Source organism: Protobothrops mucrosquamatus, unplaced genomic scaffold (genome assembly GCF_001527695.2).
Source record: "Protobothrops mucrosquamatus isolate PMUCROS unplaced genomic scaffold, P.Mucros_1.0 scaffold8, whole genome shotgun sequence".
In the NCBI taxonomy this organism is placed as follows: Eukaryota; Metazoa; Chordata; class Lepidosauria; order Squamata; family Viperidae; genus Protobothrops; species Protobothrops mucrosquamatus.
This window is the reverse complement of record NW_015386395.1, coordinates 3,512,448-3,583,450: the sequence shown is the minus strand read 5'-3', so window position 1 is coordinate 3,583,450 and position 71,003 is coordinate 3,512,448. Positions and strand designations below refer to the sequence as shown.

The 71,003-nt window shown below is 40.9% G+C and overlaps 4 protein-coding genes across 5 annotated transcripts in view; 3 read left to right on the top strand and 1 right to left on the bottom strand.

The window, feature by feature from the left end:
* LOC107282522 (zinc finger protein 436-like) overlaps nt 1-18,884 on the top strand; it is a 19,030-nt gene extending 146 nt beyond the window's left edge. Inside the window, exons 1-4 of the mRNA XM_029283028.1 lie at nt 1-49; nt 7,375-7,501; nt 16,415-16,474; nt 17,560-18,884. The exon at nt 1-49 is cut by the window's left edge and continues 146 nt beyond it. Of these exons, the coding sequence (XP_029138861.1) occupies nt 1-49; nt 7,375-7,501; nt 16,415-16,474; nt 17,560-18,884 (1,561 nt within the window). The remainder of the gene's footprint in view (nt 50-7,374; nt 7,502-16,414; nt 16,475-17,559) is intronic.
* Nucleotides 18,885-29,035: 10,151 nt separating this feature from the next.
* LOC107282521 (sulfotransferase 1A1) lies at nt 29,036-41,829 on the top strand. 2 transcript variants are annotated; one of them, XM_015810309.2, is made up of 9 exons: nt 29,036-29,177; nt 29,780-29,932; nt 34,492-34,617; nt 35,143-35,240; nt 35,395-35,521; nt 35,951-36,045; nt 36,907-37,087; nt 38,778-38,909; nt 41,625-41,829. In XM_015810309.2, exons 2-8 carry the CDS (start codon nt 29,785-29,787, stop codon nt 38,888-38,890), a joined length of 888 nt encoding a protein of 295 aa, XP_015665795.1. In that variant the 5' UTR covers nt 29,036-29,177; nt 29,780-29,784; the 3' UTR covers nt 38,891-38,909; nt 41,625-41,829. The 2 variants fall into 2 exon arrangements, with proteins under 2 accessions (XP_015665795.1, XP_015665796.1); XM_015810310.1 differs by lacking the exon at nt 29,036-29,177 and adding an exon at nt 29,184-29,329.
* Nucleotides 41,830-45,786: 3,957 nt separating this feature from the next.
* Nucleotides 45,787-55,228, top strand: LOC107282561 (sulfotransferase 1A1). The gene is made up of 7 exons (XM_015810357.1): nt 45,787-45,935; nt 48,366-48,491; nt 49,658-49,755; nt 51,787-51,913; nt 52,355-52,449; nt 53,816-53,996; nt 54,945-55,228. Exons 1-7 carry the CDS (start codon nt 45,788-45,790, stop codon nt 55,055-55,057), a joined length of 888 nt encoding a protein of 295 aa, XP_015665843.1. The 5' UTR covers nt 45,787; the 3' UTR covers nt 55,058-55,228.
* An 8,418-nt stretch (nt 55,229-63,646) lies between these two features.
* SGF29 (SAGA complex associated factor 29) overlaps nt 63,647-71,003 on the bottom strand; it is a 10,536-nt gene continuing 3,179 nt past the window's right edge. Inside the window, exons 4-10 of the mRNA XM_015810356.1 lie at nt 70,491-70,563; nt 70,340-70,404; nt 68,144-68,273; nt 67,907-68,053; nt 66,699-66,734; nt 65,842-66,004; nt 63,647-64,065 (exon numbers count right to left, since the gene is read on the bottom strand). Of these exons, the coding sequence (XP_015665842.1) occupies nt 63,949-64,065; nt 65,842-66,004; nt 66,699-66,734; nt 67,907-68,053; nt 68,144-68,273; nt 70,340-70,404; nt 70,491-70,563 (731 nt within the window). The 3' untranslated portion in view covers nt 63,647-63,948. The remainder of the gene's footprint in view (nt 64,066-65,841; nt 66,005-66,698; nt 66,735-67,906; nt 68,054-68,143; nt 68,274-70,339; nt 70,405-70,490; nt 70,564-71,003) is intronic.

Below are 71,003 nucleotides of genomic sequence, written 5' to 3'. Positions count from 1 at the left end.
GATGTATCCAGAGATCACAATTGAGGAAGAGGAGCCTGAGGAAGTAGAAGTAGATGCTGAAGGGGAGGCAGATGAAGAGGAAGAAGAGGAAGAAGAGAGGGGAGAGGAGGAGGAAGAAGAGGAGGAGGAGGAAGAAGAGGAGGAGGAAGAGGGAGAAGGGGATGAGGAGGAGGATGTAGAGGAGGAGGCACATCCACAAGGCCCTCAGCAAGAGGCAGTGGGAGCAGTTGATGGAGATGACTCCCTGCTTGTGGTGTGTACTGGGACAGTTGAAGAGCTGCTAGGCTTAGAGGCATCATCAACTGCTGAATCAATGCATCTAGAAGAGGCACCACAACCTCAGCGCTGGGAGGTCCAGTGGGAAGAAGTGTCCCAAATTTCACAGCCTCTCCTCCCTGAAATTATAGAAGCACCATTAATATCACCAGAAGCAGCCACCTCAAATATCACTCCGGTAGTGGAAGTTGCTACAGTAGAGGTAGAATCAGAGGCCTTCCCGACCACTTTGGAGCAACTAGGGAATACTTCATCTTCATGGGGAACATCTTTCATTGAAGAGAGCCACCAGGACCTTCAACGCTCCACAGCTAGTGCAGATAGAGGGAGTATTGGCAAAGCACGGACACCTATATCCGGAGGAGGCAGTTTCAGCCTGGAGACTGCACGCCGGCGCTTCCGGCAGTTCTGTTACCAGGATGCTGAGGGTCCACGAAAGGCATGTGGTCAGCTCTGGGAGCTTTGCAACCATTGGCTGAAGCCAAAGAATCGCACCAAAGAACAGATTCTTGATGTCCTAATTTTGGAGCAGTTCCTAGCCGTTCTCCCTCCTGGAATCCGAAGTCGGGTATGGGAATGTAGCCCAGAGACTTGTGCACGGGCAGTGGCCCTAGCTGAGGAGTTTCTAGCCAAGCAGAATGAAGCAGAAAGACCAGAAGAGGAGGTAAGATGGTTCAGTCCCCCTTCCTTTCCTCACATATATTCTTAAGGTTCATTGTTGGGCTATATTTATTTGGGGGGAAGACTTTGGGATAGGCAAACACCTGTGACAGGACACCTGCAGCAGGTATGGGAGGTAAATGAAATGGGACTTTAGGGCGGAGAGTCAAAATGTTTTGCTTTTGGAACAAAAGATGTTTACACCTGGCTGGTGGTAATTACACAATTATTATTCATGAAGACTAATGATACTACCTTCTAAACTACCTTTCAAAGCATACAAATCTCAATGACTGCCCCATAAAACATCACAGAGCAATAAAATAAAGTATATATTTCATACTATTTCCAGTATGTAGATTGAGGAGGTTCCAGCAGGTTTATGGGTACTTCAAATTAGCAAGGTGAATGTCATTTTTAAATATTTCCTCCTATAACAAGCTTTAGACAACCACACCAAACTACACCTAATACTTGAGATTATTCTTCTTATTTCTCTCTTGGCTTATTTTACTTGCAGAATTATGGGGAGAACTCAAAAGTGTGATCTCTCATCTGCAGTCTGAAATACAATCCACTGTCTCCTTAGCAGCCCTATCACACTGCAATCTATTGGCAATGCCAGCTGTTCTTAGCCAACTGTGGCCTGCTGATTCCATATGCTCGCCTCACGTCTTGCTGCTTTTAATTCATGAGCTTGGAAGGTCAGGGGGTAACAGCAGACAATCAAGCCCCTGTGCAAAAAATGGGGAAGAAATATACATAGGGGGAAAAAAATTCTGGCAATGGCTGAATGAGCTGGAGTTTTTGATTCCTTGCAAGCTGTTACCTGATTTCCTACAGGGATGCAAACCAGTGGCAGAGACAACTCTTGGATCAGTTTGCTGTTGTCATAAAAATGTGTGTATAATTTTGGGTTGATCCTCAGCCCCATCTGAGATTTCTAGCAGTGTGGAATCTGTGACTCTACCCCAGTGCTGCTGAATTACAACTCACCATGTCTTTTCATCTGCCAGGTTGATGGGTCTGTTGAGAGTGCCAGTCTGTGGAGGTTCACTGGCTTTCTGTCGGTTTTTGTTAGAAAGTTTGCTACGGACACAGTATCCCCATCTCTTAAACAGGGAGATGAGACCAATCAGAAGTTTCCATCTGAAGAAACCTCTCCGTTGAAGCACCTGATTCATACTGAGATTAAAATGACATTTCTGGAACTATTTAGCCCTTTAGAACTTTGTCATATCCTACAAGTGTGTACTAATCGCGAGCCTGGATTTAAAATGATTCATGGATGCTTCTGCCTCCATTGTAGAAAAATTGGAAGCCAAGTTCTGAACTTGAAATGTCTGAGAGTTGAAATAGCAGTATAACTGGGTGCAGATATTGAGATAGGTTGCATGAGGGCGAGTTTGGTCTTGTGTTAAGGCACCAGGCTAGAAACCAGGAGATCATGAGTTCTAGTCCTACCTTGGCATGACTAGGTGACTTTAGGCCAATCTCTGGTTATTGTGGGGAAACATAACTGTGGAGGAGGAAGGAGTATTAGGTATGTCCACTACCTTGAGTTATTTCAAAAAATAATAAGATTGGATATGAATAATAATGTCCTGGTACTTGAGAAGAACTCGATATATAAAAATGCCAAATCAAGTCTGAACCTCTGGCTCACTGTGCAACAAACCATAATAATAAAAATGTTCCTTGACATAATGGTAGACAAATACCCATGTATCGGAGGCCTACAGGCTAGATGGTTATAGGCTATTTTATCAGCTCTCTAAAGTTACTGTCAGAGGACTTTCTCATTCCTGTTGTCTGATCCTTTTATTTAGAGAAGTTGGATATGGAGCCTGGGACCTTTTTAATTCAATGCAGGTTCTCTGCTGCTGAGTTGCAAATTTTTATTAAAAATAATGAACCACCAAAAATCTCCTACTGTGTTGTGAGCCCAAGGACATTTTCAGATGTTTGGATCTCAAGTCTCTAGGCAGCATGGCCAATGACAAAAATTGTGGGAACTGTAGTCCATAAGGTCTGGCAGGCAGCTGGTTGCCCACTCCTTGTCTATATAGTCTAGACCAGGGCTTTTCAACCAGTGGTATGGGTACCACCTGTGGTACATTGGCACCTGGCAGGTGGTACGCGACCATCCTAGAAAAGTGGAAGTGGGGGAGGGGAATGAGCTGAACCGGTGACAGTACCGCACAAGCCTGAGCGAGAGATGGCTGGAGCTGCAGGGCTGGCAGGGCTCAGCGGAAGCGCCAGGATCAACGCCAGGCTCCAGCTGGAGCTGGGCGCTGATCCTGGTGCTTCTGCTGAGCCTAGAAGAAGCGCCGATCAGCTGGAATGTTGCAGCATCTCCAGGGTCTTGTGATTTACATTCAGATGCCTGGCAACTGATTCATATTTATGACGGTCACAGTGTCCCAGGGTCATGTGAAGTGACCAAAACCTGCTGCAACCTCCCAGCAGACGGGGGGAATAAAAACCAAACACCCCCCATCCCACCCCCGCTGCCAATCCTCAACAGAAATGCTCACAACAATGAAAACCTCGGACAGAAGGAAGAACGGGCCGGGCGTGCAGGCATCTTGCTCGGCTGTGGCTTGGGGGCACTTTTTTCAGTGCTATTGTAACTTCGAACAGTCACTAAGCGGACTGTTGTAAGTCGAGGATTACCTGTACTTTTTTCCTTTTTTTTTTGGTCATCAAGTTTTTGACACCTTGCTAGGCAACTGGAGGTACTCAGATGTTGCCATGTCCTAAAAGTGGTACAATGGGTGAAAAGGTTGAAAAGCCCTGGTCTAGACCAGCTTGCAGATTTGCTATTTAATTTTTATGGAGAGGCCTGAAGAGTTTCTATAAATGAAGCAGATATCTTTTCAATGAGCTACAGGCCCTGCCAGTCAAAAATGAATGATGGTAAACTGCTCTAGTGACAAGCCAGATACCTGCTTAATTCTACTCTTATTTTTACTTTTTTTTTTTAAAGTTCTACAGGTAGTCCTCAACTTACAACCTTAATTGAGCTCAATATTTCTGTTGCTAAGACATTTGTTAAATGGATTTTGCCCCATTTCATGAACTTTCTTGCCACGTTTGTTACGTGAATTACTGCAATTGTTAAGTTAATAACACAGTTGTTAAGTGAATCTGGCTTGTTGACTGCTTGTCACAAGGTCGCAAAAGGTGATCACATGACTTTGGGACATTGCAAGGATCATAAATATGAGTCAGTTGCCAAGCATCTGAATTTTGATCATGGGGTCATAAGGGTCGCAAAGATCATGTGATCATGGGGTCGCAAAGGTTGTAAGGGTGAAAAACCATCATGTCACTTTTTTCAGTGCTGTTGTAAGTCGAAGACTACCTGTATTTGAATTACTGCACAGTGTAAATTATTTCCTGTATTTACTTTTGGCTGATGTGATTTTGACTGGTACATAAGCATTTTGTTAGCCTTATAACAATTGCTAATTGGTATTTGTTAATTTTTATTGCTCTTTTATATAAAAAGAGTGAACATTTCCGACAAAAGAGATGAAGAAAAAAATTAAACATTAAAAAAAAGCTGCTGGAGAAAAACTGACCAAAATGCACGTACATACACGCACACTTAAAACAACTTACTTTTAAAACTGCAGATTAAATTTTGACCACAAAAAATCTTATTGATCAACATTTATATTACATTGATAAAAGAGCAAGCTGAATCCTCAAGAGCATTTTAGTATAATAAATTCTATGTTTATAAATATAAATCATAATATAAAATATACATTTTTAATCTAGGATTTAAAATCTGAAGTGATAATTTCTTTCCCGCAGTGCAAACTAGAGAAATTCAGAGAAATTCTAAATATTCAGAGTTTGATTTTCAATATACATGAAACTAAGAATTGTTAACTTTTTCCCAGAAGCTAACAAGTATTGTTCTGAAGAATGGCTGACATCCTAGGAAAAGTGTCCTATTATTTGAAATGTTCTCTACTACTTTGGTAATATTGAAATGGTTCATATGTCAGGACATCACATAACTCTGAATTCCTTTCTCTCCCCCTCCCCCTTCTCCCCCCCCCCCCATAGTGCAGGAAAGGGTCAATCAGATATAGGTTACATTCTTGGATGCATAAAGAAAAAAGCAGAGGCTGTAGTTTTCAGAGGCAATTAAGCCTCTTCTTTAACATCTGAGCAATTATAAATAGTTGGGATGCCAAAGCTGAGGCACCTCAACTGGAATGAGTTTGGGCAGGGGTAGGCAACCTTGGCTCTTTTATGACTTGTGGACTTCAACTCCCAGAATTCCTGAGCCAGCATGGCTGGCTCAGGAATTCTGGGAGTTAAAGTCCACGAGTCATAAAAGAGCCAAGGTTGCCTACCTCTGAGTTTGGGCAAAATTATGCCCATCAGGAATGGGTTGCATTTTGTTTTTATCCCCAAGATGTTTTTAGAGATTGCCTCAGAGATAGTGCTGGCTCTAAACCATCATCATGCTTATAATTTTTAAGAACCAAACTGTCTTGAACCTCCTTTCATTTCTTTCTCGGCTCCTCAAGACTGGTGGGCTGTCCACTGAAATCTCATAATAGGCTTTACAGATCTTTAAATTAAAACATTTCTACATCTAACCCCCTCTCCCTTTATTTCCTCTTTGCTTTGCTGGTCTTCCACAAAGAGGGTTGAATCTGCTGCCTTCAGTAGATTTACAGAATACTACACAAAGGATGCTGGGAGCTGTAGTCCTACAGCCTGGAAGCAAAGGGTTTCTGCTAAGAAGTTAGATTAGGTTTCTTCTCTAAGAGGTCCTTTCTGCAGAAATGTAAACTATAATCAGAAAGTAGACATTGATATAAATTGTGATATTGGAGCAGAAAGTCACAACTCGTGATCTTTTTTTTTAAATTAGAATATGATTATGGAAATCAGAAGCAGTTGAGGAAGTATTTAATGTAGTTTTCATGCTATATAACAAACGTGGTCCCCCATCATCCCCAGCCAGGTAGCTCTTCTGTATCATCTTTCCCGAATTCTAGAATCCATGCAGTTATAAAGTTTGCTTAATTCTTGTAGCATTTCTAGAACCTCAGGCTTTATTATTTGTGGAAGCTGCAATTATAATTAATTAGTTTGAAATTTGATTTAACTGATTGAAATTTAGTTTTTGCTTTGACCTCAGCTTCTAAAATGTCAATAAAAGAACAAAGTTAGCTTGCCCAACACTTTAGTGTTTTGCACCTTTGTCTTAAAAGGATCAACAGAAAGAAATAGTTACCAGAAAGTCATAAAAATCTGCAACTGAGCCAAATTGACCCTCAAATCACAAATCTCAAAAAAATTAATTTCTTAAATTTATCAGATTTATGTTCAAAGGTTAAAAGTTTCAGGAGATTGTAGTGTTCATCTGAGATTTTTTACTATTTCACTTCATTTAATAGAGACATTGCAAATTCTGTGTTGGCTGGAACAGATTCAGAAGTGTCTTTAGATATTGAAAGCCAATTTGAAAATTTTTACATGGTAGAAAGCACATAAAAAAGCTAGATTTCCAAAAGACTGGATGGACATACAATTACAATTGAGCAGAGTTGCATAAAGTATGATCACTAGGAAAGGATGCTGCCTTCTGAAAGTCTTTTTTTTCCAGAGAGATTTTAATTGTGATTTTCCTGTTTGAAAAGGGAAGTGGAAGGATCCAAATGGGAACTGATTCATGGGGTTCTCTGATTTTTGTTGTGGGCTCCAGCTTTAGTGAAAAGGTTTAGAGGTTTATAGAAAATATTGAAACCAAAAATTAATACAGCGGAAAAGCAGAAGAAAAACCATGTATGCTTTTGGTTCTCCAGCTGAGAAGATTTCATGTGCTGAGACTGCACTGAATAAAAATTTGCTTGCTATTAGTGAATGATACTAAAATGCAAATAAAGCAGTCCACATTCTGAATAGCAACAAAGGCAGAATACTGTGAGATGAGGAGAATCTGTATTATGATTATGATGATATCCCTCGCTTACTTTGTACAATTCAAGCTGACGTGCATACAGTAATGCTTCTTCTATTTCTTAGAACAACAGCCTTGTGGGGTGGATTGTTTAAAAAAATTCTCCCTAGTTTCATAGAAGGTAAGGTGAAGAACATCTAATCCAACCCTTGTTCAGAACAGAAACCTACTACAGCATCCTTTGCAGATGGCAACTACTTAAACCCACCCAGGATCATGGAGTTTAAAAATAAAATGTAAATATTCTCCTCCCCTTCCCATAAACTACCAGGTCTGTATGGGGAATAGAAACCCTATGGGGGAGCCGGGCCCAAATTTTGTATCCCCTTTTATTTTCTTTTTCAGAGAGGAAATCTTTATTTTAATTTTTCTAAGTGTACTTAGCTTAGCACTAAACAGTCTTTGGCTTCTTTGTTAATTGTGCCTCTTTGATCAATCTTCAGGATTGTGACTTATTTGAGGAGGTGGTGGTGGCATTTCCTGATGAAGTCCAAGTCGCTTCAGATATTGAGCATGGAGATATATGCATGGAAGCTGGACAGCAGGCTGATGTAGACATACGTTTGCTTGGTAAGGAACCTTTGATTCACCTACTTAGTGCCTTGAATTGCTTCTCTTTCTCTAAATGCATTTTTAAAATTATTATTGATGTATGCATTCCCACCGTGCAAGGATTATATAAAATGGGAAACACCTAGAACAGGGGTAGGCAACCTTGGCTCTTTTATGACTCATGGACTTCAACTCCCAGAATTTCTGAGCCAGCCATGCTGAGGGGAAAGGGAGAGGTTTCCAAGCTCAGCCATGCTGGCTCAGGAATTCTGGGAGTTGAAGTCCACGTGTCATAAAAGAGCCAAGGTTGCCCACCCCTGACCTAGAACCTAAAATGTATACAGTAATATAAATCCTAACAGATGACTACAAATACTTTTAAGAATAGCTCAAATCAGCTTCTCCAGTCCAGTGTCCTCCAGCTGCCATCATTCATAGCCATAGTTCTGAAGACCTGTCAATGCAATGAGCCTTAAATTCCATTCTTTTTCTTCTTATATGACCAAATCATGGTCTGCTGTGATAGCCTCAAGTCTCAACAGTGCTTTTTCAAAAGGCAACTGGACTGTGTTTTTTCCTGTGAGGAAGAAAAAGTCATTTCGCTTCTCATCTAAGAAACTTCATCAGTTTTGGCTGGATGATGGGAGGGGGGGGTGGAGATGGAAGAATTAGTTCTGATGGGATGTTTGGGAGAAATGGAAGGATTATATTTCTTTGCAATCATCTGGTGGTTAGCACTCTCTCTGAGAGCTGTTGAGGTTACTTGGGGATTTATCTGTGCCCCCAGGGTCACCTGAATCAGAGTATAAATGGGTGTGAAATCTTCTTGAAACAGCCAAAAGGACTACATTGTAGACGGGAGATAGATGGGGGTTGTATCCCTCCCCCTCTGTTAAGAGAGGGCTGTTCAGTTCTAACATAGATGGCCTCTATGACATTCTGGATAGAGAGGACTATTGGTTTGAAAGAGGGGTTTGAAAGAGGCCATCTATGTGTGAATAGATGGTTTGAACTGTTGGTTTGAAAGAGGCCATCTATGTGTGAATCGAACAGCTCTCCCTCAACAGAGGGGGAGGAATACGACACCATCCATCTCCTGTCTACAACACAGTTCTTTCAGCAGTTCCAAGAAGATTCCACACCCATTTGCATTCTGACCATGAGGGCACAGATAAACCCCCAAATGGCTTCAACTGCTCTCAGAGAGTGCTAAAGACCAGATGACTGCAAAGAAATATAATCCTTCTACCCCCCCCCCAACATCCTGTCAGAACTAATCCTTTCATTCCCCTCCCCCCATCCAATCAGAACTGATGAAGCTTCTTGGATCAGAAGTGAAATGTTTTATTCCGCAAAGGGAAAAAAAAGTAGTTTAATTGCCTTTTTAAAAAGCCCTTTTGAGACAACCATGATCTGGATGACTGAGAATCTCCATAGACATCCTTCTCAAGTATAATAAACTCTTTCGTATAAACAATAGAATTATTAAAACAGACCTGAAAGCTGGTTATGGTTGGGGATTAAACTATGGTAGATGCATACCAAGACAGGAACAGGAACAGGCAGAGGTAATTTGTGAAGCCTATGGTTTGCAGATAGCAACCAAGTTATATCCTTGCAATTTTCTTTTTTAACTGGGCTACCATTAAACAACATAGAGTCTTTTTTTTCATGAAACTCCAGTGAAGTGAATTTGGAACAATGTGTGTTCATTTTCTGTGGATAATGCAATCCATTCCTTTACTGCCTTGGCATTGAATTCCACAAACTTATCAGGGTCTTTGAAAAATATGAACAATTACTGACTTCCGGTTTTGCGTCATGGCGAGATGGACGCAGGAAGGCAGTGCTCTTTCTTCCGTGCCCGATTTTGCCCTGCTGAGGATCCTAAAAAGGGCTTAAAGTCGCCCCGAAGAGGCGATGAAGAAGGAGGGGTGTCTTGTCAATCACGGAGAGATGGCGGTCTTTCCATTCGATATGAGAAAAGCCCTCCAAATCACCAGGGGAAAGACTGGCTACATTCCTATGGCCAGCCATTAGCTGCTGACAACCGAAGAAGAAAAGCACCAATCAACACATCGTAAACAGCATGTCTGGAACTGAGTGAGAATATCGATCCTTTCTTTACTATTTAACAACTGAATTTCCTGAGAAAGGCTCCCAAGAAGCTAAAAATCTCCAAATGTGAATGGAAGAGGCATTTTAATTTCTATGGGGGACAGAAATACACAATATTGAAGTGGAAGTAACATAAAGCTACAGTTTAAAAATTTGAGAACTGAGATAATTGTTAAGATTCTCTCTTTGAAAAAAAAACATTGAGGTGAAACATAAGAAATCAATCCTTTGTTTTAAGAGTGGAAAATGTATTTTGAATGACATCTAGTGGTGGATCTGAGTATAACACTATAATTAGCTTCCTGCCTGCTTGGTGATTTCTAGCCTAAGGGAGAACAGCTGGTAATAAAGGAAAATATTTTGGCATTACTTATCACCCTGACCTTGTTGGACTATAAACACTCACTGAGCTTGGACTTTTAATCTCAAGAGCTAGTGGAAGAGAAAGAAGAACTTGACCTTTGATTATGTCTGGCTGGGAAAGACTTTTGAGCTGTTTTCAGGGAGATTGAACACTCTGAACATTGTGGATTATAACCTTGCCTGACTGACAATTTTTGGATGCCTGAGACAAAGGATCACTATAAAATATTGCTTTTGGGACTGGACCTATATTCTAAAACCTATTGGATTATAAAGACTGCATATAAAGACCAGAAATCTAGAGGAAACTTTGTTCTACTCTTATTGAGATTGGTGATATTAGAGGATCTCCAGGAATGATGCCTCAAGAAAAAACAAATACCTTTCAGAAGCAAATATACTCTGCATTACAACTAATTCACCAAACAATTGTTGCATACAAAAAGAAACCACAATGAGACTAAAAATAATTTAGATAATATAAATGAGTAAATTTCCAAATTAAATCTTCAACTAGAAAGTTCCCAGACAACAACTACAAAGCATGAACAAATAAACCAGAGATTGGAAGATGAAGCAGAGGAAATGGGTCTAGAGACAGAAGAGATGAAAGAAGGGAGATATAAACAACCATACACAAATAAAATACTACAAGACTTGTCCATAACAATGAAATTGCAAAAGACACTTTCCCTTTAAGATTGCAAGATGCACCTGATGACAGGAAGAAGATTTGGGGGGATGGAACATAGAGCTATCAGGGGAAATGTTACAGTTTGGGAGACAAAAGATGAGGGGAGAAATTGAGGGAGAAGGAAGGTGGGAGTTGCTTAAGAAACATAAATGAGCGGAATTCCCCCTCAAAAATACCCTACCTAAATTGTCTTTCTCATGCCAAGCAACTTTCATAAAAATAGAAAGAAAATTCTCAGGCGATTTAATTGCCTTGGCTTGGAAAGCTACTTGGCAAAGAAAGAAAGATGTTTCCTGGAACAGTAATGTGAACTGAGTCACGATGACATATAGAGTAAGTTATATAGAAAAAGATTCACAGAAACAACATGGCTATATGTTGTTAGTCGAGGACAAGGAGCAGTCGAGGACAAGGAGGCGAAGATGAAGAGGAGTTATCCCAAGGCTACAACCAGCAGGAAATCCCAGACTATGGTTTGGGATCTAGCAGCAACATCAAATACTGATAACAAGCAACAAGCCGGACCATAAGTATAAAGAGACTCCATGGAATCTAATAACAGAAGCTAGTAGAAGACTAATTAACAAGCTTCAGGTAACCACCATTCTGGTTTCATGGTGGTTGCCTTTCATCTTTTCTTCTTCACATTGAGCAAGAACCGCAAGGCATAAAGATAAACATACATACACACATCGGCTTGAGAGCTTCCCTTGCTGGGGAAGAAAAGAACTTGTCCTTGAATTCTACAACTAACATCTGCCGTACTTCATTAACAGTGCTTAGAAGCTGCTACTCAGGAGGTAGCTTAGCCCTTTCTAATTCTGCATGCACTTTTGCCCCTGGTTACTGTTTGGCTAAACTTGGCTTATTGGTCTGCTGGCCCTGGTTACTGTTTGGCTAATCCTGGCTTACTGGACTGCTGGCCCGAGTTACTGTTTGGCTAAACCTGGTTTATTGGACTGCTGGCCCTGGATACTGTTTGGCTAAACCTGGCTTATTGGACTGCTGGCCCTGGTTACTGTTTGGCTAAGCCTGGCTTATTGGACTGCTGCCCCTGGTTACTGTTTGGCAATCCTTGTCTGTTGGATTACTCACAGCCAGAGGCTGCCGAAGAGCCAGAGTGTCAAGAGCCAGAGAAATCAGGAGATTCAGGTTTTGGGCCGCTGCCGCCGCAGAAGCCAGGCGAACAGCAGCTCAGCGAACCGGAGGACATGGAGATGGAAGGCTCCGTTGTGCAGGGGTTAAAAGAGTAGTCGTTTACCACCTCGCATGCCCGCGATGTATTCAGCGGCTGACCTCCATGCCCTGCGAGAGTCCCCTCTCTCGCAGGTCTGGCCCTCAGCATTAACGAGGGTCCACCTCTATGAGGGATTTTTGAATCAAGAGAGGTGGTCAAAATGTAACTTAAGGGGATTTTTAATAAATTTTTTAGTCCAGGTTTTAAGGGGTTCCAGGGAGAGGGGTAGGCAAACCAAAATTAGGGTGGTGGGTGAGGGTGATCACCCACCAGGGAATTCTCCCAGGCTGGCTGATGGCCTCGGCGAGGAGGGTGTAGGTCCTGGAATTCGGGAGGGGGAGAGGGTCTGCCTAACAGAGGGCAACTCCATCAAGACTGTGTATGGGAGGGGTAGATATGGCGGGAGCAGAGGGCCATATTACATTAGGGCAGGGCGCACCCGTTGTTTACGAGCTGTGGCGCTCTCCGGCCCTCATGGCTCTTGCAACCTAGGGGGTTTGGGATTACAGGGCCTGGGCTTCCGGCTGATGCTGTGTAACGCCAGGTCCGTGGTTAATAAAGCCCTCCTCATTTATGATCTGGTTTCGGAGGGGGAGGCGGACCTGGCGGGTATTACGGAGACCTGGCTGGGCCAAGAGGGGGGGGTGCCCCTCGTTGAAATGTGCCCGCCAGGTTACCGTGCATTTCACCAGCCGAGAGCCCAGGGTCGGGGTGGGGGGGTGGCGGTTATTATTAAGGAAGGCCTGGACCCAAGAGAGACCACTGTGCCGCAGACTGCCGGTTGTGAGTCCCTAGGTATGAAGTGGGGTCATGGGAGGCAGCAGGGCGTGCTGATTGTGTACCTGGCTCTCCGCTATGTATCAGCACCCCTACCCGAGCTTCTTAGTGTGATAGCCGAGATGGCGATCGGGACCCCCAGACTGTTAGTCATGGGGGATTTCAATCTGCCATCGGTAGGTGAAACATCTGAGGTGGCTCGGGAGTTCATGGCCTCCATGACAGCCATGGACCTGACCCAATTAGTTGGTGACCCTACCCACACCGGAGGACACACACTGGACTTAGTTTTTGCCTCTGGTCAGTGGTTGAGTGATCATGGTTTAGGGGAAATAGTCGTTGAGCCCCTGTCATGGTCAGATCACTCCTTCGGCTGGCCTTTCCAACCGCTACACCCCACCACGGGGAGGCGGAACCGGAAGTGACAAAATGGTTCTGCCCCAGGCGCCTGATGGACCCCGAGAGGTTCCAGACGGAGCTTGGGCCAATACCTGAGACCCTGACCCGCGGCTTGACTGAGGACCTGGAATAGTGCGGCCGCGGGGGCCCTGGACCGGGTCATGCCTTTGCGGCCTCTCACCCGATGCCGGACTACCTCGGCTCCTCGGTTCTCCGAGGAGCTGAGGGTGATGAAGCGTCGGAAGAGATGCCTAGAGGTTGTTTGGAGGACCACCCGCTCCGAATCTGATCAGACACTGGTAAAGTCCCATTTAAGGACTTACCTAGTGGCGATAAGAGCGGCAAAATGAAACTATTTCTCCGCTCTTATCGCATCTGCAGGTAACCGACCTGCCGCCCTGCTTATTTATTTATTTATTTATTTATTTATTTATTTATTTTATTAAACTTATATGCCGCCCTTCTCCCGACAGGACTCAGGGCGGCTTACAGCATATTAAAACGATACAAACACTATCCCCAATAAAAACCAATTAAAAACAAATATTTACCGCTGTGTTACCATTAAAATTCTAATTAAAATTGTCCCTATTTAAAATTCTCCCTAGGCCAGACCCGCTTGCTGAAAAAGCCATGTCATCAGAGGGTCCGGGACGCCCCCTGCAGGGTCGGGCAGAGGAATTTGGGTGTTACCTGCATGACAAAATCGATCAGATCCGGGACGGATTGGCCTCCGATTGGACTAGTTCAGACGGGCCAACGGAGGCAGGTCTTGAGTCCACTTTCTGGGAAGAGTTCGATCCTGTGACTCCCGAGGACATGGACAGGATACTGGGACGGCTGAACACCACCACATGTTTACTGGACCCGTGTCCCCCCTGGCTGATACTGGCCTCCCGGGAGGTTACACGAGGCTGGCTCCAGGGAATCGTCAGCGCTTCTCTGAGTGAGGAGTTCTTACCGGCCGCCTTGAAAGAGGCGGTGGTGAGGCCCCTCCTCAAGAAGCCCTCCCTGGACCCGGCTGTTTTGGCCAACTACCGTCCTGTCTCCAACCTTAACTTTCTTGCGAAGGCTGTTGAGAGTGTGGTGGCATGACAGCTCCCTCAGCACCTGGAAGAAACTGTCTATCTAGACTCACGCCAGTCCGGCTTCCGGCCTGGGCACAGCACGGAAACGGCATTGGTCGCGTTGGTTGATGATCTCTGGAGGGCTCGGGATAGAGGCTGCTCCTCTATCCTGGTCCTGTTAGATCTCTCAGTGGCTTTCGATACCATCAACCATGGTATCTTGTTGCACCGGTTAGAGGGGTTGGGTTTGGGGGGCACCGTCTTACGGTGGTTCTCCTCCTACCTCTCAGACCGGTCACAATTTGTGTTGGCAGGGGGGCAGAGGTCGACCTCGAGATGCCTCACTTGTGGGGTACCGCAGGGGTCGGTCCTCTCGCCTCTCCTGTTCAACATCTATATGAAGTTACTGGGTGAGATCATCCGTGGTTTCAGGGTGGAGTTTCATCAGTACGCAGATGACACCCAGTTGTATATCTCCACCCCGGACCACCCCAACGATGCCGCGGAAGTGATGTCCCGGTGCCTGGAGGCCGTGCGAGTCTGGATGGGGAGGAACAGGCTTCGACTCAACCCGTCCAAGACTGAGTGGCTGTGGTTTCCGGTGTAATGACATAGCCAGTTGGCTCCATCCCTGGCTATCGGGGGCGAGTCAGTAGCCCCTGCGGAGAGGGCCCGCAACCTGGGCGTCCTCCTGGATACTCGGCTGTCTTTAGACGACCATATGACAGCTGTGGCCGGGGAGGCTTTTCATCAGGTTCACCTGATACGCCAGTCGCGCCCCTTTCTGGATCGTGACACTCTACGCACGGTCAATCAAGCCCTCGTTTCCCGCCTGGACTATTGCAACGCTCTCTACATGGGGCTCCCCTTGAGGTGCACCCGGAGGCTCCAGCTAGTTCAGAATGCGGCTGCGCGGGGGATCTTGGGGGCCTCTAGATACTCCCATGTAACACCTCTCCTGCACGAGCTGCACTGGCTGCCTGTGGCCTTCCGGGTGCGCTTCAAGGTGTTAGTAACAACCTTTAAAGCACTCCATGGCAATGGACCTAGGTATTTGCAAGACCGCCTCCTACCAAACACCTCCCTTCGACCAGTCCGCTCCCACAGAGAGGGCCTCCTTAGGGTGCCATCGGCCAGTCAATGCCGGCTGGCGACCCCCAGGGGTAGAGCCTTCTCTGTGGCAGCTCCTGCCCTCTGGAATGACCTACCCCCCGACCTACGTACAGTTGCGGACCTGTGCCTTTTTCGCCGAGCCCTGAAGGCCCATCTATTATGTGCGGCCGGCCTGGCGTAGTTTGATTATGTTTTAGTGGGGGTTTTGTATGGGGTATTTTAGAGCAGGCCTGTTATTTAATTTGATTGTAGAACAGAAACTTGGGTATATTTATCGTGGTTTTTATTATCGCCTGTTCACCGCCCTGAGTCCCGTAAGGGAGATAGGGCGGTATATAAATTAAATAAATAAATAAATAAATAAATAAATAAATAAATAAATAAATAGATTTAAAAAATAGAAGATTTGACCTATTAGAGGGGGGCATCATATGTTTAAGTAGTTGTTTGAATATGGTTAAAAGAATGGATAACCCTTAACTATAATTAGACTTTTATAATGAAAGATATGATTTAGAATTAAAATAGAATTTTTTTCTCTTTTGATATGGGAAATATGAAAATAAGAGGAGGATTGGTATGAATAAAATTAATATTGAGAAAATCATAACTGACAAAGATATTGTAAATATTGATGGGAAATTAAACCTTGACAAGAGCACGAAAAGCAGGATATTGATTAATGAATTGATATTATTATTTGTATAATATTAGTAAAATATGATGAAGATGTTTATATTTAGCTCTGTATACATCAATATTACCAAGAATTGTAATTGTGTAATGAGGGGAAAATGGAAAGAATATGGGGAAGAAAGGAGGATCAGGGAAAAAATACTGGACTGTGCAGTACTGAATAGACTTATATTGAAGAGGTTAATGTTAAATATGTGAACCCAGACAACATGTTGTTTACTAAGCTCTGAAGATTGTAATTCTTAAAAATTAATAACACTTTAAAAAATATGGACAATTACTAACCAGTATTGTCAGGCAGAAACCTGCCAGCTTTCCTTTATGCTGGTCTTTGACCATAATAAATATTTGATTTGCCAGTTTTACTTTTAAAAGATCTAAAAAACATCTTGGTGAGTATTCTTTACATATCTTGAGGCATGTTTTCAAGCAAGCCTTAGGTTTGCCTTTTTTCCTTTCTTGCATAGGTTCTTCTGACACAGAAGCTACCTGGGATTCTTCTGCAGATGGAGAAAAAAGGGGTTCAGGTGAGTCAAGACCTTCTGTAGCAAAGTGTAGGAGGAAATTCTGTAAGGAGGACGAGTCTTCCTACTTCAGAATAATGCCTCCTGACCCCTACTTATTTTGAATCCCTGTAACATTACCTCAATCTGAGTGCAGCCCTCAGCTATCAAAAGGCTGGCCACCCTGGCTATAACAATGAAAAATCTTTACAGTTCTTTGAACTCCAAAACACTCTCGTTAGTAAATGGCATTGATTTTTGTTAATTGCCTGAAGGCTGCTGTCCTTAATGGCGCTCGAGCTCATTTAGTACTTACCAATGAAGCAGATGAATTCAGATTCTCTTCTGCATCCGAATAATCTTATATTATCTTATGTTATTTTGATTATTGTGTACCAGGCAAATAGTATCCTTTCTTTTTAATGTACCAGAGCTCTCTGTAATCCCAAATATGTTGAGATTACAACTCCTAAGAATTTCTGACAATATGACCAAAGGGAAATAAAGTGAAGTCTTCAAGCAGAGCTTGACTCCTGGCGATTTCATGTATAAATGGCCCACCATTGCCTTCTTCCATGATGACTTTTGATTGCTTAGTCTAGCTTACAGTTCCCATCTAAATACTAACCAAGCCTTACCCCTCTCTTAGCTTTCACATCTAGAGCAGATGAGCCAGGTGCTGCCGTAACTCCTGTCCTGTGGAAGATGTAGTCTGAAATCATCTAGACAGTTTCAGGTTGAGGAGGGCTAGCTAAGAAAATCTGCAAAGAGGAGACCACTTTAGGAGGGACGTTATCTGCTGTGTAAGATAAAAAGGAAAGGCTCTTTTAAGGAAGCGCCTATTGGAGTGTGTGTGTATGTGTGTGATGTCTCAAACTAAGAAAGTATTTTGCTTCGTTAAGTGTCTCTCACGTGGCATAATTAATTCAGTCAATTAACTAAACTGAATTAGTAACTTGGCTAATCATGGTTTCACCAGTGGTAATTAATCCAGTCAGTTTCATAAAATGAATATAGTAACTTGGCTGGTCAAGGGTTTATTGAGTCAACAAAGCTAGATGATGTCTATAAAACTATTTGAATTCTCTCCTTTTCCCACATCAAAGCAGGTGCCCGGACTCCTAACAGAGCAGATCCTCAGATGGGATTTGGAGAGAGACCCAATGGAGCAGTACAGCATTTGGCTCCGAAGAGGATACGGATAAGAGAGAAACGCCACCCTTGCATTGAATGTGGAAAACGGTTTCGCTGTCAGTCAGAGCTGGCCCTGCACCAGAAAGTCCACACCCGGCCCAAATCCTATCACTGCGCTGAGTGTGGAAAACAGTTTGGTCGATCCTCACATCTCACCAGGCACCAGAAAACCCACATGGGTGAGGAATGCCATGTCTGCATCGAATGTGGCAAGCGATTCCGTTGGTCAACAGAGCTTGTCATCCACCAGAGGATCCATGCTGTTGAACAGCCGCACCACACTGTCGATGCTGACACTTTGCTTCAGTGGCCCTCTGAGTTCAATATGCCCCAGAATATTTTTTTGGGTGAAAAAGTCCCTCCCAGTGGTGATATGGTAAAACCTCATGCAGTCAAGAAGCCTCACCTCTGTCCTGAATGTGGGAAAGGATTCCGGTGGCCCTCTGAACTCGCTGCTCATCAGAAAACTCACAACAAGAACAAACACTACCTCTGTCCTAAGTGCGGGAAAGGATTCCAGTGGCCCTCAGAGCTGGCGGCTCATCAGAGTACCCACGCAGGCAATGGTTTGCCTCCCATTGCTGATTATGAGAACAGCAACAGCCAGCCACCTCATCACCCTCCCTACCTAAGAGCTGGCATGGCAGAGAAACGGCATCTTTGCGGAGAATGTGGCAAGGCGTTCCGATGGCCGTCAGAACTTGCCACACATCAACGCATCCACACAGGAGAAAAGCGCTACTTCTGCACAGAGTGTGGGAAGGGATTCATATGGCCTTCAGAGTTGGCTGCTCACCAGCGAACCCACACTGAGAAGCAAGCTTACCAGTGTCTGGAGTGTGGGAAAATATTCCATGATCTCTACAGTCTCACAAGACACCAGAAGACCCACTTGGGAACCAAGGTCTATCCTTGCGCGGAGTGTGGGAAAACCTTTAGTCGGCAATCCCATCTGACTCGGCATCGGATCACTCACACTGGCGAGAGACCTTACCCTTGTGTCGAATGTGGGAAAAGGTTTGGACGGCAGTCACATCTCACTCGGCATCTGAGAATCCACACAGGAGAAAGGCCCTATCAGTGTGGTGACTGCGGAGTGAGGTTTAGGCGGAGACACAGCATGATGTACCATCAGCGGATCCACTTGAGAGAGTCCAGTGGAGGTCCGGACATGATAAACCCTCCTAACGCAGAAAGCCTTGCTGATCCTCTCCAGAATCCTCTCCCTGTCACAATTTGACACGTTGGGTGGTAGGGAAGTAATTTCAGAAGGAACATGGAATGTGTGAATGGGACACCTTGATCACAACATCTGGAAGAGATTCTCGTGATGTATTATTTCACCACCCGGAGAGTCTGTATCACAGGCGGGGTCCAAGAGGCACATATTTCAGGATTCCATACAGCCTGTTAAGAGAATGCTAGCACAGGGCCTGTGAATTGTGCAAACGATGTAAAGGATTCTGTGACAAGATGTCCACACTGTCTTCTGAATAAGTGTTGCTTTGTAGTTGGGCTGAAAAACAGGGTTGCCCCCAGAAACAGGTCTGGTAACTTGGTGGCCAGGTTAGTCAATGGTCTTAATTTTAGATTTGGCTCCTGCAAAGCTTTTGTGGCAGGAAAGAAACATTTGATAACCAGGATGGGTCTCCCCTTGCTACTTATGACAGACAGAGCAGTGTTTGTTCCCTAGAACACATGGTTGTGGTGGGGTGTTGGACAGAATCTGCTTTCCTCACTTTCTTCACTTTTTCTTTCTGTGGCACATATGTGGGTCAGGTCGGGATTGTTGCGATGAGAGGACTCTGTGGGGCCATCATGTTGTTCCTTGCAGGGCAGGGCACTCTTTGCATTTACACTGTTCATATGTAGAAAGACATCGGTAATATGTTTCCCACTCATGCTGTCGCAGTGGGGAAAACTGACCTTTCCCACTTTCTAAAATAATATAATAATAATAAAAAAAAATCTCTTACATTGCAAGAGTCTGATTTGGAACGAAATACAACCTATTACTTTATATGGCCTTCAGAACTGGCCGCTCACCAGGGAACCCACACTGGTGGCAATTCTTCATTTCTATCAATCCTCCCAAGGCAGAGAAATCAGCTAATTAATCTAGATTTTGGAAGACAGCATGGCTGGTTCTCCAAAGATACTTTCAGTGAGGTACTTTTACTCTCCGTGGCACTTCTGTTTTTCCTTTCCTCTTTTCTTGGGAAATTTTGGGAGAAATTTCCTTCCTTCCTTCCCTAGGGGCCAAATTACTTCTTCTTTTTTTTAAAGAAATATGGCAGTGTTCGGGTCTTTGGAGCAGTGGTTCCCAACCCTGGCAACTTTCAGATATGTAGACTTCAACTCCCAGAATGTTGGCATGATGGCTGGGGAATTCTGGGAGTTGAAGTCCACACATCTGAAATTTACCAAGTTTGAGAAACCCCACTTTAGAGGAAAAGAAGAGCACATCCACTTTCGCTGTAATGCTATAGTTTTCTCCCCAGGTGGGACTCTGCAGATGTCTAGATTTGCATTTTGTTTTACTCTTAACCACCACAGCCATGCTGTTGGGGTGATGTGAGTTGTAAGGCTGCACTATTATTTATTATTATTTTTTGAAAGTATTTATCAGTGGGATTTTTTTTAATCCAGTAAGGCCTTGAATTAAAACAAACCACATTGAAGTACAGTGAAATCACTACAAAATAACAGCAGGACCAAGCTGTTGTTTCATAACCAAGTAATATTAAAATCATCAGAGATGATGAAAAGCTCTACAGACTAACCACCACAGTATTTCTAAAATATGAGGAATGACAATATCCACACAGCCTCCTCTGGAAGGAGATCCAGAGTGATGGTTCTATGGGGGGGGGGAAAATCCCTCCAAAGTAGCTTTTGGGTGGAGGGAATGAGTAGAGATGTGCAGAGCTGGAAAACAGATGTTGCCTTAACCTAGCTCTGCATTTCTGAAATAGTGTAGTCCTATGTATATTTACTTAGAATTACATCCCACTCTTTCAGGGGGATTTATTCCCTAAAAACTATTTGGACATAAAACTAAGAGAGTAAAAGATTTAGTCTCTAGATTGGAGCAGAGAATACATTTTTAGTGACTGTTATCAAATTTGAACAGAGAAGGAGTTTTGAACTGAAATGAAAAGGGTAACCTCAGGATTGTTGGAGACGTGAGGAAAGGCAGTACTTTGAGTTTTGATTCTAAGATCTTTTTTTTTCTCTATTTTTGTAATAATAAGGGAGACTTTTAAATCTCTACCACCACCACTTTTTTTTTTGATCCACCTTTGGAACTGGAATTCCTGAAGAATGAACATCCTTTTGGAAATAACTTCAGAATAAAGAGCTTTCTACAATTAGTGCCTTGTGTGCAGTTTCTGAAGACCAACTTCAGGCTGTGGCCCTTGCAGAAAGGAACAAGATGATGCTTTGGAATGGTTCATAAACTTAAGAATACCTTTACTCCAAGCTGTGCTTTTTCGTACCAATCCTGTATTTTCTATTGGCACTCATTTGATTTGTTGAAAGAGAGTTTGCAGAGAAATTCTCGGATTTAAGTGAAATTGAAGTGTGGTGTTCCTGCAGTCATTGACTGTATTTAACCTATTAAACATTTAACCTGGTTACTGACTTAACTCATTTGGGGATTTTGCACAATACAATGAATCCTAATCCTAACAAACAGCTCTGGTTTGCATAACAACTGATATGTAATCCGTAATTTCAAATCCTTTTTTTGAAGTAATCCTGTGTTCCTAAGGATGCTTAGAGGGGTTATTTATGCACAAGATTCCTTGGACTAGTACTGTCCTGCACTGGAATGCCCATAATTTGTAGAAAAATGTCACCCGAAGTGGAAATTATGAGATTATAACTTAATATTTCTAGAGGACACCAAGTTAAGAAAAAATCTTGAAATATATTTACCTCATACAATAGTTCATAAACTACGCCATTAGAGGGAGCTCAAGATTTTCAAAAGAAACTGCTTTATCCTCACAATTTTAGGCAGTCATACAGTAGTTTAATATTACTTTTTAAACTATTCCCCACTCTTCCTTTCAACACAGCAACTTTTACAACAGCAATGATAGGTAAATGTCAGGTAAAATGCTAGAAACTGTATAATTAAACTTTCCATTATAGCATTAAAATGACACTGGATGCAGAGTTGTTATAGTCCATTGAGGCAATCTAGTTCCTGGTGGCTAAAGGATTTACGTCCCTGCAGTCTTGATTTTCAGAAGTGCGTTGCTACTGCCTTCTTAAGGCTGAGAGAAAAATGATTGGACTGGACCAAGGTATTGACAGGACTAGCACTCAAAATCTCCAGGCTCCTGATGCAGCAACTTTATGCATTACTACAGTACATCATACTAACTGAGACACCATACCTAAATCCTTATAAAAATGCTAAATTAAAAAATACTTTACAATATGTTTGAATTATAACAAATTAAAGTTTGTTTAATTTAATTGTAATTAAGTAATAAGGAAAAAAGTTTTAATTTTAATTATTTGGCTGGGCCAAAAGTCAGAAGACCCTGCCTCCTAGCCATATATGTTAAGCTGTACAGAATAAGTATGTCCCGAAGTAAACTGAATTCTAGCCAAGACATTTCTATCATTAGTATGACTAGATTCACACATGATAAAGCATCTAAACCTTGGTTTATTGACTGTCAAAATTGGTTGGATTAATGTTACATTTAGCTCTGAATCACAGTTTATTTAGTGGCACTACTGGGTTCACAAAGCCCATTTAAATCAAAATCATAGGATTTCATATACAATATGTGATATAGCAAAGACACATGTCCTAAGGCTGGGTGAATTTTGATGACCTTGAAATACAATTTCCTATTCCAATTTTCCTAACCGGGCCCTTGTCCAAACCAGATTTCACCACATCCTGGCAGAGCAGGATAGGCTTTATAATCATATATACCTAGAAGTGCTGAGTTAGAGAAAGCTGCGTTATTTCATTGCCTGTTTTCTTGTAAGTCAATGTGTATTAAATACTACTAAACATATTCTAAATGTACCAATCTATAGTAAAATCCAGCTATTATTCAAGGTAACTTGAAACATTTATTCATTCAATTTCTATAGCAGTCCAACTCAACCAAGTGACACTGGGCAGCTTACAATTTTAGAAATTAGCAAAGACTACTGATTATCATTGGTCTACAATAACACTAATTAAAAACCTATCTCTCTGCTGAAATGAAAACTTGGAATAGAGAGGAGAAATCAGAGTAGGATTTTTATATAGAGAGATTAATAACATTTGGCATTTATTTTATTTATATTTATAGTATGTATTTTTAGATTGCCTATGTCCCTCAAGGAAGGGGTCTGGGGTGTACAGTATAATATTAGCATATAAAACAAAATATGAGTATTCTTTGACCTTTAATTATGTCAGCCACACTGAGTCATTACGTAAACACCTGATTTCAGTTGCTAAATCTCAAAAGAGATTTATTCAAGCCAGAGTAAATTGAGAAGATGGCAATTTGTCAATTCTTGATTTAAAGCATAAAAAAAACCATATGGCTGGAAAAGGCCTCTTCTTTTCACCCACCCCTTTCTCACTTTCTGTACCAAACCAAGTTGCCTCTTGAAAAAATACTTTTGGGACAACCATGACCTGGATGACTCAGAATCTCAATAGACATCTTCCTGTTTAGCTGAATTCAATAATAACAAAACATTGAAGGGAAAGGATGGGATTTCTAGCAGATTCTCTTCTAGTTTGCATTTTGATGGAATTTTCTTCTGCAGTACTTTTTACATTACTTAACACTTTGATCATTTTTCCCCTCATAGTTACTCAGATATTGCAATTTATCAGTGAAAGAATTATTGCGGAAGCACTGTTGAGTCACATCACAATCTGATTTCAGCAAGCAAAAATCTGGCACAGAATACCATGAGCTTCTACAATTAGCACAGAATTCAATTAATTGCCAATTTATATTTAGTAGCAATGATTACAGAAAGACGATTTAACAGCTAAACATGATGCAGCTTGACACATTCAGCAAGCTTCCAGCAATTTCTTTAGGGAAATATTTTTTTTTAACTTTCCCATGAAACAACTAAATAAAGGAATGTAATAAAAACATGTAGCTGAAAAGTAAAGATGTTTTCAGCAAGATAAATGTTTTGTGCAGACATCAACTGTTAACCTGTTGTTAACGGCAAGCATATATAGCTGCTTCAGCAAAATTAATGAATGCAAAATTCTAAAGCCAAATGTTTATGATGATTACTAATTCATCTTAAACTGGATGTAGTTTAATGTAGTCTATAGTTTTATAGACTGAATTCTTTTGGGATCATGGTTTGCAAGTAGTTGCAATAGTTCAAGAAAACTGACCTTGTCAATCAGATCCTAATTTTTTCAGCCTCCACACTGAGCAATTATTGTTTAAAGGTCAACATACAAATTACAAGTAACCATGAAGTGTTTTTTTCCCCTAAGTTAGAAATATACAAAATGACTTGGTTCATCTAACTTACTGCCCAACTAGGCAAACACATCTTGGGTAACAGATAAGCACTTAATGTTCACGATGGATCCTTTTCCTAATCCCAATCATTTTGGCAAACATCATGCTTGCTAGCACTGCATAATAACCCCTTCCCCCCAAAATGCTAGTTTGTTGGCCTATGACATTGTAGTCCCAGGAATATTTTTATCCCAGGAACATTGGATTTGTTGTTGGCAAGACAAGCAATGTTTTGCATCAGCAAAACAAGCAATTCTCAAGTCTACACATAACATTTGTAGTCAACAAGAAGATATTTTAAATCAGTTTATCTACTTCTTGCTTCTTTCCCTCTCTACAATTCCCTTTAACAGTTACAGCAGATCAAGGTGGGGTTAGTTTACAGTAGTAAACCTCAGCAACTTTCAACCTCAGCAATGTTAAGATGTGTGGACTTTAACTCCCAGCGTTCCCCAGTCAGCCATAAAGTCCTCACATCTTAAAGTTGTTAAGGTTCAGAATACTGCTTTATTCAAAATCTGTGCAACATGACAGAATGGTTAATCAAAAGTCCTGATTAAATATCTCATCAATATCAGAACTTAATAATCGCCACATAATAGAGTAAATATAACAATATTGTTTGCCCATAACAGTTTAACCAACAGCCCCAGAATCATATCACTGCAAAATAAAATCTTATTAAAATCCTCAAACATGATTTATTTTTGCATATTTAATATCAAATGCTCTCACCTTTCTTTACCACAGTACATGTTTTCATGGCTAGGAGAGAAAACATTAGCAATGTATGACAATGAATTTTGGCTCAGATTACACCCTTTTGTGTACTGGATGACTTCACCAAGTCATCCAAACCTATAATTCACTTCCTGAGAAGGAAAGTGACTGGAACTAATTGAGATGTGAAAGGAAAAGGATTGTGAAGGATTATTCTTGCAAACATCATCGTTGCTAGTATTCCATAATGCCATGCAGCAAATGCTACTGTGATGGACCAGAATATCAAACCTTCATAACCATCTGTCCCTGTGAAGGAATTCACAATCTGGGGTCCAGCTGGCATCCATTTTCAAGAGGATCTAACTGATTTTATATATTTACAGTATTTAACTAGCTTGTTGGATGTCTCAATTACAGAAGTCGTTCTCTGCAACTTACACATTTTAATTAAAAAAATAAACAAAATAAGAATTAAAAAGTGAACACAGCAGTGAGAACCCCAGTAATCATTTTATCCACCAAATACAGGTAGTCCTCGACTTGCAATAGTTCACATAGTGACTGTTCAAAGTTACAATGGCACTGAAAACAGTGACTTATGACCGTTTTTCACATGACTGTTGCAGCAACCCCATGATCACATAGAAAAGTAGATGCTTTAATTACACCTTTTAAAACATCTTTAATATGTCATAACATAGTTTCAGCCTCAGTCAGTCAAACTAAAATTTGAATAAAGGCCTCCTTTCCAGGACCAGGTTCATTTAAAGATAGAAATTAATTATTGAATAACTTTTCTAAGTACAGGTAATCCTTGACTTACAACAGTTCATTTAATGACTGTTCGAAGTCACAACAGCACTAAGAAAAGTGACTTATGACCATTTTTCATACTTAGGACTATTACAGAATCCCCATGGTCATGTGATCAAAATTCAGATGCTTGGCAACTGACTCATATTTATGACGATTACAGAGTCCCAGGGTCACATAATCATTTTTGTGACCACTTGACAAGCAAGTCAATGGAGAGGCCAGATTCAGGAATTCTGGGAGTTGAAGTCCACAAGTCATAAAAGAGCCAAGATTGCCTACCCCTGACCTAGACATTTCTCATTGTGACTCAGCAAATGTTCTTCTGTCAGATCTTTACTTAATACCATCTGAGACACTTTAAAAAGGATACTTACAGTGAGCTGAGAAATACAGTGAGCTGAGAAATATTTCATTTTGCAACTTTTATGCACACATATTGAACATGTCCAGGGGTCACCCAGAATTTTGCAGCACATACACTATATGGAAAGCCAATACCCAGGACCGTCAACCAGAAAGGCAACCAAACTGGCTGAGAATTTCAGAATTCCTTGGTCCAATGCATTTGGAGATCACCATTTCTGACAGTTAATTATGGTTATGCTTTGCAGATATTTTCACAGGATCCAGCAACTCTCCAGGCATGTCTCCTGCCTGTTTAGGAAAGTGAGGCTGGAATGGAATTCTCTACTTTTTCTATAGAACAAACATGGATGCAACCATTTTAGCCCCTTAATTTCCAGTTCAAGTATCCATTTACCCAGTAAGGACATTTTCCACAAACTATTCTCAGTTTATAGGCTTAGGTGTCTCCTAATTTATGCTTTAAAGGTAAAACCAGGATACAATACTATCCTTGATCTTTTAGAATACATAATTTATTTGTGGAGACCAAAGCCAAGAATCTTATTTCCAGGATCTTTAGCTTTCTATCTTCAACCCCCAGTTATTCCCTCCCAAACACAGATTAGGCCAATCTATAGCTCCAAGAAGACATTTGAAAGCTTTGAATATGATTAAGAAGAAGTAAGATCTTGGAAATACTCAAGCACAGAATCTCTTTGCCTTTCATTGGAGGAGCGAATATAGCTTTTAAAGAAGTCAGAAGAAAGTGATTGCTTTAATGCAGAGCAGTTATTGTCCTGGTGAAGTCAAAAGCCCTCCTTTCAAATAATTTTTGAAGGAAACATGGCCATACATGCCAAGTAGTGTAAACCAAAAGAGCAGTTTTCTGCTCATTGGAGCAATTCTTTTTATACTGTTAGTTTAAACAGAGTATATATAACCATAGTGTTTATCCATAATGTTTAATCCTAAAACGCAGTGCCGTATTATTCCATTACTGCAAAATGAAATCCTACTAAAATCTTCAAGCTTGATTTGGTTGTGCATATAAGATTTTATTTTGTCTGTTTCGAAGAGTGCCAAATATGTTGAAACTGATCATGTACTGCATCCTGGTAGCCAATATAATGGATTTTTGTCTTATTTGTCATTCTCTCCCTGCTTTTTTTCCTTTCCGGACGACTGCTTTTTGTCATTGCACTTTAATTACCATCAAAATAAGATACAGGCAGTCCTCAATTTACAACTATTCATTTAGTGATATTTTGACGTTACAATGGAGCTGAAAAAAATGATAGTTGTTCACACTTATGACCATAGCAGCATCCCCATGGTCATGTGATCAAAATTCGGACTGGCAACTGGCATGTATTTATAGTGGTTGCGTATCCTGGGGTCTTATGATCACCTTTTGCAACCTCCTGATAAGCAAAGTTAATGGGGAAGCTAGATTCACTTAACAATTGCATTACTAACTTAACAACTGCAGTCACAATTGCGGTGATTCATTTAACAACTGTCTCACTTAACAACAGACATTTTGGGCTGAATTGTGGTCATAAGTTGAGAACTACCTGTAAAGGGATTCTATGGGTCCGGTACCCTCCAAAAAGTTTGTGAGTGAGTCTCCCCACCTTTTATATTTGGCTATTTGGTTAAAGTTTAAACATACTATGACTATGTGACCCTGCTCCATGTTTCTCTTTTATAGATTAGCCATATAGTAGCTCGTTTTATTGTGCTTTGCAAATATTGCGTTTTTTACAAGACCTTCCATCAGCAAAAAGGTTATCACTCACTGAAGGCTCAGATGATGTTTAGCTTTTTTAGCAATAAAGTAGTTTTAATTAAGGTATGTACTGTACATTGGGGTTTTTTTTTACACAAAATGCTATTGCATTCTTAATAGACTACAGTGTGGTATAAATATATCGGTTATATGTACTGGGGGAAAAAATAATTCATTGGGAAACAAAAAAAAATGTGACTCACTTATTTGCAATATTCACTTTATCATGGTGGTCTGGAACTGAACTCCAATATTTCTAAGGTGTATCTGTAGTTAAATAATACAAATTAATACTACCTAATTTTACAATGTAAATCCTGCAATAAAAAGTGCTCTTACTGTGACAACAATATTTCAATATTTTAGATACCAGAACAATTTTCTACTAACAAGAAGATTCAGGGACCTGTGGTGTTCTTGGAACAGCTGGTTGTTTATTAATATACAGGTTGAACAGGTTTATTCAATGCATGTATCAAAGAAAGTCAAAAAAGTTAATGTTTTCCTAAGATTGTCTTAGCCTTTGAGTGTCTGGCTATGCTCAATAGGAGTAAATCCAAATACCTGCCTTCACTTCTCCAAGTCCTTTCTTTGAAATTTAGAAAAAAAAATATCAATGGAAATGGACTATATATGGGACCAAGAACCAAATCTGAATTCCAGTCAAAATTCATCAAAGAAAACGTTTTCATTTTAATGCAAGAGTTCTGCCCTCCAATATACTAATAAATAATTGCCCTGCAATAATTAAGTAATAAGCATCTGAGCTTCTGATCGTGTGATGTACTTTTTCTATGCAAAATTGCAAATCCAAATCTACGAAATCATAACGATGACATTTGGGGTTTTGAGCAAGTTACTTAAACGAACTACTTTGTTAATCAAGGTCCAGAAAACATCGTTTGAAGGCAGGACTGCAGGGGAGTGTTTTCTTCCTAGTTAAAGGGAAGAGGGGGTTTTGAAGACTGAGCTTGTGTATATTTGTATAATTGTGTATAATTTAAAACTTTACAAAGCCGGTATTAATGGCATATCTTTGAGAGGAAAAATAAGTTCAGGCAAGTTTGAATGCCAGCAACTTTTTTTTTTAAAGAGTTTAATTTCTACCCAACCCAATATCAAAGATTGTGCCAAGTGTTACAAAACATGTATTTCAAAAGGCAAGGCCCTCCCTATTTGGCTGGAACAGAAAGGTTGAATTCAGTTCCTCTTAAATACTCAACAATCAGTACAGGCTAAAGCTTCTCTGCTGCTCCACTTATTTGCTTCTGCTCCAGTTCCCAAGCCAGAACCCACCAGAAGGCCAGCCAGCTTCATCCAAACCAAGGTAAGTATTCCAGACAGCTGAGATGCTTCCCGCTTGGCTGCATTTTGCAAAAGGAAGGAGGAATATGGGTCATGTAAAAAGTTTTGAACCAGGACTTGTGGGTTCTTTGTGAAGGGGCTGTCTTAAGACCCAATATCTGTGGATACAAATTGGTGAGTATTGTTGTTTTCTTTTAAAGGAGGGGCAAGCATGTGAAGAGTAAAGCTGCTTTGATTATCTCTTGAACATTTTTTTTCACATCTCCCATGACTGTTCCCATAAGGGTAAATAGATGCCAAATTAGCAGTTTCTAAGGAAAACATTTAAAAATATGGCATATTTGGACAACAAGTTAGAAGTGTGCTTTATTTTTTTCTATTCCTTCTCCATGTCTTCCCCACTATCTATCTCCTCCAGCTGACTTTTCAATCCTGTGTCCAGGGTGACAGGACTATCTTTATATGTCAGATGCTCTCAGCATTTCGGGGTGCTACTGTTGGCTGCCACTCTCACTAGGCTCTGAATCCAGGACAGCTGCTGGGTTGGATTGCAAATCTCTTGACTCTTGGAGAAAAGAGTTGTGTCTCCTCCCCTTGCCATCCTCCCCTTTAATCCTTTCACAGCCAAAATGAAGCCAGAACAAGAAGAGGCGCGCCCTCCATTGGTCCCTATTAAGGGGATCCCCATGATAAAGTATTTTGCAGAAATCTACGATGAAGTGGAAAGATTTCAAGCACATCCAGATGATTTATTGATCTCTACGTATCCCAAGTCTGGTGAGTGATGCCTTTGGCTGCATTTTCATAAACGGAGAATAGAAGTTCTGGGCATTCATGTGTGGAAAATTTCTAACTCTCTACTTTCCCTTTGTTCTATCAACACACAAGACAATACGTTCCAGGCAGCTGGAAAGCAACTTTTTTCTTTGAGAGGCTGTTTATATATGCCTGAATAAAGAACTATCTCCTTATGTTACATCTGATCTGCATCCTAATGATTTATTGCCCGTAGTTTTGCATCATGAAGATATTTTTCTTTCTATTAATTTTCTTTTTTGAAAAAACATATTCTGTCTTGTTTCCTGAATTATAGCAAACTCTTAACAGTTTGCTAAGCATTAGATTTTACAACAAGACATATCAATGTTGCTTGAAAAGATTCATCATTACACTGTAGTATAATAAATGGATGCTGTTCCAACTTTCTGTTTTTCCTAGTTTACTTTGCAAAGAAAAGTGACACAAACAATGTTACATAAAAAAGGAGACTGACCATAGGCGCACATTCTCAGTGAAACTTCAGAAATGGAACAATTAAATTTCACACTGAAAACCTCATCTGCAAATATGCATAGGCTAGAGTCCAATTTTCTTGTTAATGTTTTTTATCTTTTAATTCTTGAATTTTAAATCTCCTTGGCCTCGTTTACTCACTGTTAATCAGATCAAAGTGCATTCAGCATAGCCAACCTGCAATTTAATATAAAACAAACTATTTTATGATATATTATGAAGGTAATTTCATCTGTCACTTAAAATACATTTTTGCTAAAAGAGACACAATCAGCATGAAATTGCAGGCAAGACTGCGTAGCAAGACACCTCTGGATAACTGCCAAATATTTATTAGCAGAACTCTCATTTGATAAAAAAAAAAGTGGGTGAAATGTTTCTTTGATATGCTGTTGTTAGCTACTGGAGGCTGCTCTTTTAAGTGGTGTGTATGAGGGAGAACTGAGTGTTTAATATGCATTCTAACACTGCCTGTTTGTCCATCCTCCCTTCTAAGTTTCTTTCATGTGCATGGGGCATAAAAATCACATTTCTAATAGGAGGAAAGCTGCTTCTGCTCATGATTGTCCAGAAAAGCAGATAGTCCAAGACCAGGGGTAGGCAACCTTGGCTCTTTTATGACTCGTGGACTTCAATTCCCAGAATTCCTGAGCCAGCTGTGCTGGCTCAGGAATTCTGGGAGTTGAAGTCCACGAGTCATAAAAGAGCCAAGGTTGCCTACCCCTGGCCTAGACCAATGAGCCAGCCACCTGTTCTCTTCCCTAGCTTCAATTCTTCACTGAAAAATTTATTTTCCAAAGGCATTTTTCATTTTCCAAATACATTCTGTCATTGTTGGCACTTTTATAGATCACTTTCTTTACAACTCAGGAAACTCATTAGGATATTTCCCCAGCTTTATCAACATCATCCCTTCTTTGCCCCAAGAAAAATCTTAGGTTTTAGATTTTTCTTCTGCTCAGGCCAGAATTTGGGAGAACAAGCAGCCAAGATTACTCTAGCTGTACTAAGGACAGATGCAAAGTGGAACAGCCAATTCTAAACATAACTGTAATAATTTGTTTAAACTAATAAAAACTTTCCTAATATGTTAAACTGGCTGATTAAACCAATAACACTTTTCCTCAAACATTAAATGAGGTACACTTGTTATCTTAATATGTCATGAATTGGAATGTGGAAATAAATTTTCTCATTATTTAAGATGAGGCAATCTGAATATTCTGTCTTCCACCTCACAAAACTGGAGTAGGGCAAGCTCTAGTTTTGAAGGTGAAAGACAGAATGTGCACATGGAGAATCAGTGGATATGCAGAGCTTTCCCAGACAAAGACCCAGATTGAGAGAGTGCAAGGGCTCTTAATCCAGGCTTTTCTGGGCCTCTCTAGGAGTGACATGATAGCAGTGTTTCAATATTTGAGGGGCTGCCACAAAGAAGGCACCAGAAAGTGCCAGAAGACAAGAAACAATGGATGGAAAGTAATCAAAAAGAGAAGCAACCTAGAATTAAGAAGAAACTTCCTAATAGTGAGAACAATCAACCAGTGGAACAGCTTGGCTTCATTACTGGAGGCTTTTAAGAAGAGACTGGATAGCCACTTGTCTGGAATGGTATGGGGTCTCCTGCCTGAGCAAGAGGTTAGACTAGAAGATCTCCAAGGTCCCTTTCCATTCTGTTATTTCATTATTCTGTTATTCAGTCCCAAAATGGATTAGGATGGGGGGAAGATGTTCAGGATAGCCACACACTAAAAAATTTTCAGGATAGATATAGTAGGTTAGAAAGTTATTGCTTTAGTTTGACAAGATTCTGCTCATTAGCTGTAAGCAAATACAGGATTGGACCCAATTGGATTTCACTGGGTAGTCTTTAGGCTTGAGCCTGACAATAATAAACTCTTTTCTTTCTGTTGAACTGAACTCATATCTGCCATCCTTGACTTGGAAGAAAACTGAATCAGCGTGAAGTTTGCTCTGCCTGGTGCCCAATCGCTATCCTCCTCTATATTGCTTTTGTTTCATCTCATTTGCAACCATAACAGATTTGTAGGAAGAGAGCCATGTTAACCTGTGGTAGCAAAAAATGTATTTTACTTCTCCACTTGTAACACTGGAAGTGAAGTTTGGTGATCACTAAAGGGCAGGATTAGGGAAGCATTTAGGGGCCATCTTAGATGGACAGGGATATCCTGCCACTCCTGATTGGCATTTGGAGCAGAAAATTTTGTTCCAATATAATTTTATGACAATTCAAGAATAAAGTGTTGAGTGGAAAAACACCCTCAGGAAATAAAGTGGATATAGAAAGTCTATCCACCCTTGTTAAAATGCCAGGTTTTAAGATATAAAAAAATCAGACCAAGATAAATCACTTCGTAAGTTTTACTACCTTTAATATAACATACAGATAGTCCTCAACTAATGAACATAATGGAGCTCAACATTTCCGTTGCTAAGCAAGACAATTGTTTAGCAAGCGTTCCATTTTATGATCTTTCTTGCCTTTTGTTTTCAATGCCTTTTGTTTCTTTCCCTCCCTTTCTTCACACTTGTTTTGTTTTCCCTTTCTCTACTGTTGTCCCCTACTATTTGCTTCTATAAAATTTTCACATTTTATGTTATAAATGAATAAAAGTAATAATAATAATAATAACAACAACAACAACAACAACAACAACAACAATAGATTGGGGGGGGGCATTTCCTGTGTACAGCTCTCTTCAGGTCACTTCACAGATTTTCAATTGGATTCCAATCTGGGCCATTCCAAAATTTTGAACTTCTCCTGGTGAAGCTATTTTGTTGATTTGAAGGTATGGCATGTCATACTGAAAGGTGAAATTCCTCTTCATTTTTTGCATTTTAGCAGAGGTCTGAAGGTTAAGTGCCAAAACTGACCGATATTTGGAACCATTCATAATTCCCTTCACCTTGATTAAAGCTCCAATTTCAGCTGAAGAAAAGCAATCCCAAAGCATAACGCTGCCACCACCATGCATCACTGTGGATATGGTGTATTTCTGATGATGCGCAGTGTTGTGTTTGTGCCAACCATACTTTTTGGAATTACAGTATAGCCAAAAGTTCAACCTTGGTCTCATCAGACCATAACATATTTTTCCACATGCTTTTGTCAGACTTGATGTTCATTTTTGCAAAATGTACGAAGGCTTGGATGTTTTCCTTCTGTCTTGCCACCCTACCCCCAGCCCAGACATATGAAGAATATGGGAGATCTTTGTCACAAGTAGTACACAACTAATACTTGTCAGACTTCCTGCATCTCCTTTAATGTTGTTGTAGGCCTCTTAGCAGCCTCTTGAACCAGTTTTCTTCTTATTTTTTCATCAATTTGGAGAGGCATCCAGTTCTTGGTAATGTCACTGTTGTGCCATTTTCCCCACTTGTTGATGACTGTCTTCATTGTGTTTTGTACAAAAAAATTCCAGTGCACTATGTTCCATAGTTTATCCAATGCTTTGGAAAGAATTTTGTACTCTAGTCCTGACTGATACCTTCCAACAATGAGATCTTTTTAATGCTTTATAAACTCTTTGCAGACCTTAGCTTTTGCTGTAAAAGGCAACTGAGCACATTCCAGCACATATGGCCTTGATCAGAGTCACTTTAATTGATGGCAGATTTGTACTGGCTACTATTTGACATAGTTTGAATATAATTGGTTAATTCTGAACATACCCACATCCTTACTCATAAGAGGGTTTGAACACTTATACAGCCACATTATTCTAATTTTTTATCTATTTTTTCCCCTGAAAGATTTCAGCTTGTTTTTCAATTGAATTGTACAGCTTATGTATTATATTAAAGGTGGAAAAGTTCTGAAATGATTTATCTTAGTCTGATTTTTTTTACATCTCAAAAACCTGGCATTAGAAAGGTGTGTGTGTAGACTTTCTATAGCCATTGAATACTTTCTAATAGCTAGTAAGAAGAATCATGTTTTGTTTTAGGCACTAACTTGTTTTCTTCATGTAATATAATCTTGGTTCAGCATGTCCAACCTTCTTGTGCTCTTTCAGGTACCACCTGGGTCAGTGAGATTGTAGACATGATCTACAAAGAAGGCATTGTGGAAAAATGCAGAGTTCAACCCATCTACATGCGAGTCCCTTTCTTGGAATTTGCTGTACCTGATGTCCCTACAGGTAAAACATCCTAGATGTCTTCCTTTCCAGACAGTTTGGGAGGAGAAGGATGGAGGTGGAAGTCTAGTCTATATGGTGAATGTGGGGGAAGGAGTGGAGAACCTGGGGGCAGACTCAATAGAGGTATCAGCCTACAGTTTCTGCATAGCCACAAATAGATTAAGTCTAACCTTCTTGAACTTTGTGGACCTTTATCTAGTGCCATTATAGTGCTAACTGTTACTTGAGTAGATTCCTTTGCATAGGTATTAGTAATAAATCAGTTTAATTGGAACTTCACATGTGGCCCTAGTCTTTTGCACCTGACATTGGAATAGAAATGCCAACTGTGAAGATACCATATATATCTGTGAAGATAACAATATAATATGGTAGATTTGCCTGCAGACATCTCCATAGCTTTTCCTAATGTTAGTTGAGAAATCTGCAAGCAAATTTGCCAGAATGTGTCTGGTATGGATAGGCTAATGGAGGGGGAAGGGAGTATGGGAGAAGTCTCTTCAATTATTCTTTTTCCCCTTCCAGGCATTGAACTGCTCAAGGAAGCACCCCGTCCATGTCTAATTAAAACCCACCTTCCTGTCCAAATGCTCCCCAAATCCCTCTTGGAAAAGAATTGCAAGGTGAGAAAAAATGTGACCATTAATGCATGAAGAACTGGCCAATTGAATGCAAGAACATATTGGAAAAAGCTTTTCCACAAATCACTACACATCATGACTTCAGAAATGAAATACATCATCAGCTTAATTAAGTTTCTTGTTTGTCACTCAACAGATTATCTATGTGGCCAGAAATGCCAAAGATGTGGCTGTCTCATACTATTACTTCTACCAAATGGCAAAAGTGCACCCAGACCCTGGAACTTGGGAGGAATTTCTGGAGAAGTTTATGGACGGGAGTGGTAAGTGGATAATAAACCCTTCCAAATATTGACCTTGATGTTAGCCCTTCTTGATACGTTAACTTCAAAATATGATACTGATCCTATTACCTCCAGCTAGCAAAGCAAATAATGGGGTGGCTGGGCACCATTTTGGGGGAAGCCTCTTAAGCCTTGTAGAAGCTCTTGGAATTAGTGAGATGTTTCACAGAAATTCTATGAATGGGAAGGTCAGATCAGGCCTTCTTCTTGTTACCCTTTCTGTTTGAGTGGGCAGATATGTCCATGTAAATATATGGTTCTTTAGTTTGACTATCAACTTCTATAGAGTGTCTAGTCCTGTTTCATACTCCTGATGACCAAACCAAAATAAGTAGTAAGGAAACTGTAGCTTTCTCTATGTTGCACTAAAATTCCCATCATTCACAAGCATTCTGTTTCTCTTCTCAGTGTCTTTTGGATCCTGGTATGATCATGTCAAAGGTTGGTGGGACATCACGAAGAAATACAGGATTCTGTACCTCTTCTATGAAGACATGAAAGAGGCAAGACTCTTTCTGCTCCTTTTATTAACCTTCTTATTCTCTACTACTCTAATTTTCACTTCCCCACATTAAGAGTTAGGAATGGGGCATAGATCTACATGTTCTACATGGCCAATAGGGAGGAGTAGGATGGGACTTTTGTAGCATCTCCAGGGCCAAAAATTCCCAATTCCTCAAACAGATCCCTTATTGTAGCATTCTGATTATAATTAGATGCTCCTGAAAATCTACAAGTAGGAGATGAAGAGGTCAAAACTGTTCTCATCCATTCAAACTTGCTTTCTTTTATTTCCAAATACTTACTCTACTTTGTGTTTGTCCAGCAAGACATTTCTCAGGTTCTTTTCCTAATTATATATCTGTAGAAAGATAGGCCTGGAACTGGATCTACATTTAGACATGCCTGAGAATAGACCCACAGAAACTAAGAGCCATGGCTTATTTCACTAATTTCAACAGGCCTTCTTTATCTAAATCAGAACCATCCCAAAGCTGAATAGAAGACAGTTATACCCATCTCTCTTCTCATTTCCTCCATGCTAATCATCTCCTCAGGATAGCTTGGTTTTGCTTCCAGACTAAAATTTGGTTAGACATACATGGCATTAGATAATACTGGCTGATAATGGAAACTCATGGCTGAAAATTGTGTGCAGATGTATACAACTGCAAAGCATCATAAGGAAATAAGAAGCGTTCTTGGCTGGATTATAACTAGACAGCAGATAGGTAATAGCTGTGAAATTGCAAAGGATATTTTAATTTGTTTTATTTAATATAACACAATATACCACAGCATTCTTCCTAATCCAAAATTCCTGACTTTCAATGCTTGATTGTTGATTGTTGCTTTGTACATAGGATCCAGAACGGGAGATTCAGAAGGTAATGGAATTCCTAGAGAGGCCAGTTGATAAAAACTTAGTCAAGAAGATTGCACACCACACCTCCTTCAAAGAGATGAGTCAGAACCAAATGGCTAATTACAAAAGCATTCCCACTTCAGTTATGGATCACACCATCTCTCCTTTCATGAGGAAAGGTGAGCCTATCAAATAACCAAACTGGGATTGAACGGAGGGCGAGTTATATTTATAATCCGCATAAAGGGCTAAAAAAGTAGCGCTGCCTTATTGACACTGATATGGTCCAAATGTTTTAGATTTTTCAGCCATCCAGATTACAGGTAGTCCTTACAATAGTTCGTTTAGTGACTGTTCGAAGTTACGATGACATTGAGAAAAGTGCCGTATGACCATTTTTCACACTCATGACCATTCATGGGACCAAAATTCAGACAATTGGCAACTAACTCATATTTATGACAATTGCAGTGTCCCGGGATCATGTGAGCACCTTTTGTGACCTTCTGACGAGCAAAGTCAATGGGGAAGCCAGATTCACTGAACAATCATGTGACTAACTTAACACCTGCAATGATTCACTTAACAACTCTGGCACGAAAGGTCATAAAATGGTAAAAAACTCACTTAACCTATGTCTCACTTAGCAACAGAAATTTTGGGCTCAGTTGTGGTCATAAGTCGAGGACTATCTGTACTAGCTCTGCTGGTCAGGGATTATGGAATTTGAAGTCAAGCTTTCTACTCCTAATAAGACCTTGAACTACTTGAGAGAAAATGAAATGTGCAATAGTGGTGAATATCTGACGCTCGGGTGTAGGATGAGGGTGGAGGTTCGTTCTCCGAGCTTGCAGGTTGGTTTCTGAATGTTTTGTTACCAGACTAGATAAGTTTAGGGGATGTCAGTGTCAGTGTTGTTCTGTTTAGAAAGGATTCAGGTGTGGATGTGTCAAGTGAGGGTCTTGTGATGGGTCAGGTGTGAGTCATCAGTGAGTGGCTTGTGATGTGATGGGGAGGTTACTGCAGGGTTAGAGATCAACAATAATTGTACCATGGGGATGTAATATTATTGTTGTAGGCAAATAGGCTATTCTTTGTGATGGTACATATACAACCTATAGAGGTATGGGATTCAACTCCAAGACTTTCCAGAAAGAATGACTATGGTTGATAATGCAATGCAGGGGCTTGGGGAAGACTAACATGTGTCATTGTCAGAGAAGGTTCTAGCTGGGCTCTTGAAGCACTAAACGGCTCTCTTATTTTTGATCCTTTTCCTGGGGATTTCAGTGCTTTTACCGAAACCTCAAGTAGGAAACAGGCAAGTTAGATCTTGAGGTCTGACAATCCTAATCCACATGAAGAAAATATGGCTTGAGAAACTGAGATTGCGTAATGGCACTTGGGATAGATCTTGGGAAACGGGACAAAGGGATGCTGTCAAGGGAATGTTCAAATAAGGGAAAGCATAGCCTGTAGCTGGGGAGTGGAAGGAAGAAAGAGGCTCAGTGAAATCTGAGTTATTTCATATGGGCAGGGCCTTTTTGAGATCCAACAAATGCTTTGCTGTGTATGCATCCCATGCTGGGATTCAACTTTACCTTACCCAGTTTTAAGTATAGTTATATTGCAATAGAAAATAATATATGTTACCCAATTGGGTAATGAAATGTCTGTAAGCAAACAACCAAGCTTAGAGAACACCAAGGACTCCATAGTTCAACCTTGAGCTGCATATATTGTCTTCTCTTGCAAAATAATGACATATAAAATGTTACCTATTTGGGTAATGAAATGTCTGCAAGCAACCACCAGGCCCAGAGAACACCAAGGAAACTAATGTTGGCTATTATTTTCCCTTCAATTTAGGAGTTGCTGGTGACTGGAAGAACAAATTCACAGTGGCACAAAATGAGCGTTTCGATGAGAATTACAAGATGCAAATGAAAGGAACTACACTGCAGTTTCGAACAGAGATATAATTGTCCTTTTTCTACTTGGGTATGCATTTTTTCACCCACATTAAAATAACCCAACACGTTCTATAGACATGTTCTACGTGTCCCGACTATATGTCAGTACACTGAATATATCTCTTGGGGTGTGTGATGGTCCAACAGTATATGGGCTGTCAAGATGTAGTGTGAATAGCAGGCTTGCAATAATTTTGGCTCCTCATGTGGTATCCTGGCCAAAATGTGCCTAAACTAACCATTACTGTACTTCCCATGAGTAGGAAATGTGGCACAGGTACACACCCAAGGGGGATAACCCTAATATCGGCTTTCTCTCTTAGTAAAACACATTAAGTGAAAATCTTAATTGACCAAACCTATAATGGATAGCAGAGATTAAAAAAAAAACCTACAGGTGAATTTCTGTACTTTCACAGAGTGCTTACTAAAGATGGAAAAACAATGGGGAAATTTTAAGACAGATGCTGGTAGAAAAACAGTGGGAAGCCAGCAGTATGTGGCAGCAGCCAAAAAAAGCTAATACAATCCTTGGTTGTATAAACAGGCATAGAATCAAAATCATGTGAAGTATCAGTACTTTATAAAACCTTAATAAGACCACACCTGGAATATTGCATCCAATTTAATAATACTAATACTAATACTAATACTAATACTAATAATAATAATAATAATAATAATAATAATAATAATAATAATAATAATAATAATAATAATAATAATAAAGTTGGAAGGGACCTTGGAGGTCATCTAGTCCAACCCCCTGCTCAGGCAGGAAGCCCTATATCATTTCAGACAAATGGCTGTCCAGTCTCTTCTTAAAAACTTCCAGTGTTAGAGCATTCACCACTTCTGGAGGCAGGTTGTTTGGTCACTACACTACAAAAAAGATGTTGAGACTTTGGAAAAAGTGCAGAGAAGAACAACTAAGATGATTAAAGGCCTGAAACTAAATCATATGAAGAACGGTTGCAGGATTTGGGTTTGGCTAGTCTAGAGAAAAGAAGAACTACGGTGACATGATAGCAGTATTCCAGTATTTGGGGGGCTGCCACAAAAAGAGGGGGTCAACTTATTTTCCAAAGTACCAGAAGGCAAGATAAGAAACAATGGATGGAAACTAATCAAGGAGAGAAACAACCTGGAATTAAGGAGAAACTTCCTAACAGTGAGAACAATTAATCAGTGGAACAGTTTGCTTTCAGAAATTATGGGTGTTTCATCACTGGAGGATTTTAAGAAGAGACTGGACAGTCACTTGTTTGAAATGGTATAGGGTCTCCTGCTTGAGCAGGGGCTGAACTAGAAGACCTCCAAAGTCCCTTCCAGATTCTATTCTATTCTGTTATGTTCTATTCTATATATATATATATTTGAAGAAAGCCAGAATGACTATGAATGAGAGTGGGCTTCTGCCCTCTTTGTTATAACTCAGTGATGGCGAACCTTTTAGAGACCGAGTGCCCAAACTGCAACCCAAAACCCACTTACGCATCGTCGGGTGACGGGTGGGCGTGGCCCATTGGGTGGGTGTGGCTGCGGTGGTAACGGCAGACTGGGACTAAAAAGTTCAATCAATCAATTCCAACTTTGCAAGATCTTTTTTTCCCCCGCAAGAAGTTGAAATTGACTGATTGATTGAACCTTTTTTTTTTTTTGCATGCGGAGGCCTAAAGCGAAAAGGTTTTATAAAATCCAGCTGAAGGCCTAGTACTGGGGTGACGGCGTGCATGCCCACAGAGAGGGCTCTGAGTGCCGCCTCTGGCACCCGTGCCATAGGTTCGCCACCACTGTTATAACTTATATGAAAATGGGAATTGGCAGTGAAGTGGGAGTACGATATTTCTGAATGTGCATGGTAGGATAAGGAGTGATAGTTCCAGCCTGATAGGATCAAGAGTGAATGGGTACTGAATGAATATGTATTGAATACAAAAGTGAATACTAATACAGTGTAAAAGAAATACTGTACAGTAAGGTATTTAGATCATACATTATAAAGAGTAGGGATCTGCAGTGCTTTGGATCCAAACAGAAAGCATGAAATCTCCAGAAAATCTGGTTGAGGGAGTGACACTGACAACAGCTTTGAAGCAGGGCTTGTGATCCCCAAATGCCACACTAGTTAGCAAATAACATCTTTCATAGTAGTCACATTATTCCAGATATAGTGTATATCGTAGTATATTAGAGCTGTGGTGTTGCAGTGGTTAGAATGCAGTATTGCAGGCAAACTCCATAGCCAGGAGTTTGTTCCTGACCAACTCAAGACTGACTCAACTTTACATCCTTCCGAGGGTCAGTAAAATGAGGACCCAAATTGTTGGGGGGAATATGCTGACATTTGTAAACTGCTCAGAGAGTGCTGTAAAGCACTATGGAGCGGTATATAAATGTAAGTGCTATTATTATATTGCAGGTAGAGCTCCAACAGCATGTCTGTTCCTGCTCCAGGCAGTTGATTCCCCGTCAGTGTTTTCTTTCCTCAACCTTATTTTCCGGGGATTGCACACAAGGAGAGTAGTTTAAAGAACAAAGGGCAATTAATAGGTGTGACTGCAGTTTGTAAGGATAGGGTAATATGAAAAGATATAACAGCTGGTGTGGTCGTGTGCATTTTTTTTTACTTATGTCTGGATTGTTTAATGATAGAGCTTCCAATCCCAATTAGCCCTGTTAATCAAGGACTACCTGTCCTGACTCTCCACTCACTTTCTGTTTAATCTCTTTTCTATTTTAGTGAGGATCGTCTTGTGTTACCTGTGAGAACTGAGATGGTATATAGATGAAGATCAAGACAAGTTGCCATTGGGCTCCCATCAAGAGAGGGAAAAACCTAGTTAACATCAAAGCCATGCCAAGAACCAAAATGAACTCCAATCTGCATTTTTATTTATGATGTTACTACTTTTTAATCACTGATCTCTTTCCATGTGATCCAAAAATTCAAAGACATTTAAGAACATCTAGTTCTTATATTTGTGAAAGGGATGTAGCTTGTTCCTTCCTTCCTTCCTTCCTTCCTTCCTTCCTTCCTTCCTTCCTTCCTTCCTTCCTTCCTTCCTTCCTTCCTTCCTTCCTTCCTTCCTTCCTTCCTTCCCTTCCTGATAACATGCAGATTTTGCATTAAAATTTATGTTCCGGGTAAACAATGCAGAATAAAAGTCTCACCTGAAACTGCCCTGTGACTCATTTTCTTTTGGTCTTATAGAATTTTAATAAATAAGCGTTATGCAACTTATAATATAAGCTTTAAATTATAAGCTATTTCCATCTTTATGAAATCTGATCAAGTTTAAGAAACATGTAACCCCGAACATGTCTTCCCGCTTTATAGTTCTGTTTTCTCCCTATCTGAAATTGAAAGATCTCCTCAGGAAAATGCTCTCGACAAATGGAAGAGGAACATATACAAGTAGTTCTCAAATTATGACTATAATGGAGCCTGCCCATCATAGACGTAAGTCGTGAGGGGTTGTAAAATGCATTTGGTCATGTGATGATCCAATTTTACGATCATTTATGCAGTGGTTGTTAAGCGAATGACATAGTTGTTAAGCAAACCAACAGTTTGCAGTGGGTACAATTTTGGCAAAACCCAGAAATAAATGCCAATTTTCAGCACAACCGTTGTAAAACATGGCTATGTCTTCGCAAGACACTGCAAACTGCCATAAATGAGGCTCGGTTGTTGAGGGCCTGAATTTCAGTCACATGACTGTTGGGGAGACCATCTGTCAAGACTGCTTTGTACTTTCACCTATATTCCACTTGATCACAGCTTGACAAAGAAAAGGGGGGAGGTGGGACGGAATGCAAGGGTGGGGAGAATTGCATCTGAGTATCGCTGGTTCCCATGAGACAGTGCTCCAACCCAAGGACACATCGAGTAGGTGGGCTAGTGTGGCTCACTGATTCCCATAACAAAATGAACAGAACTGACTGGTGAAGTAATGGATTGTGGGTGGCCCATAGGGAAAGGGGGGAATTAACTATGCTAGCTTTTGCACAGGAAACCCAGAGCTGGTTTTGCTTCATCTGTGCTTATATGATTTATTCAGTAAAGTTCATACTCTTGGTAAAATAATGCCCCAGGAGTTTCTTCTTCTGGATCCGCCAACTGGACAGTTCACACCGTCCATTCAAACTTTGAATCTGGGTCATAAGTAGTCCCAAAAAGATCTTTTGTCACTCTGAATGGTCGCTAAGTGATTGGTTGTAAATTGAGACTACCTATAGAAGACTGAGTTGGGCTTATAAGTTTGGTACACAACTTAAAGCATTATTAACAGCATGTCTTTGATCACAGCTTTGATCACAGTCTCCAACCTATGGGCCACGGCCCATTACTGGGCCCTGGCCTTTTGGCCATCAGGTGGCGTGAGTGGCTGGCCAGTGCACTTGCGCCTGTGCGCACGCTCACCCCCTGCCCTTGGGCTATTGCTAGCCGAGCTGTGAGCCTCTCGCTGGCACTAGGCGAGCCACGAGCCTCTCACAGATGCTAGCAGCCCCATTTGCAGAGTATGCATGCTCACGGCCCTGTTCGCGCATGCACATGCAGCCACATTTGCACATGTGCGCATGTGCGCATAAAGGCGCTTGTTCCTCCCTTTCCCACTGGGCCGCCAACCAGAAATGTTGGCGATCCCTGGATTTAGAGACGAGATGAACTCTAAAAAAGATTTTAAAATTAATTATAAGAATATTTCCTTTTGGTTGTTTAAATATTTATAAATATATATATTAAAATTTTAAAACTAACTAATCTTCCTGTGGGAAGGAGTTGATTCGGGAAAAAACATGATAGGAGGGGACTTTGAAGGTTGACTAGAGGGAATCAGAAAGAAATAAAAATTGTAATTAAGGAAGAAGAGATCCATTAATACAGAAAGGGGCAATATTATTTGTGTGTGGAAAAAGTCAAGAGTTAATAATGTCTTTATAATTAAAGGGGATATATATATATATACTCGAGTATAAGCCGAGTTTTTCAGCCCATTTTTGGGGCTGAAAAATGCCCCCCTCGGCTTATACTCGAGTCAGCGTCTCGAAGCAGCTGCTGCTGGCGCCGCCGCCGCCAGGCAAGCCACGGCGGCTCGCCGCTCGCTCCCCCTCCCCTGGCGCTGTGCTCCGCCTGCTTGCCCGGCGGCGGCGGCNCCGCCCAGCTCGTTCCCGGTGTCGCCCCGGCCTGTGATGCTCCAGGTACGGCCCTCCCCCCTTACCTTCCGTTCCCTGCGGCGCTGCGTGTCGAGGCCAGGACAGAATACCCCGGGCCGCCGCAGCCCAGCGCGAGGGGGAACGCCAGACGCCTCACGCAAAGGGGGGAGGCCTGGCGACGCTGCGCGCTGCCGGGCGCTCACTGACAGGGCCAGGGGGGCCGAGGCGGCCAGGGAGGAACAGCCAACTGCCGGCAACCAGCCGGAACTGCTGGGGCCGGCCCGTATTGAAGAATACGGCCGAATTTACCCGGGCTGGCCAAGAAAGGTGCACCTCCAGCCTTCCCCGCAACCGTATGTGTTCTTTGTGGGAAAATCGGTCCCTCGGCTTATATTCGGGTCGACCTATACTCGAGTATATACGGTAATAAATCAGAAGAATGACTTGGAAAACTTTCCTATGTGGAATTTACAAAAGAATCATGTTGAATTTAGGAAGGAGTTTCTGAGAAGACAAAAAGATAATAAATCAATTTATGGGACACTCTTTCAAGGGTTTAAATATCAAGACTCTTAACAGTAAATAGAAGGAACACAAAATTGATTTGTTTCATCAAGATTAACATTTATGTTGTTCTTTCTGATACCCCTGAATGGATTTCTCCTGACTTGGATGAATTACCAGGCTTTAAAGATATATGTTTATAAAGAAGAGATATAATAAAGAAAGAATAATTCTTTTGTGCTATTTTTAGTGAATGTGAAATATATCAATATTAAAAAAGTAAAAAAAGTAAATATAAAACCGATTTATTTGATTAAGCTTAAAATATGTACACTGTTGGTAACTTTTAATGGTCTCTTGCTGATTGGGACTGAATGACGAAGCTTTATAACTTGTTTATAGAGATGAGATTTGGGAAGAAGAGCTCTTTTGTTGAAATACAAGATAGTAATAAGTTAAGCAAAATTGTTCAGAAAGGCTGAATTCCATTCCTCTTAAATACTTGAGGTTCCTCCCATTTCCAGCAAAGTTTTGTTGCTGCTCTACTTACCGGACCTAATTTTGCTCCCGTTCCTGAGCCAGAAACAGCCAGCAGGCCAGCCAGGTATCTTCAAACCAAAATAAATACTTCAGGTCAGCTGAGATACAGCTTGCTTTGCTGCATTCTGCAAAAGGAAGGAAGGGTAGAGATTTTGAATCAGGACTTGTGAGTTCTTTGGGAAGGGGAAGTCTTAAGACACCCCCCAAAAAAAATATTTGAAGTACATATTGGGTGATTAGTGTTGTTTTCTTTGAAAGAGGGGAAAGCACTTAAAAAGTAGAGTTGCGTTGATTATCTCTTAAGCAATTTTTTTTCTCATACCTGCTGATTCCAACAAGAGTAAATAGAAGCCAGACTAGCAGCTTCTTAGTAGAGCATTTGAAAATGTAACAAATTTGGACAACAGGGTTAGAGACCTGATATATTTTTCTGTTCTGTCTATGTCTATGTTCCTTGCTATGTCTTCCTGACTATCCACCTTCTTCAGGGGACAATTCAATCCTGTGTCCAGGGTGACTTGATTATCTATATATATATAAGATGTTCTCAAACATTTGGGGGTGCTACTATCAGCTGCCACTCTCACTAGGCTCTGAATCCAGGATAGCTGCTGGGTTGGGTTGCAAATCTCTTGACTCTTGGCGAAAAGAGTTGTGTTTCCTTCCCTTGCCATCCTCCCCTTTAATCCCTTTACAGCCAAAATGAAGCCAGAACAAGAAGAGGCGCGCCCTCCATTGGTCTCTGTTAAGGGGACTCCTTTGATAAAGTATTTTGCAGAAGTCTACGATGAAGTGGAAAGATTTCAAGCACATCCAGATGATTTACTGATCTCTACATACCCCAAGTCTGGTAAGTAATGCCTTTGGCTGCATTTTCTTGAACAGAAAATAGAAGTTCTGGGCATTCATCTGTGGACAATTTCTAACTCTCTACTTTCCCTTTGTTCTATCAACACACAACACAATACATTCCAGGCAGCTGAAAGCAATTTTTTTTTTGAGAGAGACCCTTTTAGCTAGGTCCTTCTTGAAAGAAAATAAAGATAGTTTGGAACAATTTAGTTTTAAAGTCAACAGGAAGCCGATATAACTCAACCAAGTTCCTTTATATGTTTTTCTCATAAAAATAATAAAGAGGAATATATAAGAATGGAAACCATGAAAAATAAATAATATTTGTTTGTAAAAATGTCATAAATTGGAAATTAGAAAAGTAGCATTGACTATATACTGAATTATTAGTCTCTAGACATAACCTGTCCATATTTAAAATATACCAATTCACAGATGAAGGACTTTAAACAGATAGAAATCCAGTTTGTATGCACTGCATATGAGTGTTATTAATGAATATGCTAGTAACATGGTTGTGAAAATTAGACATTGAAAAAGAGAAAAATAAGACACCTTCACATTATGGATTTGGAGGTAATTACTAAGAATATTGTGGACTTCAAAAAGAACAATTTAGTTAATTCAAAAAGCTGACTGCTCTCTAGGAATTATATTTTAGGCATGATATGAGCAGAGGATGGACTAGAAAAATGCTTATATAAAACAATGGGTAGAAATAGATAAGGTGGATGGAAGGCATTACTGAAATGTCCTTGGAAGAGTGTGACAGGTTTGTAGGTGGTGATTTGTAGTGTAGGGAATTTGTATTGATAGCATCTATCATGTCTTATATTCTCTTTTTTCCCCAAAGTTTCTCACATATTTACTAACAATAATTAAGTGCAATTTTATAAATGCCTTTTCAGAACTAAGTACTGTAAGAATTTCTCTCAGATAGCTGTAGGCCTCTACACGTATTTGTTTGCAAGTTAAACTGAACTCAGTGGGACATCTGAATAAAAGTGCTTATTAAAAAAGTATGTTATAGATCAGTGATGGCGAACCTTTTTGAGACTGAGTGCCCCAAAACTGGCCCCACCCCCGCCATGCCCCTGCCACGCTCCCATTCCACCACACCCTGCCTGCACGCAGGGCCACTCACTGCCTCCAGGGCCCGCCACAGATCGCCCAGGCAGCCCAGCAGTGCCATGGCTGCCACGCCCTCTGCCCACACCCCGCAGCATCAACTGTGCGCGTTGGGGCATGAGGGCAGTCTTGTCTACGCTGGCTGGCTGCCATGTTCTTGGCTGCTGCTCCGCATGCGCCATGCTCAGGGGCGACTCTCCTCCAGGGAGGCTGCTGGTGAGGAGGGGGTCGCGGGTGGAGGCAAGGCTGGGGCAATGGCATGTGTGCCCACAGAGAGGGCTCCGAGTGCCGCCTCTGGCACCCGTGCCACAGATTCGTCACCACTGGTATAGCTCCTCCTGCTTGAGCCTGGGGCTGGAGTAGAAGACCTCCAAGGTCCCTTCCAGCTCTATTCTATTCTGAAGTTACTGATCTTTATCCTCCTCCATCAGGGTTGCCAGTGCTGGGTTTTAAGCCCACATCTGGTTTTTTGGATCCCTGACTGGGTTTCTATATTTTTTATTGTAAAATCTAAGCTTTTCTACACATTATTTTATATTGTATGCATTATATAGGTAAAATAATTTAGTTTGAACCTGATTTATTGTGGACATTGTTATTTGAGATTTTTGTTTAGAATCTGGGTTCATTTGAATGTGAAACTGTGATTAAACAGATAAAATAATTTAGTTTAAAAGTTTTGTGGTAGGTTTTTTGTTTGTTTATTATCTGGTGTTTTGGGGTAGAATCTTTTGACTTTATTTGAACAAAAGACTTAGATTGGAAATCCCACTGGCAACTCTGTCCTCTATTGCCTTCACTCAGTGGTGGGATTCAAATATGTGAACAACTGGTTCTCTGTTTGGATGCCACTTCCGGAAGTCCTTCTGGGCCTGGGCAACAAAAAATTAGTTACCGGTTCTGCCGAACTGGTGCGAACTGGCTGAATCCCACCATTGCCTTCGCTTCAACCCCTTTGTCTCCATTGTAGATTATATAGCAAGAGAACCACATTTGCCTGTGGAAGCAAAAAATCTATTTTGCTTCACCACTCATAACACTGGAAGCAATTTTGGTGATCACCAAAGGTGAGATCAGAAGATATTTATTGGCCATTTTATGTGGATGGGATATCCCACCACTCCTGATTGGCACCTGGAGTAGAAAATTTCATTCCAGTTTAGTTTTCTGACAACTTCCGGCAATTCAAGAATGAAGTGTTATGAGTGGAAAAAAACCATCTACCTCTAGGGGTAGCTATATGAAAAATCCTGTTTTGTTTAGGCAATACATTACATCCAAACTTCTTATGCTGTTTCAGGAACTACCTGGATCAGTGAGATTATGGACATGATCTATAAAGAAGGCAGTGTTGAAAAATGTGCACTTAAACCCATCTATGTGAGAGTCCCTTTCTTGGAATTTGCTCTGCCTTGTCTTCCTACAGGTAAAATCATAGGAATCCTCTTCTCTAGAAAGCAATTTGGTAGGGGGGATAGAAGTGGAAGTCTAGCCTTTATGATGTGGAGGTAGGAGAATGAGTGGCATAACCTGGGAGCGGAGTCAAAAGAGGAATCAGCCTAGCATCTCTACATAGCCACAAATGAACTAAGTCCAACCCTTCTTGAATTCTGTTGACTTTTATCTAGTGCCAATATAGTGCTAACTATTAGATTCCTGTGCATAGATGCATGAGTAATAAATCAATTTAATTGGAACTTCATGTGTGGTCCTAGTCTTTCACACATGACATTGGAATAGAAATGCCAACTGTGGAGATGAGGGTGCAAACCATATAATCTGGGCAATTTGCCTGCAGACAACTTTGAAAGCTTTTCCTAATGCTAGCTGATGATTAGAAAACTCGTCATACCTTGGGTCATCTTTCTTTCCACATATAATACAGACTGGCAGCATTTCCTCTTCCCTTATAACCATAGAAGAGCTCTGATGAAGCTGTCTCCTCCTCCTCCTCCTCCTCCTCCTCCTCCTCCTCCTCCTGGCTGCAATCTTGCTGGGGTAGGGGGAAAAAAGGAGCTGCAGATTGTAAGGTAAATTGCATTTCTGCTCCCTGTTGCGGCATGTTCCCAAGAGCCCCCCTCCCTCCATGGAGGCAGAGGGTTCACCCATCAACTGCCAGCACCCCCCTCCCCCAGATAGGCTTACTTTGCCAGCAGGCATTTGAGTCATGCCCTCATCCTTCCCTTGCCAGCCATTGACAATAAGAGATTGTAAATTTGCTGCTCACCCATCTAGCCTTGCCAGCATCTGATTGGGTGCAGAGGCCAGAGAGAGGTGGGGAAAGGGCATGGATGAGTTCAAGTTGTGCCTTAGCCATGAAAGCCAGCCTAGTGACTTTGGGCCAGTCACTCTCTCTCTCAGCCCAACCCACCTCTCAAGGTTGTTACTATGGGCAAAATAGGAGAAAGGTGTGTTTGGATATGTTCACCGCCTTGAGTTAACTGTAAAAATAATAAAGGCGGGATACAAATAAATAAATATCTATATTAGGGGATCTGCAGGCTAATTCATCCAGAATGCATCTGATTTGGATAGGCTAATGATAGAGGCAGGATGGAAATGTCACTTCAATTATTCTTTTTCCCTTCCCAGGCCTTGAATTGCTCAAGGAAGCACCGCATCCGTGTCTAATTAAAACCCACCTTCCTGTCCACCTGCTCCCCAAATCTTTCTTGGAAAAGAATTGCAAGGTGAGAAAAAAGATGTGACTGTTAATACATGAAGAACCAATAAACTGAAGGCAAGAATATACAGGTAGTCCTTGTCTTACAGCCAGACCTTTAATGACTTTTCAAAATTATGATGGTGCTGAACAAAGAGACTTGCTTTGCCTGAAGTTATCATTGTTGCTGCAACCCCATGATCATGTGATGGAAATTTGGGCCTTGTGGTCCACTTCTCTTTCAAATGCAGAGACACTGCAAATGCCCCAACTTGCCTATCAATCAGAATAGAACTGGAAGGGACATTGGAGATCTTCTAGTCCAATCTCCTGCTCAAGCAGGAGACCCTATACCATTTCAGATAGATGGCTGTCTAGTCTCTTCTTGAAAACCTCAAGTGATTAAGCACCCACAACTTCTGAAGGCAAGCTGTTCCACTGGTTAATTGTTCACACTGTTTGGAAATTTCTCTTAATTTCAGATTGCTTCTCTCCTTGATTAGTTTCCATCCATTGTTTCTGGTCTTACCTTCTGGTGCTTTGGAAAATAAGTTGACCCCCTCCTCTTTGTGGCAGCCCCTCTGATACTGAAATACTGCTATCATGTCCCCCCCCCCAGTCCTTCTTTTCTCTAGACTAGCCAAACCCAAGTCATGCGATGTTCTTCATATATTTTTGTCTCCAGGCCCTTAATCATCTTAGTTGCTCTTCTTTGCACTTTTTCCCAAAGTCTCAACATCTTTTTTGTAATATGATGGCCAAAACTGGATGCAGTATTCCAGGTGTGGACTTACTAAGGCTTTATAAAGCGGTACTAATACTTCATGTGGTTTTGATTCTGTGCCTCTGTTTAAACAACCAAGGATTGTGTTAGCTTTTTTGCCTGCTGCTGCACATTGCTGGCTCATTTTTAAGTGTTTGTCCACTAGAAGTCCAAGATCCCTCTCACAGTTACTGTTTTTGTTTCCTAAGTCTCTGCACATCTCAGCCCCCACCTATTCCACCAGCGCATTCAGAACTGACATAGTCCTAGAAACCTTAGTCTGCTTCTTGCCCTTATCAGGCTTGGGAAGCCTTCTGAGTTACAGTGCCCACCAGCATATTCAAATTGGCTCACTTACCTTTATAATGTGTCTGCAGGTATTGGCAGGCATGCCCACAAGGCACAGCCTTCCTATCCATGTCACTTGCGTCATTTTGCAAGTATGTGCCATTTTCACAATGGTTTGGAAGCCTTACAAAGCAGAAGTCTTCCTACTGGGTTTCTTCTTCTCAGAAGGAGGCTTCCAAAACACTGTGAGGGCAGGCACCATTTTTGCAATCATTCGGAAGGCTTCCAAAATATTGAGAGAATAGCACATGTTGCAAGGTGGCCTCGGTGGGAAGGCTGTCTCTTGTAGATGCTGGGCATGCCTGTCAACAGTTACAGAAAAATTGCCGAAATAAGTGGAGCAATTTGCCTGCACTGGTGGCCCTATAAGAGTTGAGGCCTCCTGTACCTGGGGGGATGGGGACCAGGCCCTGGCAGCCCAGGCTGCAACAGGTTTCTGTGCAGTGTTGGGCCCTGTAACCCATGGAGGCCTCCCAGGCTACAGTAGGTTTCTGCATGTTGGTGCCCTATAGTCCAGAGTTTCTCAACTTTGGCAACTTTAAGATGTATGGACTTCAACCCCCCAGCATTCCCCAGCCAGCATACTGGGAATTGAAGTCCATACATCTTAAAGTTGCCAAGGTTGAGAAACACCACTGCAGTCTATGCTGGACCTCAAGACTCTTCTCCCCTCTAGAGACACACCTGCACTTTGCTTAAAGAACTGCGCTTTGCTTAAAGATCTCAAGTGGGAGTGCCAGGATTGTGATTGTTGAGCCAAGCAGTCACATGGGCGTCTCACTTAACCGTTTTGCACAACAACCGAGATTCCAGTGCCAATTGCAGTCATAAGTTGAGGATTCCCTGCATTGGAGAACACCCTTCCACTTGTCCTTTTACATGTTATCTTCGAAATGAAATACATTATATAGATCAGCTTAATTAGCCTTCTCGTTTGCCGCTGGACAGATTATCTATGTAGCCAGAAATGCAAAAGATGTGGCTGTCTCGTTTTATTACTTCTACAAAATGGCAAAACTGCACCCGGAGCCTGGAACATGGGAGGAATTTCTGGAGAAATTTCTGGATGGGAATGGTAAGTGGCTAGTAAACCCTTCAAAGGCATTGAGCCTGGATATTAGCCCTCCTCAGTTCAAGGTGCAGTATGATAGTGATCCTATTACCTGCAGCTAGCAGAGCAAATTATGGGGATAGCTTAATGCTTCTTAGGGCATCATTGTGGGGGAAGCTGCTTGAGGTCTTCTACTACTGATGGGTTTCACAGCTTGAAGTTCTGTGAATGGGAAGGTCAGATCTGGGTCTTCTTCTTCTTACCCATTCCTTTTTAGCAGGCAGATAAGTTCACATAAATATATGGTTCTTTGTATAAAGTTTGACTACCAACTTCTACTAGAATCACTAGCTCTGTTTCATGCTCCTGATGACCGAACCAAAGTAAGTAGTAAGCAAACTGTAGTTTTCTCTATATTCTTGCACTAAAATTCCCATCATTCACAAGCATTATTTCTCTTTTCAGTGTCTTTTGGATCCTGGTACGATCATGTCAAAGGTTGGTGGGACATCAGGGAAAAATACAGGATTCTGTACCTCTTTTATGAAGATATGAAAGAGGCAAGACTCTTTCCGCTCTTTCTATTAACATTGTTATTCTTTGCTACTCCACTGTCCACTTTTTCTCCCCACCTTAAGAATTAGATATGAAGTCTAGACCTTCTCATGTTCTCCTAGTCTAAGTCTTGCATACATTTTCAACCTTCATTAATCAAAGATACACATGAGGACCGATTATAAAATGCTGTAAAACATGTCATAGCAGCCATGGCAGCTGTCCTCAAGCTAAATTCCTTCTAATTATGTGGAGAACAATTCCAGTTATGCTCAGATAGATTGGAAAAATAGCCTTGTAGGCGGAAGATCGTGAGAGGCTTAAGTTGATTAAATCTCCAAGCCAACTTTATGGCTAAATTGCAGATGATGCCTTCGGAACAATGAGAAAGGAAAAAGATATCCTCTACAATTACTCCCTTCTGGGTGAGAGATAATGTGAGGTTTTGAGTACATGCCTTCCTAAGTGCAAAGGATAGCATATTTTAATTCATTTACTATCTCGCTATGCAGGTAATCCTCGACTTGTAACACTTCATTTAGTGACTGTTCAAAGATACAACAATACTGAAAAAAGGGGCTTATGACCACTTTTCACACTTATGATTGTTGCAGCATCCCCATGGTCACATGATCAAAATTCGAATGCTTAGTAACTGACATGTACTTATGACGGTTGTCATGTGCCGGGATCATGTGATCCCCTTTTGCAACCTTCGGACAAGCAAAGTCAATGGAGAAGCCAGATTCATTTAACAACTATGTTACTAACTTAACTGCAGTGATTCACTTAACAATTGTGGCAAGAAAGGTTGTAAAGTGGGACAAAATTCATTTAACGGTTGTCTCGCTTAGCAACAGATATTTTGGGCTCAATTGTGGTTGTATGTCGAGGTCTATCTGTACTTCACCATTCTTCCTAATATAGATAGTCCTCAAGTTACGACCACAATTGAGCCCAAATGTTATGTTGCTAAGTGAGACATTTGTTAAGTGAGTTTTGCCCCATTTTACGATTTTTCTTGCCACAGTTGTTAAGTGAATCACCGCAGTTGTTAAATTAGTAACATGGTTGTTAAGTGAATCTGATTTTCCCACTGACTTTGCTTGTCAGAGGTTGCAAAAGGTGATCATGTGACCCTGGGACATTGCAACCATCATAAGTATACAGTAAGTCACTTGTCAAGCATCCGAATGTAAATCACGTGACCCTGGGGATGGTGCAACAGTCATAAGTGTGAAAAACGGTCATACGTTATTTTTTTCAGTGCTATTGTAACTTTGAACGGTTACTGAGTGAACTGTTGTAACCCGAGGACTGCCTGTGGTAAAAGTCCTGGCTTTCAGTACTTGATTATTGCTTTGTACACAGGATCCAGAACAAGAGATTTGGAAGATAATGGAGTTCCTAGAGAGGCCAGCTGATGAAAACTTAGTCAAGAAAATTGCACACCACACTTCCTTCAAAGAGATGAGCCAGAACCCAATGGCTAATTATACAGGCGTTCCCATTTCGTTTATGGATCACACCATTTCTCCTTTCATGAGGAAAGGTGAGCCTTTCAAATAACCGAATTGGGGTTGGATGAGGTTTGTATCTCTAATGCTCATAGAAGGACAAAATAATAGTGCTGCCTTCTCCTGCCTGATAAGCTCCGTATGTGTTAGATTTGCAATTCCCAGCTATCACTGGGTAATCGCTGTGCTGAGCAGGGAATTAGAGGTCAAAGTTTCTGCTTCTAATATCAGCACCTGAGGGAAGGTGGGATAAAGGGCAACAATAATTGCAGCATGGAAATGTATTGCAGGCAAATAGGGTCCTTTTTATACAAGTTACAGGTACAACAATCTTCACCAACCTGGGCAGCCTGCAGATACGGGCTTCATGACTTTCCAGCAAGAATGACCATGATTAACAATGCAGTACAATGGCTTGGGGTTGTGGATGGGCTTTTCAGCCACTAGAGATGGTTCTTCTTATTATTTTTTATCCTTTTCCTGGGGATTTCACTGCTTCTACAGGGATCTCCAAGTAGGAAACAATCCCAATCAAGATAAAAAAACAACATATGGAGCGAGAAATTGTGATTGTGCCTGCCTTGTGCTGACTTCTGCATTCTCCCAAATATACAGTAATGTTGTACATCGGCCTTTTATTTCCCCTCTGCCCATTTTCTGTTAATTTTTCTTTCCGGGGAACATACTGTATGTTATGCACCAAACTTTATTTTATCCAGTTTTAAATATAGTGATGTTGAAATAGAAGATAATATTTAATTGGGTAATGAAAAGTCTGCAAGCAAACAACCAAGCCCAAAGACCATCAAAGGTTCCATCATTGAACCGTGAGTTGCATACTGTACTGTATATTGTTTTCTATTGCAACATCACTACGTTTAATATATTACCTAGTTGATTAATGAAACACTTGCAAGCAAACAAGCTCAGCAAGTACTAAGGACTCCACAGTTATGTTGACTATTATTTTTCCCTCAATGTAGGAGTTGCTGGCGACTGGAAAAACCAGTTCACAGTGGCACAAAACGAACATTTCAACGAGAATTACAAGATGCAAATGAAAGGAACTACATTGCAGTTTCGAACAGATATATGATTATTGTTGTCCCCCCTCCTTGACTTTTCATTTTCTTACTCATAATTAAAATAATCCTACACATTTTGTATATGTGCCTGGAATGTAGGTCAGTACACTGCACAGGCCTCCTAGTTAATAAGATATGTCCAACAGTAAAGGCTGTCAAGGTAATTTCTAAATTGTAGAATAGAATAGAATAGAATAGAATAGGAATAGAGCTGGAAGGGGCCTTGGAGGTCTTCTAGTCCAGCCCCCTGCTCAAGCAGGAGGACCTATACCCGTGGTGGTGAACCTATGGCACGCATGCCACAGGTGGCACTCAGAGCCCTCTCTATGGGCATACGCACTATCACCCCAGTCCTAGGCCTTCAGCTGGGTTTTATTAAACATTTTCGTTTTAGGCCTCCGCCGCTGTGTGCAAAAAAAAAAAAAAGGTTCAATCAATCAATCAATCAATTTCAACTTCTTGCGGAAAAAAAAAATCTCGCAACGTTGGAATTGATTGAACTTTTTAGTCCCACCCAGTCTGCTGTTACCACCGCAGCCATGCCCACCCAATGGGCCACACCCACCCGGCAGCCGAAGATACATAAGTGGGTTTTGGGTTGCAGTTTGGGCACTCGGTCTCTAAAAGGTTCGCCATCACTGACCTATACCATCTCAGACAGGTGATTGTCCAGTCTCTTTTTAAAAACTTCCAGTGATGGAGCGCCCACGATTTCTGGGGGTAAGCTGTTCCAGTGGTTGATTGTCTTCACTGTCAGCATGCTTGGAGAATAGCATGCTTGGAAAAATTTTGGCTGCACGTTTTGGCCAAAATGTGAATGAAATGAAATGATCATTGACCACCTCTTAGAAAACACGTCAAGTGAAAGTCTTAATTGACCAAACCTGTGACAGAAGTTAAAAACAAGAGGCTAGGAATCAGGAGATTGTGAGATCCAATTCCACTTTAGGCATGGAAATCAACTGGGTGACTTGGGGCTAGTCACCGTGGTAGAATCTCCAGCTAGAGTTGGGGGAGGTATGAAGAGGGGGCCGAGCTTAGAATCCTTGCACAACAGAAAACACCCCAGGCCTTACCTCCCCTAAAAATAAGCCTTATCTGACTGTTCCCAAGAGACTGCAGTCAGTCTGGCAAGATTCTTGTAATTAGGCATTGCAGCAATAAAGAACTCTGAACAATTCACAGTATAAGCTGGGTTCCTTGTGCCTGACAGTCATTCTCTCTCAGGCCACAACATCAGGCTTGGACAACAAGCCAGTCAATCAACTCTTTTGGAACCAATGGATCAACTTAGTTGATCAGAAAAAAACAAACAAATAAAGGCAGACTCTCTATTTGCAGGAAGAAGGAGGAAGAAGGAGGAAGACTTTTTATTTTTTAACAAACTTCACTCTCAAAGCTGTAGAGGTAATCCTCATCTAACAACTACTACTACTTGGAACCTATGATGGTGCTAAAAAAGAGGTAGTTAGAACTGGACCTCATGGCGATCACAGCATCCCCACAGTGACATGACTTTGATTGTCAACTTTCCCTGCTGGCTTCCTACATGCAAAGACTGCCAGAACTGCCATCCCTATACGGCAGTCATGAGGCTTTTTGATTTACAATCGCATTGCTTAATGACAGATTTTTCCAGTCCCAATTAGCACCATTACACAAGGGCTACCTCTACTGGTCCTCTTGGTTTTGGCCAAAAAACAAACTCCAGAGGGTGTTTCATTGATGAATTGTTTTAGTTAGGAATATTCTTTATTCATTAGTTTGAACTGGATTACAACTGACATGTATGTGACTTGAACGGCAAAAGTCGCCTTGAAGCAACCTGGAATTAAGGTTCCTAACAGTGAAGGCAATTAGCCAGTGGAACAGCTTGCCTTCAGACGTTGTGGGTGCTTCATCACTGGAGGTTTTAAAGAAAAGATTAGACAGCCATCTATCTGAAATGGTATGGGGCAGGGGTAGGCAACCTTGGCTCTTTTATGACTCGTGGACTTCAACTCCCAGAATTCCTGAGCCAGCACAGCTGGCTCAGGAATTCTGGGAGTTGAAGTCCACGAGTCATAAAAGAACCAAGGTTGCCTACCCCTGGTATGGGGTCTCCATACCCCTGGTATAGGCTGAAGTGAGCCGAACCTTTTCTTTCCTTTGTCCCACTTTCAATCTTTCAGCAAAGTACTTGTAGCTTTCCTTTTTCCACACAGGCCCTAAGGAATAACTGGAGCATCTAGCACGTCTCAGTATGATAAAGGTCAAGCTAACACATAGCATTATATAACCCAAATGTTAATAGCTAGGAGTTGCGTAACAGCAAAGGAAATGGAAAACTATGAAAACTCCCACTGCGTTTCAACCACAGAAGTGGCCCAGAGCCAGATTGGAGTTGAAATCCAAATTGCAAACTGAAAGTGGAGCCAGTCAAATTAAGCCAGCTTTTTGATCCCTTTCATCGCAAACATCAAATTGCACTTCATGATTCAGTTCTTAAAAGTATGCTTAAAGTACTTATTTTAAAAGGAACGAAAAGCAACTGTGGAATGGTATAGCCTTCGGCAGAACTGCTCATTGCAAGCCCCATTTTTAGGAACAAATCGAAAAGTGTTTTTTCTTCAAAATAGAAAAGCAGATGCTTTAATTACACCTTTTAAAACATCATTAATATGTCATAACATAGTTTCAGCCTCAGTCAAACAAACTAAAATTTGAATAAAGGCCTCCTTTCCAGATTCATTTAAAGATAGAAATTAATTATTGAACAGGTAATCTTCGACTTACAATAGTTCATTTAATGACTGTTCGAAGTTACAACAGCACTAAAAAAAGCGGCTTATGACCATTTTTCATCCTTAGGACTATTGCAGAATCCCCATGGTTGTGTGATCAAAATTCAGATGCTTGGGAACCGACTCATATTTATGACAGTTGCATAAGATCATGTGATCACTTTCTGACAAGCAAAGTCAATGGGGAAGCCAGATTCACTTAACAATCATGTTATTAACTTGACAACTGCAGTGATTCACTTAACAACTATGGCAAGAAAGGTCGTAAAATGGGGCAAAATTAACTTAATGACTGTCTCACTCAGCAACAGAAATTTTGGGCGCAATTGTGGTTATAAGTTGAGAACTGCCTGTAATCATGCTCCACCATAATACTGAGGTAAACATTTTTAAATAATCAGAATATCTTTCTGAATTCTATAAGGTTTGCTATTTTTAGTGTGGCAGGTGGCCCTCATTTAATGACCACATGTTCAGCAACCATTCGAACTTACAACTGTGCTTAAAGAGTAGTAGTAACAATTGGTCCTCATATTTATATAGGTTGCAGTGTCCTGGGATCATGTGATCTCCACTTGTGATCTTCTTTGTTAAGCAAAGTCAATGGGAAAACCACAGGAGGTCTCAAATGGTGTCATGATGCCCTTGCTTAACAATCCAGTGACTCACTTAATGACAGCAACTGGGAATGCTGGAATTTCTGTTGCTAAGCAGTGCAGTCATGTGATGTTGTGTTTTATGACTGTGTTGAAATTCTGATCCCAATTACGATTGTTAAATATTACCTGTATTATCTATGAATGATTGATTTGAAGACCTCTGACATTTTTAAAATGAGATTGTAGGCTCTCTCCTTTATTTCAAAGAGCTGCCTTTAAGGTTTACTTCATTTTTTTATTTTCTTGGTTTTGCTCTTGTATTTTCTTTTGTATATGAAAATGATAAACCTAAACAAAATTTAAACCATTTTTTAAAATCCTTATGAACCTTTTTCAGATTCGTCCCTTTTTCAGGTTTTTCCTTTATTTTTTTTTCAAGAAAAAGATGGTCACTGCAGGTATTATATGCTTCAGGTAAGCTAAAGTTATGAGACATTATGTATAATTCAAATTCAGGACCATGTACCCGGGAAGGTAAACACTGTGAAATCCAAACTTTCCATTGTCTATTGAAACTTTTCATAATTTTCAAAGGGAGATTACACTACTTGGTAACACTTTTTGCAGTTCCTCACTGCGGAATTCTGGAAGTTGAAGTCTAAGCATTGTAAAGTTGCTAAGGATCAAAAACACTGATCGAGAGGTTCACACAGAAGTATTATAAATATGGGAGTGACAGTCAATCACCCCTTGAGGTGCACCTGGAGGCTCCAGCTAGTTCAGAATGCACCCGCACGGGGGATTTTGGGGGCCTCTAGATACTCCCATGTAACACCTCTCCTGCACGAGCTGCACTGGCTGCCTGTGGCCTTCCGGGTGCGCTTCAAGGTGTTAGTAACAACCTTTAAAGCGCTCCATGGCAATGGACCTGGGTATTTGCAAGACCGCCTCCTACCAAATACCTCCCTTCGACCAGTCCGCTCCCACAGAGAGGGCCTCCTTAGGGTGCCGTCAGCCAGTCAATGCCGGCTGGCGACCCCCAGGGGTAGAGCCTTCTCTGTGGCAGCTCCTGCCCTCTGGAATGACCTACCCCCCGACCTACGTACAACTGCGGACCTGCGTCTCTTTCGCCGAGCCTTGAAAACCCATCTATTCCATGCGGCCGGCCTGGCGTAGTTTTGATTGTGTTTTGGTAGGGGGTTTTATATGGGGTATTTTAGAGCAGGCTTTTTATTTAATATTTATTGTGATTTTTATTATCGCCTGTTTACCGCCCTGAGTCCCGTAAGGGAGATAGGGCGGTATATAAATTTAAATAATAAATAAATAAATAAATTGTTGACCCGGAATTAGGAGACACCATAGGAAGTATCAATTGTGAATATGTGCAGATGGCCCTGCTGTCTTTGGGCATTTGCAGAGTCATGGATGCAGGGTCATGAAAGGACAGCAAGGAAAACACCCAATATAGGGAAACACCCAAAAGGAAACATTTTTAGCTACTTCTGCTTTCTCCCTTCTTATCTATAGTGTGACAGACTTACTGGGTGAAATCTTTATCTTATGTGTGTCAGCTTTGCTGGGTGGATTCCTTATGTAATCAGAAAGAATAAATACAAGGATTTCTTGTCATTCGGGGCTTCTCTCTTTTAGAGGATCCTGTGTTTGTTCAGCTGAATAAAAACATAATAAAGCTTAAAGGCAACTTCTGGTTTCCAGTATTTTTTTATCAGAACCTGCACAGCATTATCTCCCCAACTCATAGTCTCAGGAGGCTGTGAAACACACAGAATCACACCTGGAAGCAAAATTTAGGATGGATGCAGATAAGCAAGCTGGAGGTTAATCCAAACAAAACAATTGTACTGGGGGCAAGCATGCAGCCCATTCTGAAAGAGATTGCATTTTCCCTTCTCTGATTTGCTTTGATATTGAGATGGCTGTCAGCATAATTCCTGGGCAATCCATTTGGTTAAAGAAAAGGAGAAAACAGAAATAAAAGGTAGGAAGGCATGCTCAAGGTTATCTGCTCAAGTCCTGACAGGTCAGGAAACATGATAACATTTCGTAAAGGTAGAAATAGATTATAATTAAAAGCTTATTTGTATGTTGCATAGCTCTTATTAACTAAAATTCTATAAGAGAAAAAGAAAGAGGACAGTTTCAAAGGGGACTTTTAATCTGCAGCTGTTTACCCAGAACAGAAATTACCACGCAAATCCAGAGGTTCTCAACTTGTTCTTGTTACCCAATGGGCCCTATCCAAGAAAATGAATTTTAATGGGGAGAAAAGCAAAGTTTTAAATTTAGACAGGAAAAATCAAAGGTATAAGTACAAATTAGGTGACACCTGGCTCAAAAACAGTAACTGTGAGAAGGACTTTGGAGTCCTAGTGGATGATCATTTGAATATGAGCCAGCAGTGTGCGACAGCAGCCCCAAAAGCTAATACAATCCTGGGTTGTATAAACAGGCATAGAATCAAGATCACACAAAGTATTAGTACCCCTTTATAAAACCCTAGTAAGACCACACCTGGAATACTGCAACCAATTTTGGTCACCATATTACATAAAAGATGTTGAGACTTTGCAAAATGTTCAGAGAAGAGCAACTAAGATGATCAAAGGCCTGGAGACTTGAACATATGAAGAATGGCTGCAGGACTTGGATTTGGCTAGTCTAAAGAAAAGAAGAAATAGGGGTGATAGCAGTATTCCAGTATTTGAGGGGCTGCCACAAAGAAGAGGGGATCAAATTATTCTCCAAAGCACCAGAGGGCAGATCAAGAAACAATGGTTGGAAACCAATCAAAGAGAGAAGCAACCTGGAATTAAGGAGAAACTTTCTACCAGTGAGGACAATTAACCAGTGGAACAGCTTGCCTTTAGAAATCGTGGGCACTCCATCACTGGAGGTACTAGTACTACTAGTAATTGTTATTTTTATTTAAATGTATGGGCTATCGATTCTTTCCAACTCAGGGCACTTTACAACCTAAGGTCACTAAAAATAATTCTCAGAGATAATGCTTTCAAGCCAGGAATCTCATTTCTTGTATCTTTGCCCTACACTTTAAATTGCTAAATATAATACCTCACACTTCTCCCTGTTGAAGGACATCTTCTTCCCCTCAGTCCAATCATAATAACCATTGGTGCACACCAGGCAAAATGATCAAAGTGAGGGATGATGCCTGATGCTTAGTAAATGTTTCATGCACCCATAGAAAAGTCCCTACCCAAATCTCCCTAACATAATTCACTGAGTTAATCAGCAAACCATATATTTCCTGGGCTTTAATGAGTTTAAAAGGCCACTGGATAAAGTCCACTACCCAACAGAAAGAAATGGAGCTGACACAGACCATGAGAAATGAGAGAACATTCGTTTTGGAATCAAGCAATAGGGAGAAAAAAAAAACTGGCTTCAAAGGAAAGCCAGTTATAAAGTTGTAGGGAGTAAACTCTTGGTGTGCAGTACCAAGAGAAAAGTCCCAAAGCCAGCAAAATAGCAGTAGTCTTCTATCTTGGTGGTCTAATGATTAATTTTATTCAGGGCATCAACCCTGGGTCACTTCTTCCCTCCCAACCATTCCTATCCTCTCACAACCTCCTGAAACAGAACAAAACTGACAAATGGTAGCAGGAGCCAGGTTTATTTGGTAAGATTTTGTTTATTCTGAGTTTAAGCTTGATTTATTGAAGAACATTGCGCCATGCACTTTTTTTGCAATTTCCTCAAGAACAAAGGATCACATAAAACATTTACATGGCAGCTATTGTTTCTGTTCCTAAACAAAAAATCACTTCAAAAATTTGGTGGGTAAAAAAGCCATCTTTAGCTGACACCAACTAGAATTCATTTTTTAAAGTTTTCATCATCTCTTTAAAAAGAAACAACGCTGTCCTTTTCCCCATTTTTCACTAAGTTTATAAATATTTTTATTGGGCGAAATGTCTATGGAGATTCTTAATCATCCAGGTCATAGTTGCCCCAAAGGTGCTTTCAAAAGGCAACTGGTCTTTCTTGGCTTTTTCCCCTTGAAAACGTTTCTTCTCATCCAAGAAGCATCTTCAGTTCTGAAGAACAACTGAAGAAACTTCTTGGATGAGAAGTAAAACATTTTCAAGGAAAAAAAAACCTACGCTGTTTAAGAGTTCTCCTAAAATTGTCAAGGAAGAAGAAAGAAATCAAATGTTTATAACGTCCCCATTTCTGGAAATATAATTTTTAGTTCTATAATTCTTCCCAATGAATATTCTAGAGATTGAGGGCCACCATTATCTGGTCTTTGCACTTCCCAGTAACATTTTTTTAAATATTATATAAATACACTCTGCTTTGACATACTTCAGAAAACTGTTGATTGTATAATTTCTACTGAAGCCACCAAGCAATTATTATCAAATGCATTATGAAGTTCTCTTCTTCATAACTTGTTTTTTTTTATTAGTAGTTACTTCTTTTCTACTTGGCTTTTGTATTTTTATTTTTGTGTGGTTTAAATGTTACAATTTATGCAATAAATAAAATAAAGTTATGCAATCTGTTCTTTTAAGACTAGTTCCAGTTTTGAAAATGTTCCATACCCAGTTTTGAAAATGTTCCAATCCTTGGAATAAAATTCTATCGGAATTCTGGTCATATCAGAATAGCAACACTACTTTTAGTTTTTCTTGCAGTGATGAAATGAATAAAAGCGGCAATTGTGCAATAGAAACAATTAGTAACATTACCTCAGTGATTCTTTTCACCCCAAAATAATAAGAAAATCCCCAATGCCCTCCTACTTTCCTTTAGAAATTCACAAATTCAGGTCGAGTCTTTGTGTTTCAATTGCTGGATTTAATTCCAAATCTTTTCTTCAAAGAAGGAGGTTTTGCAATCTTCTTAACACAGGGGAAAAAAACCCTGGGGAAAAAAAATCTAAAGTATGCAGCACTTCATAGCAGCCTAAGCTGAAATAACACAGCTGCAAGGGGGAAAATTTTAAAAATCCAAATAACTAGGGTTGCCAGGTGTCCACTATTTGAGCGGACAGTCCACTTTTTTCACATTATGTTCACTATTTTTTTCACAAAATAGTGGACATTTTTTTATTCAAAAGCTTTATGATGAAATGGTATGTAATCTAAAGCTGTACAGTCTACTTTTTTTACTACTTAACACCCCCCCCCCGCTTGTCCGCTATTTTTTGGAAGCAGACCTGGCAACCCTACAAATAACAGAAATCGACAAATAACAGACAATATTGCCTGTTTATTCACAGAATTTTAGTTGGCTGTTTCCAAAGCAACTAACGACTCTTGCAATAGTAGTTAACCTTTGTAATAATCATATAATCATTTCTCACAAAGCTAACTGCCTGTGTTGCATTGGAGTGCACATGTCTTAGGTTAATAAATTAAACAGCTGCTCTAATAGGTTTCTGTTGCTTCTTGCTTAATTCACTGTCCCTCTGCAGAAGTTCACCGGGATAGACCTTGTTCTTCATCAAGCTGCAGCTGCAGGGCAACGTCACTTCTTCTTTGTTTCTTTGCAAGCCACAACATAGCGCTGAGCTACGTTGAGGGGGGGAGAGTAGCCATCTGCATAGCTGGTATCTTCAAAAAGGACTGAGTAGTCATCTTGGGGCTGAGGCCAAGAAAAAGAATGGATTTTGTTACCTCCTACAGGGGGATGGGCATTCAGTCATGCTCTCCACTGGATTGTTAAGCTGCTTCCTTTTCTTCTTATTCTTCTCCTTACCTCATCCTTTTCTGTCTCCCTTCTTCTGGTTCTTTCCCACCCTTTTCTAGCCACTTCCACATTTCAGTCCTGACATACTGAACTGTCTTACCAAAAATAGACAACTGCATCTTACTGATACATAAGGCTTTTTAGACCCTAATTATGAATGGATTGGGGACATTTTGAAAGATGTTGAGCTTTCCTGCTTTCCTGTATCCAGAGCTAGGGAGAACATGCCCTGATACATGAGTTCATAACAGTCATTTGCCAACTCTTGCTGGAAAAAAATTCTTTGGTCTTTTAATCTGTCTGTTCTATCTATCTATCTATCTATCTATCTATCTATCTATCTATCTATCTATCTATCTATCTATCTATCTATCTATCTATCTATCTATCTATCTATCTATCTATCTATCTATCTATCTAATCTCTCTCTCTCTCTCTCTCTCTCCATCCATCCATCCATCCATCATCCATCCATCCATCCATGCTTCTAAGATGCTTAACTTGAAGTATATATCCCAAATTTCATAATTAGCATAAGATATGTAATGCATAACAATGAAGTAGCAACGCCAATTATATGCCTCTGCATTCACATATCTAAAGATATATTTTTTCCTTCCACACACTAGCAACTTAGCTACTTTACCATCGTGTCTCAACACATTTAAAATAGTTGTAGTCTATCCAGAATGCAACATCTCCCATGGTTGCTCCCCAGCTAATTGTGATTTAGCCTCTTTTTTCTTAGATAGCTTGACTTTCAAATCTATTTCCCGTCTATCTGCACTACTAATTTAAGACAGAGACTGATAATCTGGCTAAGCTAGCAATATAGTAGCTAAGGGACAAAGCAATGTAACACTGACCAAGTGAAATCCCAGTGCTGAATAAAATATCAAGGATTTTGGATTTGGCAAAATGGGATGGAAAGAGAACAAATACATTGAGAGCAATTTTCTGTAAACAATTTCCAGAGGTAACTGATTTGGAGAGAAGTCAACCAAGCAAACCAGAGGCAGACAGAGATCCTGACTGATAATCTGTAGTTGTCAGGCTCCTTCTCTCATTCTCTATTAGATTACAATTTAACTTTCGTGAATAATGTTGATAGTTTTCTTTTGTCTTTTTAAAACTTTTGCTCCATCCACACCTGGTTCTATCTAAACCAGAAAAGTCCTGACATGTTATTCCAGGAAAGACAAATTACCTTGCCTGATAAACAGACTGGGAGATATTAGCAACCTGTGATTTGATGCTTTATTACAGTATTCCCCAACCTTTTCGGATCGGTGGTCGAGGGGGGAGAAGAAGGGATGGTTTTACATGTTTGTGCCACTTTCACAGATGCAGCTTTGTGCACGGGCACACGTGTGCACACACATGCCTACTTCTGCAGCCTCGTTCTGAATGGGCTGTGACCTGGCACTGGGCCATGGACCGGGGACCCTTGCTCTATTAGCATCAATAGAGTTACTCTGTAATTATTACCTAGAGAACAGCTCAGGAGAAAGAGCTACGGGCCAGATCAAGAGGTTCCTTGGCCCAGGACTCAATGAGCCTTTGGTCTGACTGAAGGACAGGTCAGCTTTTCCATCAGGTGGACCTGCATGAGCCATTCTATCACCAGTTTGGAGCATTTATTGAGGAAAACTCCTATGGTCTCTTTCTTACCCGCTGAGGTGGAGCGTGGATAAGGGCTCGGTAGAAGCAGGTGGTTTGTGGGTACAAGGCCAGGACCAACTGGTCCTTCTGGAACAAGGCCTCGGGGTCTGTTTCAGGATTGGCCTTCCACTGAGGTAGAGGGATGATGCGACGTCGGCTCAAGGTATGACGCCTGTGGAAAAATAGAAGTCAAAATGAGCAGATTTCCCCAAAATGCCCCATAATTCAGGACCAAAATATTTGGGGGGAGGGGCTGAGGGACACAGGTGAATTTCAGGAAGCAGACTGGGGAACACTCAGGGCTAAAACATGCAACGTTCTCGTCTGAATATTTTCCCATCAAAGTATCAGGATGACTCCGATCCTGCTGGACTTTCACAAGGCTATGAAGACCTTGCGTTAAGGGCCCCATTTCTTGGCTATATTATCTATCTATCTATCTATCTATCTATCTATCTATCTATCTATCTATCTATCTATCTATCTATCTATCTATCTATCTATCTATCTATCTATCTATCTATCTATCTATCGCAATAGTTTTACTTGGCAACTATATATATATATATATTTTGTTTAAATTGTTTAATGTTTTTATGGTGTAGGCCACACAGAGTCACTGATTGAGATAGGTGCCTATAGAAATTAAATAAATAAAATATACACGTTTCATTTAATTGTAAATATAATTAAGGTTAAATAAAGTGAATATAATGGCACTACTGACATGTACTTAATTCTCCCTTTAATCACATTAGAAATTACAGGAAGGGTTTGGAAAATCTCTGGGTGCCTTGTTCAAAGCTTCTGGGGCCTAGGGCCTGACATAGTGCACCTCTGCCTTTAACAATCCCTTCATCACTTACTCTTTTCCTTCTTCATCAATGTCATCCACCTCATATCTGAAAAAGAAAAAATGCTGAATAAGAATTTGAAGAAATCCAAATAGAATGCCCACAAAGTAAAATTAACCAAGATGAATTCTCGCACAACACATCCATTTTCATTCTTTTAAAATGATGACCAGTTGTCTGTAAGGAGTATAAATCTTTCCATTCCCCACCATCCAGTGAGAGCTGAAGAAGCTTCTTGGATGAGAAGCGAAACGTCTTCAAAGAAAAACAAGAAAGTCCTGTTGCCTCGTGAAAAAGCATCTTTGGGATAACTATGACCTGGATGACTGAGAATCTCCATAGACTTTTAGGCTCAACAGACATGAAGCACATATGTACCATGCATATGCACATTCATACATACTGTAGTATCACCGAGTTTATTCTCTTTCAACTCTTGATAAGCTCTCTGGGCTTTGCATACCACACCTTTTTTTTAATGGAATTCATCATCATCATCAACTAGGACAGACTGATTTTGAATACGCACATATATCATACAGCAATCTAAACTCTGGGTGACTATATAGGGGAAATCCATTCAGTTTACTAAGCAACATTTTTGGAAGTGGTTTGCCACTGCCTTCTTCTTGGGCTGAGACGCAATGATAGCCTAAGGCCATGGTGGCGAACCTATGGCATGCGTGCCATAGGTGGCACACAGAGCCCTCTCTGTGGGCAAGCGCGCCATTGCCCCAGTCCTAGGCCTTCAGCTGGGTTTTATAAAACCTTTTTGCTTTAGGCCTCTGCTGCCGTGTGCAAAAAAAAAAAAGGTTCAATCAATCAATCAATTTCAACTTCTCGCAGGAAAAAAAAAGATCTCACAAAGTTGGAATTGATTGAACTTTTTAGTCCCACCCAGTCTGCCGTTACCACAGCCACGCCCACCCAATTGGCCACACCCACCGGGCACCCGACGATACATCTGGGTTTTGGGTTGCAGTTTGGGCACTTGGTCTCTAAAAGGTTCACCATCACTGTCCTAAGGTCACTCAGTTGGCTTCTGTGCCCAAGGCAGATGTGGAACTCCTAGTCCAGCACCGTAATCATTAGACCAAGCTGGCCCTCAGTTATCATATCTACATACTTCAAAATGACTGTTTCCAAGACAAACAACCACTGTTCTTAATTAGCAAAAGGAAGACTCTCTATGACACTATCACAATCCCCCGTATGCTCACTTGTTGGTTGCATGATTGTAGCTCACAGCCTCAGCCAAGATCCACTGCTCATCCCCATCAACAGCCTTGACACGAGCTGCTACTTTATCTCCTGGTTTGGCCACATAATCACTGGAGGCGGGGATGGCACCGCAAAGGGGAGGCGGCCTGCACAAGAAACCAGACAAAAAGTGCCTAATCCATGGCTGAAGAGTGACTTCAGGTTTTCAGAACCCACCATACCTTCCCAACAATTACTTTTCTCCAGGCTTCCCAATCCACAATGGAAGAGTCATGGCGCTCTGCTGGAGAAGAGTCATCAGCACTCCACGGCGCATGGTTTTACGTGGCGGTTCAGAGTCATTGTAGAGGCCAGCGATCTTGGCAGCTGTGTGAAGAGAGGGAAGCAGACCAGAAAGGTTTGGCTACATCTAACAAATTATTAAGGATGCAAGTGTCTCAGCCAGTAGAAGTCAATACTGATAGACAGATGACAGATGATAAACAGACAGACAGACAATCCAAGGTGAAAATTGGTAGAAGTCAATACCGATAGATAGATAGAAAGACAGACAGACAATCCAAGGCAAAACCAGACTTATGGCTTAAGCTTAGAAAGCAACACTTCCAATACTCCAAGGGAGTAAACTTTGCAGGTAGCCTTCCGGCCTTCAGATGAACCTGTCAATCATATTCACTTCCATATCAAAAACATAGTAACGTTATGCTCTACGACAATATGGAAGAAGAGAGAGCATTGTATAGGCAAATTTGAGGTCTTGAATGGAAGGGAATATATAATCTAAATACAAAAGTAAAAAAAAAAGAAGAGCTGAGGTTGTAAAAACTTTTCATTCCCTCGTCACAGAAAATTGTGAATGTATCAATACATCAAATTTCTCACTTTGTCTTTGTTTATGAACTACATACTCCTGGCAAAAGTCAGTTTATGGCAGTGAATTCCTTCTAGGTTTATTTCAGAGGTGTCCTTGAACTATCAGGGGAAGTTCCAAATTCTGGGAAAGAATTTCCACTTTCAGTTATAAACTCTCACTTTGGCTCATCACCCAGTCTGATGTACAGCACAAAACTTCCCGCCCAATTTAAACTAAGATTTCTGGGAACCGTAGGTTTCTCTTGGTCAGTTTAACTGGGAAGGCATCCCAGTGCAATTATTCATATTAGGAAATGGGATACAAGGGCTGATGCACCAGACATTCAAGAAGAATGCGTTGAGCATCATTCCTTAACCTATCCAGGCTGTTTGGGTTTACATAATGCATATAATTTGTTAAATATGGCACAATAGTTTGCCATGAATCGGGTCCCTGTAGCTTGTTCCTAAAATATACTTAAGACAAACGTTGGTTTAGAATGATTTCTTTAACTCAGCCACAGAAGCCAATTAGCCTAATCAAAATAACGCTTCATCTTTTCCCAATTTTTCTACCTATGTCTTGGAAGGAGCAAAGTATTCTTATTCAATTTCTTTCTGGCACAATCTGATTAGGATTACCAGAATTGGGCTGCAAAAATATAGATAACTACTAAATGGCAGCAAGGCAATAAGGCATTATATATCTATAGGCTACCATCTAGAGGTTGACTAAATGTTTGCAGTCCTGCTCTGACAGAACTAGATTTGTCTTTAGGTAGTTCTTGACTTACAACCTTTTGGTCAGTGACTGTTTGAAGTTTCGACAGTGCTGAATGAATCGTGGTTATGATTGTTCCAGCTATCCCAGCACCCCTGCAGCTATGTGATCTCAATCTGGGCACTTGGCAACCAACTCATACTTACAATTGGTTGCTGTGCTGCACAATCCAAGATTGCCATTTGTGACCTTCCCTGACGAGCTTCCACATCAATGGAGAAGCCAGCAAGGAAGACTCCACGTCCCTGGGATAAGTCTCCCCCACCCACATCATCTCCCCAATCCCATATCTTCTCGCACACACTGGCATCCCTGCACCCCCCCCCCAAACTTTGCTTCCCTTGCACCCCATCCCTCACCTGGAAGCAACCGCTCACCTACCTGTCTGCTTGCAAACCACTTGTAACTTGCAACTCCCTGCCGGCTTCCCCACTGACTTTATGGTAAGCCAGCTAGAAGTTGCGAGAATGTCCTTGCCTAACGATGGCTACAATTCCGTTAATGGAAATTAATGTAGAGATTGTTGTCACTAAGCAACGCAGCCACAATTTATGACTGCATCACTTAGCAACAGAAATTTTGATCCCAATTGCTGTCGTAACTTGAGGACTACCTTTATTAATGGAAGACAAGTCCACACCAAAAACTCATATGCATCCTTTTCTTAAGGCCGCTTGAATAATGAAATAATTAAAACTAAATTGTTTAAAACTTTAAATCTTGGGATAGCACCCGACATTTTTATAACAGCTCAAGCATCCCATTTTCTCTTCCTTATTCAGAGCTTTTCAACACTCACCAATTCGCCGTTCTTCCAGAAGAGACTTTATCTCAGCAATTTTGTCCAAGTCCTTGCGCAGAATGCTGGGTAAATAGGGCAAAGAAGCAACAACAGTAATGAAAAGGAATCACCTTCTCTCATTAGAAGCAGGCAACTTAGATATACTCACTTGCATTCAGCTTCTGCATCAGCCTTAGCTGTTGTATAGAGGCCACGCAATTTCGTTCGATAATACGGAGAGACTAGACAGAAGAAATGCAGGTAATATTGGGTAATATTGAGTTTACACAGAAATCTAGTTTGCCTATTGTTCTAAGCCAAACTTGCTTCATCAAGTTTGTGGGAATATATTAAAGCTGACTGGATTAACACAACACTGTGAACCATAATCTAAAGTTTAGAAGTGACATACCAGTCTCACCTGACATATTAAGCTAAAATCAAATATACCACATTACATATACTAGGCAAAATCCATTTTTGACTCAGAGTATCTCAGATAGAACTGGGAAAGTTCCAAGGCCTAAAGAATATAACAGACAATAAAGTCACTTGTTCTGAAATGTAGCAACAACCCAACTAGTTTAATTTTCTACAATGCCCAGTAAGATGTTCATTGGGAAGCCGATTCATTAGCCTAGATCAGGGGTAGGCAACCTTGGCTCTTTTATGACTCGTGGAC

What these genes read in the sequence shown, in the direction of transcription:
- LOC107282521 (XM_015810309.2), top strand. Translation starts at nt 29,785, where the DNA reads ATGAAGCCAGAACAAGAAGAGGCGCGCCCTCCATTGGTCCCTATTAAG. An exon ending in GAAGTTTATGGACGGGAGTG is followed by an intron (nt 35,522 to 35,950) that starts GTAAGTGGATAA and finishes TTCTCTTCTCAG; the next exon opens with TGTCTTTTGGATCCTGGTAT. An exon ending in CTCTCCTTTCATGAGGAAAG is followed by an intron (nt 37,088 to 38,777) that starts GTGAGCCTATCA and finishes CCTTCAATTTAG; the next exon opens with GAGTTGCTGGTGACTGGAAG.
- LOC107282561 (XM_015810357.1), top strand. Translation starts at nt 45,788, where the DNA reads ATGAAGCCAGAACAAGAAGAGGCGCGCCCTCCATTGGTCTCTGTTAAG. An exon ending in TTTATGAAGATATGAAAGAG is followed by an intron (nt 52,450 to 53,815) that starts GCAAGACTCTTT and finishes CTTTGTACACAG; the next exon opens with GATCCAGAACAAGAGATTTG. An exon ending in TTCTCCTTTCATGAGGAAAG is followed by an intron (nt 53,997 to 54,944) that starts GTGAGCCTTTCA and finishes CCCTCAATGTAG; the next exon opens with GAGTTGCTGGCGACTGGAAA.